The sequence below is a fragment of the Nuphar pumila genome, chromosome 13, assembly GCF_984573655.1.
Source record: "Nuphar pumila chromosome 13, dmNupPumi1.hap1.1, whole genome shotgun sequence".
NCBI lineage: Eukaryota > Viridiplantae > Streptophyta > Magnoliopsida > Nymphaeales > Nymphaeaceae > Nuphar > Nuphar pumila.
This window is the reverse complement of record NC_143261.1, coordinates 82,968,792-83,040,880: the sequence shown is the minus strand read 5'-3', so window position 1 is coordinate 83,040,880 and position 72,089 is coordinate 82,968,792. Positions and strand designations below refer to the sequence as shown.

Below are 72,089 nucleotides of genomic sequence, written 5' to 3'. Positions count from 1 at the left end.
ATGATGGCTTGGTATGGGAGAACCTAGAACATGCCTAGAAACTCATTGTGATTCATATTTTTTAATAAATGGGTATGGCGGAACAGGTGAAATAACATCATAGACACGCTGGACAACCTCACAGAGGTTGTTGGGTAGCAGGTGGTTGCAAACTTATAGTAGGTCGCCCAGGATAGGCATGCCGCATGGAGCGGTATGTCCTACAAAAAGTTCATAGAGATGGTGCCACCGTCCTTCATAGGAAAGGCAGATCTAAATGTCGTAGAAAACTGAGTTTGGAAGATCGAACGCATCTTTCGAGTGTTGGAGGTTCTTGAGGATAGGAAGGTTGATTGCGGGACGTACCGTCTGAAAGATCAGGCAGAGAAGTGGTGAGAGAGACCACCCATGCAATGAGATTTTAGAACGGGCTAGTGATTTTGGTTCAGTTTCTGGAAGTGTTCAATATAGTGTATTTTCTGAAGCACGCTTGTGATAAGACGATGCAGAAATTCTTAAACCTCCAACATAAGGGAACCTTGGCAGAGTACACCACCCGCTATCACAACTTGGAATGGTATTGCCCTAACCTTTACACGACGGACCCAGAATGGGCCATGAAGTTTGCTTGTGGGTTGAAGCTGGCTCTACACACGAAGGTTTACACACATGAACCGAGGACCTTGGATAAAGCCATCGAGGTGGCTACCCGTTTGGAGGATGACTGGTCTAAGAGTCAGAGGACTCCATGAAAGAAGCCAAGACATCAGCAGTATGACAGATAGAAAAATGGTGATAAAAAGAGGTTAAGCATAAAAAGATTCACCCCACCTGCCAAGAGATGCTAGCAGCAGAAGGATACTCGGTGTTCGAAGTGCCACCGAGCTCATGAGGGAAAGCAGTGATTGTGGGATACAGGAGATTGCTTGCAGTGCAGCGAGATGGGTCACTTCATCAGAGAATGCCCTCAAAGGAGGAATAATAAGAAAAAGTGTACCGTTGGAGGCCAGGCTCAACAGCAGTAGTAACGTTAGTCTTAGGGATAGAGGAGGACTACGGGTCGCATCTATGCTACTACTGCAATCGAGCTTGAGCATGATGCAGATGTTATTGAAGGTATTATCTAAGGCTACAGTGGTAGAGTGTAGTTTGATATTGGAGCAACATATTCTTTTATTGCTACTCATGCTAGCATATTGGACTTGCCTTCTATTACATTGGGTTATCTATTAGAAATTATTACACCTTCGAGCGATAGGACCATCACTCGTAGTTATTTGTCGGATGTAGAGGTATTGATATCATGATAGAACCTGCCGGCCAACCCAATTATTGTAGAGATGATCGGGTGTCAACGGGCGAATTTTGGCAAATAGTGGTTTTTTTTAAGAGACGTTATTTTTGTCATGCAATACGATTATTTTTCGTTTTTCTTACTAATGCTAGTTGAGAACGTGACACCAAATCAACATGCAACATGTTGGTGTGTGTTCTTTCTACTTGTGTCCAATTGTGAAATACGTGCAAAGGAACATTAAAAAAAATAAGATTTGATACGTTTGAGAGGACAGGCTTCTCATGAAATGCCATTCTTATAGTGCAGGATTCTTATTGCGCAGGGATGGGGACCATTGCGATATTATTCTTCTTTTACAGGTGAAGGGGGTTAAAACACTTAAACCCATGCTTTTTACACTATTTTGGCATTTTTGTCTACATGTTCAGATACAGTTTGTTCGACAGCAGATAAAGGCTCTCTGTTTCTCATGGTTGGAAGCTACCGATTTGCTGCAAAAGCTAAGAGCAGAACAGTCTAGGTTTAGGATCTATTTGTGGATCCATTTTATTTTTGTTTGGATTCAGTTTTAAATATGGGAAATATCCAAAATCCATCATAAGTTTAGGGTTTTCTTTTTTCATTTTAAAGGTTTTTGTGACCAAAGTTGGAGGATTGAATCACTCTTAATTTTTTGTGGAAGGTTATTCCTATTTTCCAGTAATTTATTAGTTTCTTCCTAATTGTGTAGTATAGGAATAAGCACGTAGTGGCTGCCTCTATTAAAAAAAAAAAGGGCGCCCCCTAATAAAAAAGGGTCCCAAATGTAGTGCACTCTTAAAAGAAAAAGCATCAGGTGCAATGTGATTGCACACTTTTAATATGCAGCTGCTCCTGATCACCCTTCATATTGGAAATGCCGTGTGTCAGTTGTGGGGCCCAAGAAATGATGGAGGGCAATCGGGTGCAGCAGCACAATAAAAGTATGCATTCACATTACACCTGATCCTCTTAAAAGGTAGTGTTCTGCCCCAAACACAGAACCACGCCTCTATATTTGGGGGTGCCTTGTTCGCTAATTCTGTATTCATAAGCACATGCAGGTAGCTGAAAAGGGGTTGGTATAGCTTATTCAATTAATGGCCGTGTAGAAAACTATGTACTTCTAACATATAGGTGGTGTTCCAAGTAGGAAACAAAAAGATCTATTGAAATAAACAAGTTAAAAGAATTAGGAATCAAATTGCGGATAGAGGAATTTAATTGAATCTTGCAGGTCATGTACATGATACTAAGTTTGTTGCATCATATATGTGATGAAGAGAATGTGCAATATTCATAGCAAGTTGCCGTGCCCCAAAAGGGTTTGGAGGGGGGATGGGGCCTAGGCCGCTACGCAGGCAGTCTAGGTTTAAATCAAATGAATGTCATCCCTTGCGTAAGCCGAAGCGTGGCAACTCTCTCGGGGCAAGGGGTAAGCTCACGGAGTTTTATGCTGCCAGGACAGTGATTATAATTTTGGCAGAAAGAGCCCGTGCAGATCCTGGCATGGTTTCCCCGTATAAATATCAAAAAAAAAAAACAGTTGTTATAAGCCTACTAGGGCTCAACACACTTGCCTAGGAGTGTGCATCATTTACTGCAAAGCCAAAGCCAAATAGAAAACTATCTCCGATGGATGGGAAAGTACTCATGGAGTTTTACACTGCAAACACCGACCATATCCATGGTCAACGTGACACATCTCGGGCCATAACAGGATGTCCAGTGGTTTCTCCATGATAAAAAAAAATGTTGTTTCAGGCTTATTAGCAATTGACCAAATATGCATGTGCACTTGTTTGCATTTAATTAATTCATGTAGTTCCTTTTACAAACAATTAAATGAAGAAAAGAGATTGATTTATGAAAGTTTATTAAGTGATGAACTGGACCTATGGATGGTTTGCTCCTCTCTCTCTCTCTCTCTCTCAACAAAGATAAGCAATCAAGAAAACAAGAATAGTCATCATCACACCAATTCAAATAACAGCTGCCTTAAATAGTCAGCTTGGAGATGAGCATCCTGGTGATCCTACCACAACCTTAAAGGGTACGGAAACTTAATTTTTGCTCCCTATTTTCAACTCTTGCCATGTTTGATCTTGTTTACACCATGAATCCGGTCTCTCAGATTATAGTATTGTACAATGAGAGCATCGACCTCCAAGCTATCATGGATCAGTTAACCATTGCTCTATACACTAGCTAGGGGGAGGCGATGATGGAAAATATATATCATGACAAATATAGCTATCCTTTTCAAACAAACATCTAACAGATACAAATCATGTTATAAATCACTGATTAATTGGACATCTTCCAAAAATAATAAGTGAAAAAAGAGAACATCCTACTGAAAAATAACTACATAATTTGGGTCAAAGGGGAATTCATCCCATTCATCCTTTCAAAAGCCTTGGCATACTTCTGATGCACCACTACGTCGAGTCATCTCAATTCTACCATCCATCTTCCACTATAAGACTTCTAATACTAGGAAGTGAACAAGTATAAAAATCTGCATACAGCAAAAGCAGATGATGAAATATTCAAGAATTCATCTGAATGTATGATATGTGATCACTATTCTAGTAACAGATCTACGAAAAGTGCTTGGATTTATGGTAGATAAGCAGACAAAGATATCCATATCCCGTGGGTTTAGCCTAGAATAATGCAGACTTCTGAACGACAGATATGAGAAAAATAGCCTACATTACCATTGGGGTTTTCTAGCCTTTTCATGTGCATGTGCATGCACGTGCGCGCGCACACACACACACACACACACACACAGATTCACCCACTGTGGAGCAAGAGTACAAGATGAAGTAGCTGGCGTAGCACCTGTGCCGGAGATGTCCCAAACACTAACTGCATCTGATGCAAGTGTTGCTTCGCAAAAAAAAAAGTTGCAATGGCTATGAAGAACATATAAATCATTTATGTACGAAGAAATTTATGTTCACAATTATTTTTTTGATAACCCCACAAAAAGCACATAACAGGTTGCGGATTTTCAGTGACACAAATTGCAACAGTATTGACAGAAGAACACATGAACATCTTGCTAGTATCAGTTTCTAACCCCAATACAGCATATTCTGCTCTCTGTGATTGGTACAGCAAAAGAAACATGGTTTCAGTTTAAATATTTGAATGAATCATGAAAAACAATGCCAGCCAGCTAATGGTAAAAGTTATCCATTTCATGACCTTTGAATTTGGTCAGGAAGCATGAAATACAGTTATGTAAGAATACCTATTCCCCAGGAGCTTCCTGAGGTTCATCATTTTTTAATCAAACCATGTGCATGAGAAAATATATGGTACATTCCAGTCTCTTCATCTGTGTGCTAAACGGAAAACTTGCAGGCCCAACAGTATCACGCACTCACAGGCTTCGATGCATGAGTTGTTTCCTCTTCAGCTCCTGCTATGGCATGAAGCAATTCCAGTGGAGTGGCTGCAGTGTCTAGATCACGACAACCATTTGACAAGTTTTTATCTTCTGCAGTGAGGTTCCAAGATGGAACCTGGTGTGAAAACTGAAACATCTCATTCCTTGGTATCCATCGAACAGCCATTGGATCCATATTTCTTTTATACACAGTTCTGAAACCAACAACTTTAGCGAGAGGAACCACACAAGCTCCTTCCTTCTCTGTGTAATCTTCAAGAACCTCTACCATCTCATATTTGTGTCGTACCTCAACAGGTGTAGAGGAGCTCCAATCGGGGGACCAGTTTTTGTAAATAGCCCAAGTATCACCCTTCTTGGGAAATATTCGAACTGGTTTTGTTTTGTTGATTTCTCCACGAACAATATGAGAGAATACATTTACTTTGTTGATCATCTCTGATTTACGTACTACCCTAAAATTACCACATGCTTTAGCAAATCCATGATCCATCCACATAACTGGGGCAATCTCATCATTGTTTTTGGCATTCAAATAACCAATTTCTACTTTGAATGGGCTCACAGAAATGACCTTATGAATCATGACATAAATACGTGGCATCCCATCATCACTATCATACAAAGCCCATATCTGATTTGGTTGAAAGCAATTCTCTGACCGATCCTTATCAAAATCGTGAAAATCTGGATCAGGAACCTTCAACAAATCTGCCTCATGGCTGGTAGCTACCACTGAATCATCAGTTTTTGGCAGTTTATCTTTCTGAAAACCTGTGAATTCAACAACTTTGAATTGCAGGCAATCTGTTGGCTTTGCCTTTACTTCAGCTGAAATTGCTGCTGCTGCAAATTTCATCTCTTCTAATTTCTTTTGGATCTCCATCCTTGCCTTATCAATTAACAACTTGCGAGCATCAAAAGCAGGTGCAGTGCCACATCTTTTGATCAGACATCTCACAGCCACATTTGGGTTTGAATGTTTTCCATTGGACAGACTATTTTTATGCAGTGTACCTGATCCATGGTTCTCATAGCAGGGGTTTGCAGACACAATTTGAGCTGAGTTGACAGCCTTACTTGTGTTCTGTCCTGTTACTTTCCCTGTTTGTATCAAACCATTTCCAACAGCAGAGGACATAGCTTCTTCATAAGCATACAAACCTTTCTCAGTTCTCCTTCTCTTTACTGACCTTTCAGTGTTTTGGATCACTTTGCCCGGAGTACTCTTGCTAAGGCCTGAAAATGTATTAAGCTCAACCGCAGTGCAATTCTTGCCAGTATTTCTCTTAAGAGAATTGCTTACATCTTTTTTATCCTTGGCAGTTGAGTTCAACTTCTCAAGATGTTTATGATTACCTTGACTACTCTTACATGGAAATGACCAATTAACAGATGAGTCGGATCCATTTAGAGGAATTGTGGTAATCTCTATAGCCATAAAGGATCTCCTGCAGTTTCGACAAATAAGTCGATAGTTGAGATAGATCCTAAGGTATTCATACTGCATTTTGCAAGAAGTGCACTCTGTCCAAAATGTAAGTGATTTCAGTTGGTGATGAGAAGAAGGCTGAGGCGGGTCCATAGAAGGTACCTGAGAATTCAAAGTGCGAGCTTCAATACTGGCTGATCCCTCTACAAAATCAGTAACAACATTCACAGAAACATGAGGACATGTGCCAAATGGAGCTGATGGATTGCTACTGCGTTTTGTGGCCTTCTTCTGGGACGCTACAGATGGCTGTTGGTTTCTCTTTTGATCATATAGTGATCTCTTTGCTCTATCAGATAGAACACTCCATGCCTCCGACACATACTTAAGCGCCCCATCAGCACCGAAAGATCGATTTTTGTCGGGGTGAAGCACAACAGCCAATCTCCTGTACTGCTTCTTGACAGTTCCTTTATCAGCCCAAGGGTCCAACTGAAGAATTGCATAAAAATCTCTGACCCCATTGATCTCAATTCCAGCAGCAATATGGATATCCAATATTGTCAGCAACTGAGAGATGCCCTCCAACACAGGATTCAATTTGTGGGCCTTGATGGCATACTTTTTAGCACCCACCAAATCATTCTCAGAAAACTTTCTGTCAGCAATTCTCTTGGCCCTAGCAGCCTCATCCCTGTTACACTCCATTTGCATCTTAAATCCCTAAAAATTTACCTCAATTCTTGACTATTCCCTCGAAAAGCTAAAACCATTTGACCAAATTCACAAAAAAAAAGACAAGGCCTTTTTTAAGGAATCAAAGGGACAAAAAAAAATTCAAGATCACAATTTCTGGAAACTTACCAAAGAAAATTCCTCTACGAAATAAAACAGAGAACCTAATGACCAAATCTAGCAAGAATTATGCCAAAAATTAGAGACTTGGAGACAAACCCATGTTGGAGGTTTGCTTTTTTTCGCCACCAAATTTGCAATTTTAGGAAAAACAAACTAAAATTGAAATTTCACAAAATTTCGAAAAAAAAAATCCAGATGGGGTGGACTCAATTTTGAGCAAGAACCAACTTGTGCTGATCTTTTCCACAAAAAAAGACATAAAATCAAAACCATGAAAACCCTAATCCCCAATTCACACCTCAGGAAAGAAAACAAAAAAACTATGAAATTCGAACCTGAAAAAGAAACACACCCCCAAAAAATTCAAATTTTAGTAAGAATTCATCACGAAATCGATATGACAATTTTCCACTACAGAACCAACAAAAAGACAAATCTATAGAAGATCATTTCACTCGATCAAGATGAAGATATCTCCCAATAATCAAACCCCAAGAGTAATGACGCCGAAGAAGAGGCCGATCAGCTTGTTATTCTCAGAGACAGCAGGGGTAAAATGGTAATTAGAGATCAAGGTTTCTGCAGAGACTTACAAGGAAAGCACAAATCCTCCATTGACGAGATGAGAAAATCACGATCTCTGGTGCTCCAATTTCCTTCCCCTCAGCTGCAGCTCTTGCAAGATCGAGATCTTTTTGGTTCCTCTGTGCTTCCTTGTCAAGCTTGGAACAAACAGGTCTCTGACTTTCCGTGTTCCCGTAAATGAAATAGCTGAATTTATATTCTAAGCATCTTTTGTCATTAATTTTCAGAATACTGGTTTCACTTTCTCAAAAATACGAAAAAAAGACTAATACCTGTCCTCTTTTGCAATTAAAATGTCTGTGGACCACGGGGAAACGGGTTCCGCCAAGGGGATGAACTTACTTTGGCCTAGACCCGCCTCGCTCAACACCATTCCGTCCCTCATCTTCGTTAAAAAATTATTAGTATATTTTTATATATTATAAAATCTTTTATATATATATATATATATTCTTAACTGTAGCATACAATTCTTTCTTGAATTACTCCTCTAACAAGCCACCTTGTGGTGGGACGTTGCAGGTTCAAAACCCAGTGGTACTGTTGCATATCTGGAGGAGGACTGCCTAACCCCAGCGAAGCAAATGGAAGGCCTAGCTAGAATTCTCAATCGAAAAAATTCTTTCACCATATCCAAAAGTATTTGCACTCATTTGAGTGGGTGTATATGTTCACGCATAATCAGAAGCATATCTTACTTGATTTAGAGTGGGAGAATATTGGCTACCCTCGAGTTCACCATACCCCTTAGCAAAAACCACCCATTCCTTCGCATTTTCTTGGTTTCTTTCATGAATCAAGCCCTATGGATATGATTTATGTGGTTTGCTTTGTTAAAAACATGTTTTACATTATCTGGTCATATTGTAAAAGCAGATTGTTTAAGGGCTACAAAATTCAACGATGTATAATGCCTCAAAATTTCAATATTAAGAAAATCATATATTTATATGTTGAAACCATCCAAACCAAATCCAAAGTGCATTTCCTAGTAAATGGGCCATGTTGAACACATTGGCCAAATAGCTCCCTATGAAATTCAGCTAGAGGGTACCGTACTATAGATTGTAGCCAATATTTTGCCCTTTAAGATACTAAAACCTTTCAAATCCCGTTTCATCATTAATCATATACAACTTTGTTTACTCAATCTATTTAAATGGATTTGAATTCAAATAGAAACGGATCTATTGATGACCTTACTAATAGTGATGGTATGGATGGTAGCAGCAGAGTGGCAAACATTTAAAACAAGAAAAACAATGGCAGCGTTAAGAAATTGTTTTTTTTTTTATTTCTGGTGTTTTTATCAACAAAATCTTGAAACATAATAAAAAAATGTAACAAAAAATAAGCAATATATAAATAACATGTTTTCTTTTTAAATGACAATATCATAACAATAACAGTACAGTGATATTTTAGCCGTTTAAAAAATGATGGTCAAAATATCGCATTTTCATTGCAATATTGCAAGATATCGCCGATATTTATCACAATCGGTGACAGACACAATTAGCAGACAAGCGAAGAATAACGAACAAACGGAGGGTTTTAAGTTTTAAAAAGGACAGGTTTAGGGTTTCATGCGGAAGGATAATTCAGTAAATTGGCTATTATCATGGATAAGCTGAGTTAAACGGATAATGGAAAAGTGGGCCTGTCTTCAATAGATCCGTTTATTGCAAAAGATGTGTCGTTTTTTGACTTATTAAAAGAATATCTCCCTATTCGAAATTTAAGTAAAAATATGGATCCTGTTTGAAAGTTTTCTAATATTAAAGTAAAAAAAAATGTTGCCAGACATGGTCAAAAAATTACATGGTTCTCCATGAGTTGGTTGGCCGACCTCCAAGTTGTTTCAGGGTCTACTCCAGCAGCCTCTATTAAGGGTTGACCAGGTCCAATATCTGATCGAATTGGATCCCACATGGTTGAACCTGGTTCAAGGTCCAATTACCGACCCTTCAAGGCTGGTTTTGACTTTTGAGGTTTCATTTGTGGAAGAATGATGGATCTGGATTGCATATGATGGATAGAGTCCATGCTATTTGCTACAATTCGTTTGTACCCTTAGTGTAAGGAGTTGCGATTTTGCCAGACCCATGCATCGATATCGATATGGTCTTAGTGTGACTGGATACAGATATATGAATTTTTATTTTATTTTCATGTCTTACTACGCCAAGTTGAACCTCTTTTATAAGTGCATAATTATAGAAATTAAAGTAAATTAACCCACTACTTTAAGCACTAAATAAAATCACTAATGAAACCCACTAATTCTAAAAGACTTTTTGGGCTCTAAAACCTTTGAGGCCTCTTGAGTGGTGCCATTTGGGTGGGGCCCACTAGCCAAGAGTGACTTCTAGAAGGGACGCCCTCATGTGGATCCACTTGGATGATGAGATGGTTGCATTATTCGAAGCTCAAACTCAAGTCTGATATGGATTGGGGCACGGCTCACATCAATTGAATTAATCTTCGCTATTTGAAAGAGGACCCGTTGACCTTAACGGGCCACAAAAACTCATAATTAAGTTTCAAACTTGTATAGTTGGAGCTGGATCCAGATAGATGTCACAAGACATTATAATGACCATGGTGATAGGTATAGGGGGTCCGAACTGATCAGATTCGGGCTGGATCTTGTTAGATTTGAATCTAAATCCAAAATGTAAACAGTATATTCAAATCTGGATCGGGATCAGATCCAAGGAGGTAAGATTGAATCCAAATCCGAAATACATATGGTACTATGAAACTGGCAAAAAATATAATAAAAACAAACTATTTATATGTAAAAAATGCAATTAGGTGGATTTTTATTTGAATCAACTCCTGATCAGACTTAAAATGCTGCCCTGAAACCCAAAGTAATCTGATTGAGCATATCCAGATCTAGTCCGAACCCACATTCAGATTTTACTTAAAGAATCCATAACTGAAAATAACATGTCGGACTTGGATCAGATATCCACCATATGCAATCCGTTTGCAGCCCTAGTGATATGATCTGAATCCGTCTCCTTTAATGAACTTCAACTTAGGCCTATGTTTGGGCCAAGCCAACCATGTTCTTGATTCCCCTTCATTGCAGATAATTAAAAGCAAGGAGTGACCAATCTCTTGTGACCTTCATGAAGGTTAGGCAGACCCCTACCAGTTATACAAGCATATACCACTGGGATTCGAACTTGCAACGTCCCAATAATTTTCATTTTTGATATGAACCATAATATAATATTTCCTAATTATCCCATTATCTCCAGGATTGCTGCATGTGTGTGGTGTTACAAACTCATTGGATCGGATTCAGATGTAGGCATTACCGAGTCTTTGCAGTCGGATATGTTACGACAATGAAGCCATACATGATACTTCAAGTACAAGGTTTTGATGATGAGCAAGTGAAATCAACTGCATTTCAGCTAAGGCTATGAAGAAATTGAAGAATTCGGTGAAGAATCCTTGAAGACTAGTGTGCAAATGTTTAATTCATTAAAAGTCTTAGATTCTTGTAAGAGCCTTACTTAGAGTGCATATTTAGGTTGCATTTCGCCTTAAAAGTCTTTAGAAAAACTTTTCTAAAAGAAACTCTTTTGAAAATCTTTTTAGAAAACTCTTTTCTTAAATTTTCATGTTTATTAGTCGACCAATAGACTTATCAGTCGACTAATCCTTTCGCGCCATATTTTCTAAAAAGTCATTTTTGTCAAATTAGTCGACCGAAGGTTTTATCAGTCGACTGGACAGAATGTCTGTTTTCTGCAAAATTAGCAGCAGTCGACTAATGGTTTTTCAGTCGACTGAACAGAACATGTGTTTTCTGAAAAAAATTTAGCAGCAGTCGACTAATGCTTTTTATCAGTCGACCGAACAGAATGTTTGTTTTTCAGAAGTTTTTAGCAGCAGTCGACTAAAAGGTTTTTCAGTCTACTGATGATATTATCAGTCGACTAACTTTTCTCAAGTCGACTAAGTTTCAAAAGTTCAGATTTTCAAACGGCTCGATTAACAGATCAGTCGACCGACGATAACTGTCAGTCTACTAATAACTAACTATTAGTCGAGTAACTGATGTTTCAGTCGACTAATTTTGCCGTTTTCCTGAAACTTCAAAAAGGTGTGTCTTTTCATTTTTTAAACATTTTGATCGTTTAAAATGGACAGTTTTGACACCCTTTCATACTCTCAACGTATGAAATCTTTGAACTATAAATATGAGTGCATTTTACAGTCAAAAACATAGAGAGAAACAACAAGAATTCAATCGATTTGAATCATTTACTTCTTGCTTTTCACTCCTATCCTTTCAAGTATTTGTTTTCTCACTCACGTGATATTTTCACTTCAGTTTTTCACTCAAATCACTTTGAGAGATAGTGAATTCGTGAGTAGAGTGTTTCAACAACCTCAAAAGCCAATTGCATCTCATTTGCATTCAAAAGGAAGACTCATAGGTTGTATTGTAAGTTGTTATTTCTTTTGTGTAAAAAGAAGGACTCCTTGGTGTAAAGGAGTTGTTTGCTTTTAGTAGGATTGTTACTGAAAGTGGGACCGGTTATGGTCTGTGTGATCTTGTAGTTTACAAGGTTGATAGTGGAAAATCTCAAGCGAGTTTTGCTTGGGGACTGGATGTAGGTCGGGTTTGACCGAACCAGGATAAAATCTTGTGTTTTTTGTGTGTTTGCTTTGAGATTTGCAAAATCATTCAATATTCCGCAGAAAGTTTTAAAAGCACTATTCACCCCCCTCTAGTGTTCGTTGCCTCGATCCTTGTGCACTTTCATTTGGTATCAGAGCAAGGTTTGCTATTACTTTGATTTGACCATCATCTAGCATGACAACTACAACATCTCAGCACAAAGAAGGTAGTTCCTCTGTTCGTCCTCCTCTCTTCGACGGAACAAACTATGGATACTGGAAAGTAAGAATGACAATATTCCTGCAATTCATGGATCTCGATATCTGGAGAGTTGTTTCAGAAAAGTACCAAACTCCATCAACTGATTTCAGCCGATGGACCGATGATGAAAAGAAGACTGCTTCACTGAATGCCAAAGCCATGAATGCCTTATATTGTGGCGTTGACAAGGTAGAGTTCAATCGCATCTCTCAATGCTCTACAGCTAATGAAATCTGGCATACTCTTCTCGTAACACACGAAGGTACGTCAAAGGTAAAAGAATCTAAAATTGCTTCTTTAGTTCATAAATTTGAATTGTTCAAAATGAAGCAAAATGAATCTATATCGGACATGGTAACTAGAATGACCGATATAACTAACACTTTGAAATCCCTTGGAAAAGAATATTCACAAGTGGATTTAGTCAGAAAGATTCTAAGGTGTTTAACTCCTGAATGGGAGAGAAAAACCACTGCTATTGAAGAAACAAATGATCTCAATACTCTCACTCTTGAAGACTTAGTTGGTAACCTAATGGCATATGAGGTCCAACTTCAAGACAGATATGAAGAAGAGCCTAAGAAGAAATCTCTTGCTTTTAAGGCTACTTCTGACTCAGAAAATTCTGAAGAAGATGAAGATATTGCCCTCATCACAAGGCAATTCAGAAGATTCATTAAAAATGGAAGATTTCAAAGAAAGGCAAAGAAAGCAGATTCTTCCATTCCCAATGAAGTAAAGTGCTTTAACTGCAAAAAGGCAGGACATATCAAGAAAGATTGTCCTCTTCTCAAATTCAAGCCCAAAGACCAATTCAAGAAGAAAAAGGCATTTCAAGCATGTTGGGATGATAGTGACTCCTCTTCCGATAAAGAATCAAATGAAGAAGTCGCCAACATGTGTTTTGTAGCACAAGAAGATTCGGTAAGTCAATTTGACTATGATGAGTTATTTGAAGCATTTAATGATTTATATGCTAAATTTAAGAGTCTTATTTCTAAAAATAAAGAGTTAAAAACTGAAAATTTAACTCTTGACTCTCAAAATAAAGTGTTACTTCAAGAAATAGAAGATCTCAAGAAGGAAAATTCTTGCCAAGCACTTGAGATAAAAGAAATTGGAGTTAGAACCAATCTCTTACAAAATGAAATATTTAGTCTTAAAGAAAAGTCAAATGATCTTCTTTCTATAGTGACCAAATTCACAAATGGTCAAGAGAATCTAGAAAAACTTCTTGGTTCTCAAAGATGCTCGGTTAATAAAACCGGATTGGGATATAGCTTCTTTGATACTCAAAATAGACCAAACTATGTGGTGAAAAATCAAAGACATTATTCTCAACCTTTTGTTCATAAAACTAAACTTTCTAGTTCTAATAGAAATGCATCTAGAAATGTTTATTCTAAATCTTTTTATAGAAAGAATATCTATTATCAAAGGAAACCAAAATCCAAATGGATATGGGTTCCTAAGACTAACTCTCATGGACCCAAAAATAGAAAGGGGTCAAATGCTCTGTTTTCTGATTTTGTTGTAGGTACACAACATAAGGAGCAAATGGATATTAGACAGCGGCTGTTCCAAACATATGACTGGAAGGCCGGAGTTATTTTCCACCCTTCAAAATAGGGATGGAGGAACCGTCACCTTTGGTGACAATAACAAGGGAAAAGTGATAGGTATTGGTAATATTGGTAATCCAAAATTTCCCTTGATAGAAAATGTTCTTTTAGTAGATGGTTTAATGCATAATTTAATATCTATTAGTCAATTATGTGATAAAGGTTTTCATGTTTCTTTTGAAAATGATTTATGCTTAATTTCTGATTTTCAATCTAAAAAGATCATTTTTAAAGGTAAAAGAAGAAACAATGTGTATGAACTATATCTAGATGAATTACCCTCTTTTAATGAAAAATGTCTTATTGTTTCAAATGAAATTCAATGGTTATGGCACAAGAGACTTGGACATGTTAACTTTAAAATTATTTCAAAATTATCCAAGAATGATCTTGTAAGAGGCCTACCTAGAATACCATATAAAAAGGATCACTTATGTGATGCTTGTCAAAGGGGTAAACAAATCAAGAGTTCTTTTAAAGCTAAAGATATAGTTTCAACAAAACGTCCTCTTGAACTTTTACATTTAGATCTATTTGGACCATCTAGAATTCAAAGTTTGAATGGTAGCAAGTATGCTTTTGTTATAGTAGATGATTATTCTAGGTTTACATGGGTGATTTTTCTAAAAAGCAAAAATGATGCTTTTTCAGAATTTTCTAAACTTTGTAGAAGAATTACAAATGAAAAATCTACGTCTATTATTAAAATTCGTAGTGATCATGGTGGTGAATTTGAAAATGAATCTTTTCTAAAGTTTTGTGATTTACATGGTATATCTCACAACTTTGTTTTTCCTAGAGCGGCTCCACAAAATGAAGTTGTTGAAAGAAATAATAGAACTTTGCAATAATGTGCTAGAACCATGCTTCAAGATAAAAATTTACCAAAATATTTTTGGGTTGAAGCAATTAATACAGCATGTTATGTCTTAAATCGTGTTCTTATTCGACCAATTTTACATAAAACATGTTTTGAATTGTATTATGATCGTATACCAAAGATCTCATATTTCAAAATTTTTGGTAGTAAATGTTTCTTGTTAAATACCAAAGATAATCTTGATAAGTTTGATTCAAAATCAGATGAATCAATATTTCTTGGATATTCTTCTAGAAGTAAAGCATATCGTATTTTCAATAAAAGAACATCTTGTATTGAAGAATCTCTACATGTTGCATTTGATGAGAATTGTGAGCAGGTTATTCCTCTAAGCGAAGAAGAAGAAACAATACTTCAAAAAGAACCCTTGATAGAGAGTACTTCTCAAGAAAATATTCCTCTTCAACCGGTTTGGAAAGAAGTTCCTAATCATCCACATGAACAAGTTATTGGTGAAATAAAGAGTGGTGTCCAAACTAGAAGGCAGTTAGAAAAATATATTGCAAATGTTGCTTTCATATCTAAATTAAAACCAAAGAATATCAATGAGGCATGTGATGATGAATTTTGGCTTTTAGCCATGTCTGAAGAACTTAACCAATTTACTAGGAATGATGTTTGGGATCTAGTTGTTAGACCAAAGGATCATCCAGTAATTGGAACAAGATGGGTCTTCCGAAATAAGCTGGATGAAAATGGTGAAGTCATTCGTAACAAAGCAAGGCTAGTGGCACAAGGCTATAATCAAGAAGAAGGCATAGGTTTTGATGAAACCTATGCACCAGTGGCTCGATTAGAGTCAATTCGTATGATGCTTGCTTTTGCTAGTTACATGAACTACAAGTTATATCAAATTGATGTTAAGAGTGCATTTTTAAATGGACATATCAATGAAGAAGTTTATGTAGAGCAACCTCCAGGCTTTGAAAATGAGAAATATCCAGAAAAGGTCTACAAATTGAAAAGAGCTTTGTATGGACTCAAACAAGCACCAAGAGCGTGGTATGAAAGACTATGAAATTTTCTAGAACAATATGGTTTTTCCATTGGTCGGGTAGACTCCACTTTATTTATTAAACATTTTAATTCAGATATTCTTATTGTGCAAATTTATGTTGATGACATAATATTTGGTTCTACTAATGATTCTCTTTGTAAAGAATTTGCTAAGGCTATGCAGGAAGAGTTTGAAATGAGCTTGATGGGTGAATTAAACTACTTCCTTGGACTTCAAATAAAGCAAACTGAAGAAGGAATCTTCATCAATCAGGATAAGTATACAAAAGAACTTCTCAAGAGATTTGGGATGGACTCATCGAAATCAAGAAGGAATCCTATGAGTACAACTACTTCTCTTGATAAAGATGAAAATGGTAAAAGTGTAGATATTAAGCTCTACAGAGGTATAATCGGATCTCTATTATACTTAACTGCTAGTCGACCTGATATTATCTTTAGTGTTTGTATGTGTGCAAGATTTTAAGCTTATCCAAAGAAATCTCATTTAACTGCAGTAAAACAAATTCTTCGTTATTTGAAAGATACTTCAGATTTCGGTTTGTTTTACCCAAAATCATCTTCCTTTGATTTAGTTTCATATAGTGATGCAGATTTTGCAGGAAGTAAATCTGATCGCAAGAGTACTAGTGGAACTTGTCATTTCTTGGGAAATTCCTTAGTCTCTTGGTTTAGTAAAAAGCAAAATTCAGTATCACTCTCAACAACTGAAGCTGAATATATAGCGGCTAGTTTAGCATGTTCACAAGTACTTTGGATGAAACAGACCTTAAAAGATTTTGGTTTGAATTACTCCACAACAACTATTTATTGTGATAACACTAGTGCTATAAATCTTTCAAAAAATCCTATTCAACACTCAAGAACTAAGCATATTGAAGTTAAACATCATTTTTTAAAAGATCATGTGTTAAAAGGAGATATTTCGTTAAATTTTATTTCCACTAAAGAACAACATGCTGATATCTCCACTAAACCTCTTAAAAATAAAGATTTTATGAGAATTAGGAGAGAACTAGGTATTTGCTCATTTTTGGATTTATAAAAATGTTGATTTTTGAACAAAATCTCAAAATCGCACTATATTAGTCGACCGATAAAGTTTTAGTCGACTAAATTTTTTTTTAAGTGAAGGGACCCGACACCCCTTGGATTTGTTTTAAAACCCATTTTTTTTTAAAGAGGCATCGTTTCACTTCGTACCTTTTCGTTTTTCTTAAAAACGAAACCCTTAAACGAAAACCCCTCTTTCTCTCTTGCATCTCTCTCTTTCGAAAAACCCTCGGAGTGCCGTTCGACTCCATCATCGCCGGGATTTTCTTACCGTAACAAGGAGACACCAAAATCTTGTGGCCGTGATCTTGAAACGCCGGAACTCTCTTGCCGTGACAGTGCATTGCCGAAATCCCCTTTTGGCCGACTTCTCCTCACCGTTAGCCACCACATTGTCCTTCATTTTTTATCGCCGAAAAGCTTTTTCCCCTTGCCGGACGTCATTTGGAAGCCGACAATTTGGTAACCGTCGCCGGAAAGCTTTTTCCCCTTGCCGAACGTCATTTGAAAGCCGACATTTTAGTAACCATGCCTCGTATGAAGTCTGCATCTGCAAAAGGTTTAGGTTCTCCTCCTCCTACACCTACTTCAAGACATGTTTTTTCACTAAGATTACTTCGCAATCCTCTTCTCTATGACACTTTTGGATCAATTTCTGCACTACCTATTTTACCAGGCCGAAATGTTCTATTTCACTTGTTTTCTCGTTACAAAATAAGAGAATTATTTCCTGGTATTTCACATCTTTTTGATGCTTGTGCAGATACCCTTCACTATCCTTTTCTTATTCACTTGTTTTACACAAATTTACAAATGAATCATGAAACTGGAGTTTTGTCTTCTCTTGTTCGTGATGTTGAAATCGAGTTTGATTCGAAATTACTTGGAGAAATTCTTGAAATTCCACCTTCAGACACTCTTTTCAACACTATTGAATTGAATGATGAAAGAGTTTTTGAACAAATTCTTCTTCCAGAAGCACCTCACTGCCCTCCTTTCAAAAATACTAATCTTCAAACTCGTGCACGCATTGCTGGACGAATCCTTGCCCACAATGTTCTACCCAAAACTGGTTCTTTTGATTATTATTCCACATATCTTTCTACGACTCTTTATGTTTTATTTGGAAATATTTCTGTCAACTGGGCCAATGTGTATTTTACAAACTTGTGGAAACAAAAACCATTTCTTCCTTATGGTTGTCTTTTAACCCATATTTTTAGACATTTCAAAGTTCCTTTAACAAATGAAAAGTACATTGAGCAAAAAGAGTTCTTTGATCAAACAATTTTTAAAAGAATGAAAATTAAATATCTGCCTCCCTTAAATGTTGATCAAACTGAACCATCTGATCCTAATGAACCATCTATTTCTGAACCTTCACCTTCTGCGACACCTTCATCTCATGCAAAAAGAAAGAAATTTTCGACAAATCAAGACCATGATGAAGTTATGCAAAGACTGGAAGCTTTGGAGCTGCATCAACACACCTTTCGTGAAGATGTGACTCAACAACTTGCTTCAATTCAGAAGGATGTAACTGCCATTAAGGATTTGCTAAACTCTCTTTTCTGATCTTTGATCTTTGAAAAACATACTTTATGGGTTGTAATATTTTTAAACTTGTATCTCTATTTCTGCTTATGCTATTTTTGCCCTTACTCTTTTTGATTCTGACAAAGGGGGAGAAAAAGATAAAGATAGCATTACATTGAAATTAATTGCAGGAGATCTTGAGAAAAAGATGATAGTTGCATGAGAAATGCAAAATTAAGAGAAAAAGAAAACTTTGAATGAATGTATTTCTAAATGCATGAAGAAATGATGAATGGAAATGCAAACCAATCAATATGTGATATATGTGCTTTAAATGTGCTAACTTTTAATGTTTTGCAGCATATTGATAGGGGGAGTAAAATCTCCATCTATGCATCTAAATGCTTCATCTTTGATTAAGTTTGTCATCATCAAAAAGGGGGAGATTGTTACGACAATGAAGCCATACATGATACTTCAAGTACAAGGTTTTGATGATGAGCAAGTGGAATCAACTGCATTTCAGATAAGGCTATGAAGAAATTGAAGAATTCGGTGAAGAATCCTTGAAGACAAGTGTGCAAATGTTTAATTCATTAAAAGTCTTAGATTCTTGTAAGAGCCTTACTTAGAGTGCATATTTAGGTTGCATTTCGCCTTAGAAGTCTTTAGAAAAACTTTTCTAAAAGAAACTCTTTTGAAAATCTTTTTAGAAAACTCTTTTCTTAAATTTTCATGTTTATTAGTCGACCAATAGACTTATCAGTCGACTAATCCTTTCGCGCCATATTTTCTAAAAAGTCATTTTTGTCAAATTAGTCGACCGAAGGTTTTATCAGTCGACTGGACAGAATGTCTGTTTTCTGGAAAATTAGCAGTAGTCGACTAATGGTTTTTCAGTCGACTGAACAGAACATGTGTTTTCTGAAAAAAAATTAGCAGCAGTCGACTAATGTTTTTTATCAGTCGACCGAACATAATGTTTGTTTTTCAGAAGTTTTTAGCAGCAGTCGACTAAAAGGTTTTTCAGTCTACTGATGATATTATCAGTCGACTAACTTTTCTCAAGTCGACTAAGTTTCAAAAGTTCAGATTTTCAAACGGCTCGATTAACAGATCAGTCGACCGACGATAACTGTCAGTCTACTAATAACTAACTATTAGTCGAGTAACTGATGTTTCAGTCGACTAATTTTGCCGTTTTCCTGAAACTTCAAAAAGGTGTGTCTTTTCATTTTTTAAACGTTTTGATCGTTCAAAATGGACAGTTTTGACACCCTTTTATACTCTCAACGTATGAAATCTTTGAACTATAAATATGAGTGCATTTTACAGTAAAAAACATAGAGAGAAACAACAAGAATTCAATCGATTTGAATCATTTACTTCTTGCTTTTCACTCCTATCCATTCAAGTATTTGTTTTCTCACTCACGTGATATTTTCACTTCAGTTTTTCACTCAAATCACTTTGAGAGATAGTGAATTCGTGAGTAGAGTGTTTCAACAACCTCAAAAGCCAATTGCATCTCATTTGCATTCAAAAGGAAGACTCATAGGTTGTATTGTAAGTTGTTATTTCTTTTGTGTAAAAAGAAGGACTCCTTGGTGTAAAGGAGTTGTTTGCTTTCAGTAGGATTGTTACTGAAAGTGGGACCGGTTATGGTCTGTGTGATCTTGTAGTTTACAAGGTTGATAGTGGAAAATCTCAAGCGAGTTTTGCTTGGGGACTGGATGTAGGTCGGGTTTGACCGAACCAGGATAAAATCTTGTGTTCTTTGTGTGTTTGCGTTGAGATTTGCAAAATCATTCAATATTCCGCAGAAAGTTTTAAAAGCACTATTCCGCCCCTCTAGTGTTCGTTGCCTCGATCCTTGTGCACTTTCAGGATATGGCGCACACCAATTTGCAGTCGGATTCATATTCAGGTGAAAAAAGCTCTTTTCGAATATGAGTAAGATTTAACTATTTAATCCACACAAGTATGTTATTTACCTGCACCAGGATTCAGATGTAAAACTTTAAAACCGAATCCAATCCATTTGGTTGATTGGATATAGAATGCAGTACTAGATCCAACTAAAAATTAATCAGTCAGTTGGACACTCGGAAATCCAAAGCCAAACCCCATCGATTGACATCCCTATATCTTTCTGTGATACATCTTTCTTCCCTCTTCTTCTTACAAGATATTAGAGCAGGAGTGTTCTTAGTAATTGAATCATTAAAATGTACTTAGGCTATGCCGCCTGGTGTGATTTTGAGTTTGATTTAGGGATGTAAACGGTTCGGATTATGGTCGGATTTAGTCAACACCAAACCTGACTAATTGGATATTAGGAAAATGGATTCGAATTCGATATCAGATTCAGATGGTGAAAATCTAAAGCAAAAATCCCCTTTTTTTAAGTGTAATTGAATTCGGATATCCATCAGATTTGAAAGGCCAAAAATTCAAAACCATATCTACATCAGATTCGTATATAGTTCTGGCTTACCAAATCCAACTACACAGAGTCGGATAAAATCTGATCCATTGACATCTGTAATGAGATTCAAGGATTTCATATTTTTGGGATCTCTGGTCAGATTCGATGTGAGCCCCATTATGGATCGGCCTGGATTCAAACACCCTCTTGGGGTACAAACCAGCAAGCCTACAAAATTTGCAAGCCCTTATCAAGTCAATGTAGATAGGGATGCAAATGGGTAGATTCAGGGCGGAGGTTTTACAAATTTTGCTTGTTTCAGATCCGACTCCTCTATGTATTTAGCTGTTTCGGACCCGAACCGTTTGCATCCTTAGATGTACACACACTATTTGGGAGCCAACCAGGAAATGTCCAGGACCATTCTCAGGAATCAACATCTTTTACGTTTCAAAATTTTAGTTCTGACCTTGACCAACGCCATCCACGAGTAAATCATGGTGCTCTTCCATCTCTGAGAGCGGCCCCGGCTTTTACATCTGAAACCAACATGACCTTAGTCCAACCGAGATAGGCGTATTCGAAATTTTGCACCGATAATTTCAAGTCAGAACCCGTGTCATTAAGACTGAGACACGGATAGGGACACGATTTTATTAACAACTAGGGAGAGTCAGATAATTTTTTATTATTTAACTGATGGAAACTGTTTTTTTCATATAAAAATGCACTTACTATTGAGAATGTTAATAAGGCTAATAAAATAATGTTTGTATGCCTCACAACTTCTCATGTCCATGTGTCGTGTCTATCTCCCGTAGATACGGGATCCTAAATGGCTACACTCACATATATCATAACCCATATCCATTTTGAAACATTTAACTGGGGATTGTATTTTTATGTGTATGTGAGAGGAAATGATGCAATTAGGAGGGGCCGACTCATCCATATTTCCCAAATTCGGGATCTAGGATAATTTGATCAACAAGATTTTTATCCCTAGTAAGATTCTTAATAACCATAGGGGCTCCACTTGTCTGGTAGGAGCAGCTAGTGCACGCAGGTTCAAAACTCAATGGTATAGTTGTATGACTGCTTAACCCTAACTTGCCTATCCAAAAAAGATTCTTAATAAAAAGAGAGTCGAGCAGGGGATGATGAAGTTCCCCTTATCACTAGGGAGGACACCCAACTTCGACAAGGGACGACACCCACATGGGTTTCAAACTTGTGAAACCTGATTTTTTATTTTTATTTATAGAAAAATTGCATGATTTACTTATTTTATTATAAAATTTACTGAAATTATTTTTGAGAAAATAAGGCTTATGAGAGACGGGTATGTTTTCTGATTAAATGACTGCAAGAATAAGATTTTTCCATTTTAGATTATCTTGGTTTAGTGTAGTTTAAATCTTATAATTTTTTCAGTTTAATTTATGAAAAAAAAAATGAAAATATGAATTTGGGTGACTCATTTTGGCCCCACCTGAATGTATATACCCAGTATTACATGTTTCTGGCCTGACATTCAATCGATAAATCCTTCGTATCTCTCTCATTCAGAGGAATTTTGATGAATGATTTATTATGTTGAAAAGTTAACAAAATTTTACATCTATTATTAAATTGAGCACTATCCATAGACTGAGCACTATTCAGTGACAGTCCGAAAAGAAAAGTACAAGCTTGCACAAAAAATGTTTGTAAGTCTCTCATACGGATGAATTTTTACGAACAGTTCGTGGCATTTCAAAACTGACAAAATTTCTTATAAACTGTAAAAAATTCTGCTCTGACCATCAAATGAAAAAAAAAATTGTAACCTCTGTAATAGTGGGACAGAATTAGACTTTTTGCAAGTTTGGAACTGGTTTAAGAACTGACCTTTGAATACTTGCATAAATTGCCCATTGATATACGTGCTATTACGAATAGTTTTTAGACTATATATCTATTGCAAAAGTCTAATTTTCTGCAGAGAATGATATGCTCAATATTGAGGCATGATTGAATGCTTAATTAATAAATGTGTTCGCCTATATGGCTACCCGCTAAGGGACCAAAAGGTCCGACTTGCGAACTTATTGACAAATATTTTAATGATATCCCTACTGCATGTTTATGCTTATTGCTATGATGATGATGATATGAATGTATGGATGCATGCAAGTTATGAAAGTTTATCGCATTGCTTATGTATATGCACACGTATTTGTAAAGTATGAAATATGAACATGATATCGAATGCAATGCTCTAATATATGCATCCATAGCACTACAAGAAAAATGCCAAGTAGCGACAGACGCTATCCGTTGCTAATCTATCACCAATTCCGTCGCTAACGTGTTTAGCGACATATTAGCGACAGATAGTGTCCGTCACATAATTCTAGTCGCTAAATTCTGATGGAATTTATATGTCGCCAGTTCGTCGCTAATTAGCGACGGATTTGCGATGACTTATTTTTGTCGCAAATCCGTCGCTAATTAGCGACGAATTTGCGATGAAGTATATCCGAACAAATTCCGCCGCTATCTTTTGGTCGCCAAGTTAACGACGGATTTGCGATGGAATACAATCCATCGCAAAATATATCATCGCTAAATATTAGCGATGGATAATAGTCATCGCTAATCCGTCGCAAAATTTAAAAAAATAAAATAAAAAAAGAGCCCCGAGGCCTGCGCCTCATATGCCTTGCATTTCCCAGGGGCAGTGAAATTTCTCTTCATTATTGGTCTTGAGGAAACAAATCTCAACCACTTTCCCAGGGGCAGAGTTCTACTTTTCCACTTGCAAATGTGCCTGATAAATTAGCATTGGAAAGATGATACCATCTGTTAGCATTACATGTGGGCTTCCATTCCTTTACAACAACTGCTAAAAGAGGAAAATTTCTTTTTTTAATTCCATTTCAATATTGTGCACTGCAAATGTGATTGCACAGAGTTTTTTTAAAGACAACCTGAGCAACCATGACTCGTAAGCTCGTAATTAATGAGAACATAAAACAATACATAATGAGTATAAATTACAATATAATCCACTTCTTCTTAATTCAAATGCAATTGCACAAAGTATTTCTAACTACAACCTGAGCAACCATGACTCATAAGCTCATAATTAATGAGAACATAAACAACGATACACAATGAGTATAAATTACAATTTAATAAAGAGAAAGGATTCTAAAATTATCAGCATGAACTAATAATACTCATATGGTTGTGAATTGCCAAACTCCTACACTCACTGTCAAGAGTTTCCATGAATGTCAATTGTTTCCAGTTTATTCCACGAGCTACAATCCCCAAAGCAGCATTGCAGACCTGCCAACACAGTATATTGTTTAACAAGCAGGCAGTTTAGAGACTTTCTTAAGCATAATACCATAGTGTAATATTGTTCTTACCTCATCAAATACTATATTGATGAACCTCAAAGAAAGTAGCAGAGTTAGTATTATTTCATATACAAGGACACCGATAGGTTCTAAAGGGAGCATAAACCAACGCAAAGCAGATGTGAGTTGTTCAGGCATTGTCGTTGCTAAGCAGAGGCATGCACTTTGGAAGACCTTTAAAGGAACAAGCTTCAATGAATAATCATACAAAAGAAAAAATTAACTGCATGGACCCTAAATAAATTTCACAACAATCTCACTGTAGGTATATCATCAAACTTATTTCTATTAGGCATCAACTTCAATTCTGGCTTAGATGCTATCCCTGCTTGATGTTGACAGACACGGAGAAATTGACTGATGTGCAACACAATAGAAACCTGTGAAGTATATGACAAACTGAAACTTTTTTTATATATAAAGGAGTGGGAATGTGAGATGTTGGAATTATTGAAATGCTCTAACAATTTTTTATAAGGTTCATCAATATCACAAAAGCAAGCAGAGCTTAACTAAAGACCCTATCAACTGCATAAGCTGACAAACGAAATCCTCATTGACGCTATTTTACAAAGCTTGAGGCTTTCCATAGTTGACACACTACTATGTCAAAATGTTCACACATGATTTTCCATGAACTGAATTGGACTAATGTTATTACAATTGAAACTTAAACCGCTGGAAAATGAGAGTTTATATACATGCAACAGACCAATAAATGCACTTCAATCAAAGGGTAAAGGTAAGAAGCACCACTTAATTTTCTTAGGTGCTTCTCTATGAGCATAGGGTCTAATATACTAAGTTTAGTGTTTTATTTCTCACTATTTTTTTCGCCTGCAGATGTTCAATGGAAAATTCTATACACAGGATGAGGAATGAAAGAACAAGGTGGAACTGACTTTGACATACCAATTTTTCAAGTCAAACAAACACATGTATTAATAGTTAAAATTGTTTCCACTAGACAAACTTAGTAAATTGTCTTGCAGGCTTTAAAATATTGAAAGCCAGGGCGCCTAAGTAACCAATGCTTCTATACTTGGAAAAGGAAGCACCCTGGTTTACCTTGTCCATCAAAAAATAAACAAACTTCATGTACTAGTCATGCTTGGATCTTCAAATGATTATGTCAGTAAACAATTTATGGATAAGATTCAACCACTTGAATAATGTCATCCAGGAAAATCAATCTCACAGGAAGATCATTCTGACTAATTAATTAAAAAGCACTACTCAAAGGGAAACTTCAAACATTGAAAGGATCTCATATATTTGTCAAGATTGAGTCTTGAAATGATTATGTTAGCTTCTGAGCAAGATTCAACTGATTCAGTAAGACCAACAATATAAAAACAATCTCACACCACCAAATCATGAAGAAAAAAGAAAAAGAGAACGCAAGTTATTAGAGCAAGAGAAAAGTGGAAATAATCAAATGCTTCAGACCTAGTCCAAGGTGCGGGTTCAAAGTACATAGATGAGAAATTTAAAATCTCTTCCAAGGTGTACGCTTCACAAATAGAGCCCTCTACTCTTGCTTTATTCTGAACCTCTTTTTTGAGATCAAACATGCATCTGTCAACAATATACATCTCGGATTACAATAAATTTCTCAATAGTATTGAAAAGAAAAATTTAAATAAACATATACCTTTCAAATGGGTACATCCATCGATATTACACAGGCTCACCAACCCTAAGTTCATATGACAAATGTATGACCACATGTTCCATAACATCAAAAAATGTTGGTGGAAATATCTTCTCCAGCTAACAAATAGTAGTTACAACAAATTCCTCTAGATTCTTTACCTCAGATACTACAACTTTAGTTGCGCATAATGTTCTAAAAAATCTACTCAACTCGGACAGTACCCCCCATATAGGTTTGTCTAACATATCATGGAATGCTAGGGGTATCAACCGTTGCATAATGACATGACAATCATGGCTCTTCAACCCATATAACTGTCCATCGTCTATCTTCACAGCCCGAGCAATGTTAGAAACATAGCCATTTAAAAATCTCAATTGTCTCAACCATTGACATACCAACTTTACTTGATCTGTACAAAGCACATACCTTGCCTTTGGTTTCAGTACTTTGCCATTGTACTCTTTGAGTTCAAATTATGATCTTTTACATACACTTTTAAATCCATATGTACCTTCGGATTATCCTTTGTTTTCTCTTTCACGTTCATTACTGTATTGAATATATTACTGAACACATTTTTCTCCACATGCATGACATCTAAATTATGTCGTATCAATAAGGTTGGCCAATATGGTAGTTCCCATAATATAGATTTTTTTGTTTAGCTGTTCTCGAAGACATATAAAGACATTGCAATCTAGGGGTGAGAGGGATGCAACAGAGTGACTTATACGACACTTTTTTGACCTTGTGCTACCATTTCCCTTTGTCTTTGACTTGAACCGAGGATGTCCACATGATGAACATGATCTGCTTTTTTCTTGATTTTTAAAATATAACATGCAGTGATTGGGACAATCATCTATCTTTTGATACCCCATACCTAGAGCATTGACCATAACCTTCGCACGATAGAGATTTTGTGGTAATTTTTCATCTTTGGGTAACATACTCTTTATAATAGAGCACAAACGGTCAAAACATTATTGACTTAAATTAAACTCGCACTTCAAATTCAGTAGTTGAAGAACTGCAGACATGATAGTGTGACTCTTGCAACCATTCCACAGTGGTTCATCAGCATCTCTAAGTAAGTCATAGAATGTACTAGCTGCATCGTTTGTTCCTTCTTCCTCTACCTCAGTTGGTGCATCACTATGTCCCAAAACAGAACCCATTTCCATTCTTGAGGCATCAAATATCAGGTCCACATATGAATTATTGTGCACCATATCCACCCTTGCGTCATAATTATTTTAAAATTCTTCACCATGAAGCCTCCAATTTTGATAACCACTAACAAAACTCTTCCTGTATAGGTGATGTCTAACGCCATGAGGTTTTACAAATCGATTGTTCTTACACATCGTGCAGGGGCATCTAATCCGACCGGTAGGATCCACTGTACTGACACTTGCCGTTGCGAATTCAATAAAATTGTCAACACCATCCATATATTCATACGACACCTCATTATCAACTATCCTACGATACATCCATTCACAGTTTACAACCATTTTGTCCTAAAATATTACAGATATTTTCATCACTAGTTAAAAGAAAATCTTAATAATGCTATAATGACACAAATATATTCATTTGAATAAAAAATTCATGATACAATTTCACATAGAAGGCATAATAAAATAGAAAGTAACTTCATGCAAGCATGGATGCAGAAACATCAAATATTGCAATATATTCAAATCATTCATATCAAAACAACATCAAACATGTACCTGCAACAAACACACTCCAATATCCCGCTAACTACTACCATGCCTAGCATGAAATCCGTACTCTAAAAATAAGAACACTTCTATTCTCATATATTAAAGTCATGCTCAGCATGATCTCCAAACTCCATCAAAGCAGTCCTAGATATCCACAACTAAGTGAGTGTGTGAACAAAAAAGTGTTGCATCTAATAAATTAAATAACATATGATGCACTTGCATCACTTACTCATCTCGGGTATTTACCAGATTTGAATTGCTTTTCACCAGAAATCCTTTACAAGCATAGTGCTCAAAGCTCCTTATATTTACTGAAAAACAGTAAAACCTGCGGAAAATCACACCAGAAACTTAGTTGAATGCTAAAACTAAATAAAACAAAACAAAAATTGAGGCACCCCCTACCTGTCAGAAAATCACAAAGGCACCCCCTTGCCTGTCAGAAAATCACAAAGGCACCCTCCTTCCTGTCAAAAACACACAAAGACAAGGGGGCTTTGCCCCTTTCCTGTCAAAAAACCCGAGCAACAGGGGTTGAGGCCCCTGCCAGACTATAGAAGGCAGGGCCTCACCCTCTCTGCCGGAAATCCCGAATGGTAGGGCCGAAGCTCCCGTCAGACGGGAAGAGTCAAGGACTCGCCCTGCCTGCTAGAAAGACCTAAGAGGCAGGGGGTGCCTCTGTGATTATGCTTGCTTTAATATAATAAGAGGCTCTAGGTTCCAACACTCAGTTGAGATTTTCAAAAAAATCAACAAAAAATTCATGGAGGTGGAATATATAAAAGCAAGATTGATCGAGTGAAGCAAACAAATCTACAAAAAAATTTAAAGCCACAAGATTTGCTAAGGGTGACGTTCGGCAGACAGACCGAGCCTAACCTTGGCTCAAGCTGCCAAGGCCAAAGGGTGGGCTTGTAGTTAAGCCGAGCCCGGCCTAGCAAGGGAGCGAGGAGGCAAGGCCCCTACCTCACGAAGGAGAGGGTGGCAGAGGCAAGGGGCGAACCCCTGCCTGCCGAAAAACGAGGCGGCAGAGGCAAAGCCCCTGCCTGACCAAGCGGAAAGAGGCAGGGGGCTGCCAAAAATCTAAAGGCGGCAAGGGGCCTCACATCTGCATGCCTAAGGAAAACAGAGGCAGGGGCGAGGCCCCTACTAGAAAAATCCAAAGGTGGCAATGAGGATTGCCCCTGCCAAATGCGGAAAAACATGGGTAGGGGCAGGGCCCCTGCCAGACATCCCAAGGTGGTAGGAGGCCTCACCCCTGCTTGTTTGGTAAATAAGGAAGGCAGGGGATTCGCCCCTGCCGAAAACTGCAAAGATGCCAGGGGCATTGCCCTTGTCTGCCCCTCTCATTTTTATGGTAGGCAGAAGGGCTCAACCCCTGCTGAAAAATAAGGCAGTAGGGGCGAAGCCCTTGCTTGATAGAGAGAAAAGAGGCAGAAAGGCTCGGCCCTACTTGACCAAGGAGAAAGGCGGCAGAGGCATCGCCCCTTCCGGTCTGCTGAAAAATAACAGGCGGTAGGGGCTACGCCTATGCCGAAACAAGATGAAGTAGAGGAAGGGCGAGAAGGAGATGAAGAAGAAGAAGAAGACTGGGTGAGGGAGTTACCTGAGAGACTGGGGGGCGATCGTCGGTAGCCAGAGAGAGGGACGGGGAGGTAGCCGAAGGGCGTGAGGGGGACGATCGCCGGTAGTCGGAGAGAGGACGGAAAGCAGAGCGGGTGAGAGAAAGAGAGAGCGGCGCGAGTAAAAAAAAATCGATTTCATGCCCTAGGGGGATTTACATCGACAATTAGCAATGGACTAGCGACAGAATATTTCAGTTGCTAGTTCATCGCTAATCAGCGATCATTTTATATCGGGATTTAGAGATGAAATATTTCCATCCCAAACTCCGTCGCTATATCCACCACTAAGTGTGATGGGTTTTGCGACATAAAATTTTAGTCGATAATCCTTCGCTACTTAGCGACAGAGTTGACAATATATATTTTTTCGTCGCTAATTTCATAAATATTTACGAACTTAGCGACAAATGTTTTTCTCTCGCTAATCCATCGCAACTTTGCGTCAGAAAAATTTTGTCGCTATTTGGCAATTTTCCTGTAGTGTAACCGAAGTGGATGAATCCTCTTTGAGGGATTCAATCATAGTGTTGCATATAAGACATTTAATTTAAATAAGTGAAACATGCGACAGTAAAGCAAAGGGCTTACAAAGAGAGGATAAGCGATACATCTAGCTTTGTGAAAATATGTTTTGAGCACTAAAGGTTCTCCTCCTCAGTCACGAGGGAAAACCCTCTGCAATAGACTGCAGCGTAAAGGGAAGAAACTCATGAGTGAAAGTCTGATTCATCGGGTTGATGGTGTTGGGAGTCTCTCTCGCTTTTGTCGTCCCTCGCTCGAACTGGTGAAAGGTGTTTGGTTAGGCCAACACCACACTTGTATGAAAATAATGTCTGCACCATGACTCTGATTCAAGTATCTACCTCCATTTGTACCCACAGGGCTAAAAAGTGAAGTCTTATTGTATGTGCATTAGATAGGCATGACACATATAAGAAAGAAAAAATAATTAAAGATAAGAATCGATTCATATATAAAAAGGGATTTTGCATTATTAAGTACATGCATTTATAACTATTCATGCATTTTACTTGTTTAAGTTTGAATGAATGATAAATATTTATTATTTTTCCAATAACATGCTTAGTTGAGAGGTTTGAAATGCATGTTAAATTTGTTAGTATTTAATTTGATTAATGGTATAAAAAGTTTGATGAAGTTATTGCTTATTTATTCTGCTTTGTTTGTTTAGTATAATTTCACTTTATTGAGTCATTGTATGTCTGACCTTTTGATTTTAATGTTTTTCAAGAAGTGATTAGGATCACATGCGATGGAGGGAGGTTGCGACGATGACTGAATCATACATTTTCCAAACCTTCGATGTTTTGGATTGAGAGCAATTCTAATTATTATAGACTCTGATATTCTTAATTCATTTATTAATTGAACTTTTGTATTTAATTTTGAACAATTATGAACTTTTAAATTTAATTTATGAATATTTTATTTTCAATTCAAAAATTGTGTGGTTATAAATGTATACGAGAAGTAGCATACCAAGTTTTGGTCTTGATAGATTTTTTCATTGTTATTTTGCTAAAATGATTAAAAGTATTTATTTATTTATTTTACTATTTTTAGAATTTTAAAATTAAGATGTTACCGGGCACGTGTCCAACCTGAACCCAAAACTCCCTACCACCCTGACACGATGAAAGAAGGATATAATGGCAGTGCTCATCCTTATCTTTTATACGTCTTTTTTCCTTCTACCCGATGACTCTCTCTATCTCTCTCTCTCTCTCAACCCAACAATCCCTCAAATAGATAGATGTGCTAGGGCTGGTAAACAAACCTAGCTTGGACTGTTCCAGCTTAGCTCGTTAAAGCTATACTCCTCTTTGTCAGCCAATCATAAGTTGGCTCACCTTTTAAAAAATGTTTTTAAATCTTAATAATATATAAAATATATAAATATATGTTTAATTCATGTATAAAATATATATAATATATATTCTATGTATATATGTATGTATAAATATATAATATAAAAGTATATATAAATATATAATATAAAAGTATATATAAATATATAATATAAAAGTATATATAAATATATAATATAAAAGTATATATAAATACAAGTCAAGCCAATCGAGCTTGCTATGTTCAGATCATTTACCTAAATCAGCTAGATGATAGCTTGGGTCACTGAACTCAATTTCTGAGTCAAGCCTAGCCAAATGATAAGCCGTTCATCTCGTTTCCCAGCGCCAACCCTAGAGTTTGTGCCCAGCCTAGTTCAAATTCCTGGCACCGCCACTGACATGAGCCCTGTGTGTTTTCACGGAAAGCCCCGACTTTGACATGCAAACGTGCCCTGATAATCGCAACTCTCTAGCTGAAGACGATTCTTCGATCAAGTGAATTCCATGATTTTGATTACCAAACATGAAAATTGGACAAGGGGGAAGTCCGGGCTACCGGCATTCTTCATCCCTCTCAAAAAAAATTAAGGGGGTGTTTTAGTAATTTCGAAGATGGCCCAACTCAAAGTCAAAATGTCAAACCTCAAAATCGTCTTCCCAGCATATTTAGTTAATTGCGTAGGTAACCCAAAATTTGACCACTATATAAGACGGAACCCTCCTAGTCTTTCACTCTCTCTCTCTCTCTCTGATTTTTCTGAAATTCGACTTGTACCAACGTCTCTTCCACGAAACAAAGCAAGAAAAAATGGTAAATTTCTCATTTCTTACGATTTCTCAGTTTTTCCCTCGAATTCTGTGTGGGGTTGATACCCTAAATATCAAATTGCTATAGGTTTTAATTTTCGATCTTCTCCGAAGAGGAAGTTCGTGTTTTCTTCCCCTTCTTCAGTTCTATCCTTTTCCTTGTTTTTGTTTTCTCTTCGTTGAAGAACTTTTGGGTTGTTCTTGCCTTTTCTGTTCCGCTGATCTTGTAGGTTTTGCCATGGGATTTTGATTCAAAGTAGTCTGGTTCTATCGAATTTGTTCGTTTTTGTTGGGTAGTTTAGGGTTTGGTTGTTGGAGATTTTCTTGCTTTGCTTTAATTTTTGGTGGAAATTTGCTAATGATGGATTGGGTTGTTGTTGGATTTTTCCACAATAGAGAAGAAGAGGCTTCTTTTGATATTTGTGATTCTCGCCCTAACTTCGTCTATAATTAGATAAAAAAAGAAGGGATTTTGGGTGTGTCTGGATATACCCCCTTATCCGGAAATGTTACAATCCAATTTCCCAACTTACCCTGCTTTTCTGGATAAGTGGGTGCACCCAAAGTCCATAGTCCCTCCCTTTGGGTTATATTTGATGTTTGGGGAAACGATGACTTGGTTGGGCCTGATGTCCCTCATGAATTGAGGAAACCCCTCTAACAGTTGGGCCCTGCCAATATATGCACTGTCCAGTACTTGATTCAAAGTTAGACATCATGTCCCTGGGAGGTTTTATGATGCATATTTGTAGCAAACATCACTTGCCCATTTGGTAGTTAAAACGAGTTTGTGTTAATTGTGTACATGGTCTGTTGTCATTGGTGGTTAGAATCATAGTTTGAAACAATGTCACTAATCTCGTTCATGGAAAATCGCGGCAAAAAAAAATCTCACCATAATGCTTCTTATTTTATGCAGTATTCTTGTGGTATTAATCTGTGATCAAACAGTGAAGGATATTTTTTTTCTTTTTCTTTTTTTTGACTTTTTTTTTCTGTGGTCTTAACTCCACTTCAGGCCAGGATTGTGCTGCTTTCTTTGTAATAATTAAAATGGTAAAATGCTTGGCTTTCTTAATCAATCTCTATTCACTTAAATCTTCCTCTTTTATGTGGTTTGAATCTTATGAAAATTTTGGTTTTTGTCAGAAGAATATCAGCATATACAAAATATGCAAATACTGATAAAAGTATAAATAAAAATATAAACAATATAAGAGTATGACAAAGAACTTTTTATCATGTTAACATCATGATAAAAGTGCAATATTTTCAAAGTAGGTGATATTTTGAAAACATCACATTTTTTTATCGGTCTTATAACGGCCTATGAAGATAACATGGTATAGTCGTGACATTTTCAAAATATCAACTTGGTTGGGCTAATTCATAGATCTTTCTAGTAAACTAGTGCAACTTGGTTTGAGCTCTCAAAGGACACGCTGAATTGCACTTTTTATTTGGTCTCTGGGCATAGAAAGAGGTTTGGTGTGAACTGGGAGGCTTATCGTGAACTTTGGAAGACATAAGCGATGGTGGACAAACTTAGAAGATTGCGTGGACGCATGCATGTCTATGGACTTGGCTGAATCACTCAAAATAATAGTTGACTCGCTAGTAATAAGGTGAAAATAATCAGAATAGACAGATGCAACTTTTTTGCAAACTTGAACAATCCAAAAATAATCAATGCTTGATATGGACTCCAAAGTTTTGATCTAATCTCTTGAGCCTTGAGCATGTGATGAATTGCAGTACTGTTATGCAGATTGTTTAGGATCTGAGCCACCTAACCCGATTCCAAGCAAGGCTTGGTTAAGTGCAGATGCCTCATTTTTGAGGTGTTGAATTTCTCAAAATGTATTCTAATTTCTATATTGTTAGGGCCCTGTTTTGATATGTTTTTGTTTATTGCTTAGGTTTGAGACGTTGGGGAAGGTGCAGGTCGGTTTTGGAAGTTAGAACTGTCCCAGTACGCAGACAACACTCACTCGGTAGGTGTGATTTTGAACGTTCGGGTAGATTCGGGTTGTTGGACTGTTCAATGAGGTTCCAAAGGTTCTGTCAAGTTAGGTATACATCTGATATACCACTGGGAATACCAACAAGGGGCTGAACCAGCATATCCATATTTGGGGAGCAACACCACATCGGAATTTCGAGTTAGTCATCACCTCAGGTTAGCACCTAGGGGCTAGAAGGCCTTGGGCCCTTGCAACGATTCAACACGCCTTCTCGAGAGAGCTTGGGCTCATGTGTATCACGGAGAGAAGAGAGAGAAACGTAACCTGAGAGGGAGAAGAGAGAGAAGAGAGAAAAAAAGAAAGACATTTATAGAGAGACACTTTGAAATGCAAGATTTAATTCATTTAATCATTCAATTCCTTAATCATAAGGAGATTCTCAAGCCTCTATTTATAGATTTGAGGCCCGGGGTAGAATCTATTTTTAATTCATAAAATTAAGCTTACCCATAAAATCAAAACACCTTCTAGTTGCCAAAAAAGGAGTCTTAAGTGGCATCAAGAATTAAACTAGAAAGAGGAGTCTAGAGTCCTATCTTGACAGGACTCTTTTTTAAACTTAGTTTTCTAAAATCATAAAATAATAAAATATGCAAAATTGGACTCTAAGTAAGAGACATTTTGGAGAGGGGCTAGACGCCCTCCCTTGTGGGCCCTATTGGCTTGCTCTCCTTCGTTTTGGTGTTGACACATATCACGTGCTGGAGATGCCATCTCAATTCCGAAAACTCTGTAGGAAGCTGCCACTTGTCTTGAGCAGGGACCACTCCTGATCTGCCACCTAAGCTGCCATATCAGCATGTGTGGCTTCCATGCTGATTGGACTATCCACCTCAGCACTGGATTTGGGGCACCATCTGGATCTGAATCGTTGGCTGAATCTAGATCTCTTCTTGAGTCTAGAGCTCTAGTTGGATTTGGGTTAGGAACTACTGCTGGACCTTGATCCTTATAGACCCGACCTACTTATTTAAAATTAAATGAATCAAATACTAACATCCAAACCCAAAGACTCGTTATACCTGCTCCATTGGAGCAAAAATTCAAAACATTAAATCTTACTAAAAAAAACACAAGTAAATTTGGGTCAATTTTGAACCGTAACAGATCACTACGCTCTACACTACTTTGCCTCCAAAATGGGAGAAGCCACAACCCAATTGATTGGCTGCTCCACCCGGATCAAATATGTAAACTTGGTCCTTGCCAAACACCTTAGCTACATAGTTCATCATTACCATCGAGAAGTCCCACTTGATAGACTTCAAAGATGGGAAGCTGGTATAGATCAACCACAAGAGTCACTACTTGTAGATTCATGATCACATCCAGGCATACCTCAATACCTTTGTGTCTTGTTCGGCATGATGGCAAACTTCACCACTCTGATTTCCAACGTGAAGGTCTGTGGAGCCTCCATAAACTCATCTAACATTGTATCCATGAGGTTTAGGTGGGGTTAGGTAGTTTTCCATTGGAAACAAGACCATATAGGTTTAGTTGGCCACACTCACGAGCAATCAGGTTGTGGTGGAAAATTCGCATCTTCGGATATGGGCCACTAACATTTCTAAAAATTGGTTAGTATTTGGTTAACACCTATACATGCTCATGGACCAAATTTCAGACTGGAATTCAAAGGATATTGGGAGATATGAATTTATGAATGGGGACCAATATGTATTCCACAAACTAGAACTTAAGGTGAGGATCCAACACCACAAGTGCCAAAAATTCATTTATTTTATTCCAATACTTATCAATTTTTTTCTTCATTGTACAAGCTACAACCTCAAAAATGTCATTATCTGAAATACTAGAACATTCACGTTCCAAATGGGTGTGCAACTTTCATATTTCATGAAGAAAAAAATGAGTTGTGTCTAATGCTTGATTTCCGAAACAAGTGTAATATGCTAAAATATTTTTAAAAAATTGCAAAGCTTTTCAACCACATCCCATGCATAAAAAGATGAAAAATCCTTAAATTCAGAAGAATCTTTATACTTCAACTACATGAATACTTCTTTATATTGCATAACACGTTCTAACATAAAAAGAAATGGAATTCCATCTAGTCTCAACATCATAACCTAATTTCCTTGTTATGGGATTCTTTGCCTTCTCTGCAACTTCTTTAAATGAAATCCATCATTTTTCTTACCCCTTATAATGCTTAACAATAGTACAAAACTCTTCAACTATGTGCTTTACTTCTTTCAAACTATCTTTGACAATGAGATTAATAATCTGAGCAGTTAAGCGAATATGAAATCATTTTTCCTTCAAACAAATCAAACCTTTACCTCCTATTGTCTCTTTCATATTTCATGAAAAAAAATGAGTTGTCTAATGCTTGATTCCCGAAACAAGTGTAATATGATAAAATATTTCTAAAAAATTGCAAAGCTTTTCAACCACATCCCATGCATAAAAAGATGAAAAATCCTTAAATTCAGAAGAATCTTTATACTTCAACCACATGAATACTTCTTTATATTGTATAACACGTTCTAACATATAAAGATATGGAATTCCATCTAGTCTCAACATGATAACCTAATTTCCTTGTTATGGACTTTGCCTTCTCTGCAACTTCTTTAAATGAAATTCATCATTTTTCTTACCCCTTATAATGCTTAACAATAGTACAAAACTTTTCAACTATGTGCTTTACTTCTTTCAAACTATCTTTGACAATGAGATTAATAATATGAGCAGTTAAACGAATATGAAATCATTTTTCCTTCAAACAAATCAAACCTTTACCTCCTATTGTCTCTTTCAAATCCACTGCAATACAATCATTCACACTTGCATTGTCTACAATTAAACTCATTAACTTTGATTCAATGCTCCAATCTATGAAAGATTCTTTCAAAGATAGTGTCATGTTAACTGCAGTGTAGTGGTGGAATTTGAGGAAAACTTAAAATCATATTTTGCAACATCCAATTATCAATAAAATGTTTAGTCAAGCATAAATAATTCATAGTCTGACCAAATCTCCAAGTGTTATGAGTGACTCTTTAAGCATTTGCTTGGATGAATCCCTTCAACTTCTCCTTTTCAAAGTCATATATTTTCAATATTTCTCTTGTAATGGTTCTTCAAAAAATAAAAACATAACACTTAAAGAAAGTTCATTTATAATAATAACAGTAGCATATAATTTTCTATTACGCTCCATGCTAAATTTAAAAGTTATCGACAATGCTCTGGAGAGTTAAAGTTTTTGTTGGCTTGCTTCTTGTTATTTAGCCAATTTATTCTCGCAAGACTCTAAATGCCTTCTTATATGACTGGTATCGTTTACACTAACAACACTAAGATTTTTGTTACAAATAGGGTCCTTAGCTATTACATTTCCCTTTTCATCAAAGTCCTCTACACAAATTTTCCATGCTTTTGAAGTTCTGCTTTTTGATGCATTTGGTTTGCTAGAGCTGCCAACAACTACACTAACAACTTAATCGATTTCTCTACGTCAAAATAAACAATCAAAGTATATTAACTAAGTTAACATACATTTACACCACCACAGGGCTCATGGAGACAATGCACGAGAAGCATTAAATACCGTAGTGAAGCCCTCTTGGCTCCTCCACCCCCAAACACATGCTCACAAAAAGATGCATGAAGATAAATGTCTCAAACATGCATACAGTGTTGTTAAAAACGCCCCTCAAGGCACAAAAAGTGTGCCTCGCCTCGAGGCGAGGGCCTTTTCGCCTTGAGGCGCACTTAAAAATCGCAAAATCGCAAAAGCGTACGCCTCATGCGCCTTGAGGCGTACGCCTTGAGGCGAGGCGCGCCTCAAAGTGAGGCGCACATTAAGAAATCGGATGGCCCGAACCCGAGTTCGACCCGGATCCGGGCCCGTATTCTCAAAAGATCGAGAACCTGTGTCTTTAAAAAAGACACAGGCGCTTCGGGGCGAGGGAAAGCCCTCGCCCCTTCTCTCTCCACTCCGTCCCCTCTCGTCCCCCGCCACTGCTGTCGCCGTCGGCCACCACTTGCCGCCGACCACCCGCTGACTAAGGCGAAGAGTTGTTACCTTGATTTCCAGGATGGTATAAGCCTGGTAACAGAGAGAAGCCAGCTGAGCCAAAGTCTTTGTTTCCTCCAACGTGGCTCGAACGAGGAACATCGAGAACGACTCCGCGTCGTGCTCGTCATCGGCTGGTCCGCCCTCCAACTCCGCATCCGAACCCACGCAACAACATCCATCATGACAGGAATCTCCTCCATTGTGCGCCTCCGCATTTTCTTCAACAACAGACCACCCCTTCCTTCTATCCTTAGTCTCTCCCTCCATCACCTCCTCCTCAGCTCCAGCAACCTCTCAATCCAATTCACCCTCTCCGGCCTCTTCCTCGCCTCCGGCACCTCCTCCGCATCTGCGATCCCTTCCTCAGGCTTCTCTACGAATAACCGAACCGTGTTGGTGAGAACCGAACCGACAATATGGAGCGGGAGGAACCCTAGCGATCTCAGCGAGGTGGACGAGCTTTTCAAGTGGGTCTTGCTCGGCGAAGGCGATGATGCCCAGTTGTTGGTAGCCGGCGAGGAGTGTATCTGGGGATCGGAGATGGATCTTCGCATCTTGCAATGGTCTGTCATGCCTTTGCCCAAAATGACGGGGTTAGGGATGGTGACCGCCATTGCTGGGGTATGAGGGGAGGGCAATCGGAGATCCCCAAGAAGACACCACAAGGATCAATGGTCGATATGGCCTCCCCTCCTTTATCGTTCACTTTAATTTGTTTTTCCACTTCATCCTGCAGAGGAAAGAAAAGGAAGGGAGCGGAGGACCAAGTTTGGTTAAACAATAAACACAATGAGAGCTACCGTTTTTTCTTTTAATGTGTGTGTGTATAGTGGATCCGATTATAGTTTGACCAATGGGCCTGGCTTTGCTGGAAACTACTGAGGTCGTTCGGGGTATAAGAGACAAAATCCAGAGAGGTTCGCTCGGACTTCGCCTCTTTGAAGAACAACGTTTTTTTAGCTGGATTGGTTGGGAAGGTTGTTGCAGGAAATGTGGTTTATGAAAAACAAAACAGCTTTGAAAATAACGCACGTCTGTTGCATGGGTATATGAAGTAAGGAGCGCTTTTAGGTGAGGCTAATTTCGTCATATTGGTCAGAGTTTCTGGATCCTGGAAAAATAAACAGCTTTTATAGTTTTTTTTTAAGTTAAATTTTTTTTTGAGGCTTACGCTTTGCGCCTCGAGGCTTACGCCTCACCTCAGATTTTGGTGGAGCGCCTCGCTACACCTCAACGCTTTTAACAACACTGCATGCATATCAAGGAAGTGATAAACCTAAAAACAGCATACCCGCTACCACTAGACCCATGTAGACTTGGATCAAGTAGTTGAAACTTGAAAAATAATGCACCACAACATCATATGCATAAAAAAACCTAAAAACAGCATACTCACTATACTCGTGCAGATCGTGGTTGCAGGAGAGACCACAACAACCGCAGCCTGTGGGTGGGAGGGGAAGGGGCAAAGGGCGCTGTAAAAGTGAAACCCTATGTGAAAACTGAAAACAAAAACATAAAACCAAATAAGTAAATAATGGGCTGGACCGGGCCATCCTGCTTTGGGCTGAACTAGGGCCAAATTTACTAGCCCAGGCCCGACCCAGCGCCCACCTCTAAGTGGTGGTAATGGTGGCAATGACTGATAAATAGAGTGATGGTGGCAGTGGATTGGTGGTGGTGATGGTTGTGGTGGATTGGTGGTGGTGGCAATGGTGGATGGTAATGGTGGTGATGACATAGTGATGGTGGCAGTGGTGGTGGTGGTGGTGATAGTAATGGTGATGGTGGTGGTGGTGGTGATGGTGGTAGTAATGGTGATGGGGGTGGAATGGAAGAAAGTAAGCACTTACGAAAGAAATAAGTAGGTCTCCCCCTACTTCTGAAAAAAGGGTGAAGTTTATAAACTGTCGTTAAAAAATAGAAGTGAATGATCCACACACCAAAAAATACTACTTAAAATGAGCATAAATGGCAAGGAACAGTTTATAAAGTGATCCAAACAGGGGGTAGGTGTTAGTATTGCATTTGCTCCATTCAGTGGAATGCGTAAAGGTGTTATGAGTCCTGGAGACATTATTGAATATTTATAAATCATGATGATTTGTATTTGGCATCTTCAACTTTTTGTTTGCATCCAGCTACTTCCATGTTCCAAAGGCTAATACATAAGCATCTATGTCACATGGGTGCGGGTGCGGGGATGCGACACTTCCAAAAAACCCGGGTGTGGGGGTGCGGCAAAATAAATAAATAAATAAATAAATAAATATATATATATATATATATATAAAGTCCAAAAGTTGGACATAAATGACCCTGGGTGCGTTGACTACACCTAGGGTCAGGTTGACTGCATTGGGTGCGGGTGCGGCACCTAGTTGGCGAATCCCTGTGACATATATTAAAAAAAAATTCTTGGCAAAACATTTTTTTTAAGTCCAAAAAATTGGACCAAAATGACCCTGGGTGCGTTGACCGCACCCAGGGTCGGGTTGACTGCACCTGGTGCCGCACCCGTGTCGCGTCGATGCGGGTGCGGCACCCTGCTAGTTGAATCCCTGTGACATAGATAAGTATTTATGATATATTGCCTGAATCATACTGTCTTATGTTCGCAGACAACCTCAAAGCGTCTTGCTGACAGGAAGGTAGCAAAGTTTCAGAAGAACATCACTAAAAGAGGTTCAGTTCCTGAATCAGTTACGAAGAAAGGATATGACTACCCTGTGGGCCCAATTGTGCTCGGTTTCTTTGTGTTTGTTGTTATTGGATCATGTATGCTATCTCTTCCTTTAGACATTTGCTAATTATTGCTAGGAACTTCTATTATTTTTCCTCAGAAGCTTCATTAGTTAGCTGTTGAGACAATATAGCAAACAAAAATTAGAATAATAATGAAGAGAAGATATGAAAGGCAAGTACAGAATATACATAAAGATTACAAGGCAGAAATTTATAGGTTACCTGTTTGAGAAATATCTTATGAGCCAATGGTCACGTTAATTCTGCCTACAAGGGAATATTTGGTTCAGATATTGAAATTAGTGCATTTTATCACCACATTTCAACAAAAAGTGGCTCTGTGAAACATAGGTTGGTCCATCATGTACCTCGGTTGTGGTTTAAAAGCTTGTGGCTAGCATATATTTCATTTGTCATTTTGCTTGTTCGAATTTAAAACTTCAAGTTCATTTCAATATCACAAATCTTGTTCTCAAGAAAGTCCCCACAAGGAAAATCTCACAATAAATTAAATATTTTTGTTTTGGGGGAATTCTTCAGAAATTATTAGTATATTAAAATATAATATATAAAATTGTGAGGAAAATATAAACATATAAAAACATAATAAAAGTGTTTTTATTGCAGTAATAGCAGGATAAAATGTGATATTTCCACAATAGGTGATATTTTCCAAATGGGCATTAAAAGTCACAAATTATCATGGTCTTTTCCGGGAATGTGCCAGCCTTCAAAATTATCACGATAAAATCAATTGCAGTATTTTCAAAATGTGACCAATATATGTGACAGTTTTCGTTTCTTTCCATTTTGACATTTATTAAGGTTATAAAAACAAAATAAGAAAATTAAAATTGACACCAATAATAACCTGGAGGAAATTCATTTATGCTCGATCATAGCTTGCTCCTGTTACCATGTTTCACTGATTTCAACTTGAGACCCCTTAATGGTTTTGTTTCTTCATTATTTTTTATATATAACTTGAATGCCAACTTCTTAATTGCAGTTCTATCTAAAAGGGAATAAAAAGAAAAAGAAAAATAATAATTTAACATGTATCATAAGCAGATTTATTAACAAAGTCCTCTAAAAATTTCCGCATCTCTATTTATTTCAAACATAATCCAAAACCTGTCCCTTTATTGAAATTTTATTTGTTCTAAATAACTGCAAATAGAAAAAAGAAGAAGAATTTGATTAACACCACTTCTGTTCCTTTTTCATTATCTGATAGAGAGAGGATTGAAAAGTTAGATCTTCAAAAATGGATGTGAGCGATGCTATATTTTCTTTTAGAAAGGGAAACAAACTCACCATGTTTCAGGTGTGGGTAAGGGTATTTGGACGAGATTCATGTGTGGAACATGTTGGCTTCATGTGAGAGGTACTCATGATATGGAATATGTTGGATTCATGTGTTATAGATTGTGTCACGAAATATGTAAAAAAACAAAAGCAAGAATCACGAAGGGCTTATGATAACACAACCACAATGTGCAGATGCACAAGTTCACCATGGGATAATACAAGGTGTCAACATAGGTAATACAAACAATCACTAAGGGAAATACCATTAAAGCACAAAAGCAAGAATAAAATAAATAACATTATATTCATGATATACTCACAAAGTGAGTTAGAATGCTTTAGAAGAGCATTGGAGAACAAGAGGGGGTTCACCCCTATTTATACACAAGTGGTAATCTCAAATAGAGCTGTTGGACTGTTCGAACATCTCTATTGACTAGTGAACTCTATATTGACTAGTCCAAAAAAACCCAACAACTCTATTTGGTCTTTCACTAAATAATCCATATAAAAATAGAAAAGGACAAAAAGAAAAAAATAAAGTAAAAGAACTAAAGTACCCCTAATGGGCACAACCTATTACAATGTTGTGAAATAACAAAAATACCCTTAGAGGTATTACCTATTACATCATTATAAATAAAATATATATGTATATATATGTACAATATGAAAAAATATATATATATATATATATATATATATATATATATATATATATATATATATATATATATATATATATATATATATATATATATACAACTTAACACTCCCCCTTAAACTTACTGTGTGATATATCAAAAGTTTGGAAATACAAAAAAGAATCAATGGGGAGAATCCAAGTCTTTAAGTGTCTTCATTGAGAGTCTCTATCTTTATGATGCATTAGAGAATTTTGCCAATATAAGTCTTTGAATGTCTTCATTGGTGATCATCCCCAAATGCCTTCATCGGTTATCTCCGTCTTCATGATATGATGTATCAAAGATATTCCTTTCTCAATCCATCGCATCTTTAAGAACTTTCAGAGATAACAAAACACATTCCAACTACACATAAAGAAGATAGTTTAACCAAATAGTTATATAGTTTAAAAAAAAACTAGTATGTATATTTTGAATAAGAATAACACTCGAGTAGAACAAAGTAATAATTTTAAGATTTTTAGAAACATTAGTAACAATTCAAGCAAGATAAGAGCATACCTTAGATATAAAATTTATAAAAACAATTTTAGACAAGCATAAGCACATAATCAACATATTTTTCAAGAAAACATAAATATTGATTACAAGAGAATTTAATCACACCCACAAATCCATTGATGAAACAACCTTCTGTTAGATCCAAACTATAAGCCGACAATCTAAACTGACAAAAAATTGAGGTGCACACAACTCACCCCAACAAACAACTTTGGTTTAACAAGGCCAAAAATAAACGTGGCATCATATAAAAATCGGTGATGGACAAAACAAATGCTATAAGGAGGCAATACATACTCACGAAAATCAATTTTCAAATAAGTGAGTTCATATATAAGAACCAATTTGAAGAAAACAAAGTTTCAAATCAAATCCAATAAAGGTAGATGAAAACTTTAGAATGAGTATAGTGTAATCATATGCACAACAAGATATCAAATGATGCAATCATATGCATGGTCAATATAAGCAAGTCTACTATGAGACGACAATGACATACAACATTAAAGATGACCAAAAACATATATAGAGATTTTTAATGAACCATTTGGAAAACCAAGAGTATACATAAGTATAACTAATCATGGATACTCACAAAGAGATCAAAATTCATGTATATGCAATAATCTAATAACTTTAAAGCCACAAAAAATTATGAAGAAACACATAAGATATGCATATGAACACCATGATTTCACATAAGATACTAATATACCCAAAATATATTTTGACTTATTATGCTTATGCAAGAGCCAATAAAACAATAGCTTAAAAAAAAGATTTTAAAGATAAAACTCTAGTTTCAATTTAATTTGAGACCATAAAATAATATCCAAAATGTCTATTTTTTCAACCCAAAATACCAAAAACAATTTTGAAATGACACATAAAACATGCATAGACATATGTCCACAACACATAAATATGAAGATGATATGCCGATAGAGCAATCTCATGAGAGCATACAAAACATCCATGGCATGACTAATGAACTTAAAATCCTGGTGGCTTAAGATATAAAACGTACATGAATTTAAAAATTCTTAATGAGCACATCTCAATGAAAGCACCAAATAGAATTCAAAGAACATGCTTTGACACTTGCATAAAGTCACCAATAATCATAATGGTGTCTAAGAAACCCAAAATAAATAATATATATATATACATACACGAGATCATAAAATTATAGATTTTTTGTATTAAAAATAATAATAACATGGAGAACTTACTATAAGGAGCTCAAGAGTAAACTACTTATGGGTTAATGTAGAAAAAAAAACAAACACAACAGTCATTAAAATAATATTTCATTAAAGGACATTTCACAAAACTCTAATTCCAATTGATTCAAAAAACATATTTTATACACCCAAGAAATAACCATAATATTTTAAACAATTTTTGAAAAAGAAAAAAAGAAAATATATATTATAAATACTTTTTTTTTAATTAAACAAGAGATACATACCAAAATACGACAAGCCATATATATCAATATAAAATTTTCTTTCGAAGCACGAACTCGAACAAGATACCAAGATCAAGAATCCCTCTGATACCATGTCACGAAATATGCGAAAAAACAAAAGTAAGAACCACAAAGGGCTTACGATAACACAAACACAACGTTCACATGCACAAGTCTACCATGGGATAATACAAGGTGCCAACATAGGCAATACGAACCAGAGTTACCGGAAGCGCAAAACATTGCACTTTCGAAACATGTTGGAAAGCGCACCAAAAAAAAATGAGAAGCACACTTCTCAATTTAGGGGAAGCGGTCGCTTCTCCCTTTTTTTCATCTTTTTGTATTTTTATTTGTTTAGTTATCTCTTTTTTCGCTTCCCCCTCGCTTCCTAGTTCACTTCCGGTTCACTTCCTAGGTCGGTTCCAAGATGATTCCTGGTTCGCTTCTAAGTCGTCCCACGCTTTCCGCTTCCTAAAATTTTCAAAGTGCCTTGCTTCCCGCTTCCGATTTATGTATTGCTTTCTTTTCCTACTTCCTCGACCGACAACTCTGATACGAACAACCACTAAGGGCAATGCCATGCATTAAAGCACAAAAACAAAAATAAAATAGATAACATTATATTCATAACATACTCATGGATCATGCATATAGTGTATCACCTAGTTCACAATATACGAGATATCTGGATGGGTAAAGGTTAAATACTGAAGGGCTTCCACTATGCTTCTATATAATTGGGATCTTTGAATGCCTTTCCTTCATTCGCTTTTAGCCTTTGATTTATAGGAATAAGAGTAGAGACAGGTCTACAATCTTTCATTCCACTTTTCTTAAGTCCAAAGTATATTTCTGTTGTGAAATAAACATCCTTTTACTATTCCGATAAACTTGTATTCCCAGAAAATATTTCAAATCTTGAAAATCCTTCATCTTAATTTTTTTCTGTATATAGCTGTTCAAATCATTTATATGGTTCAAACATGTCTCGGTTATCACAATATCGACCACATATATCAATACTATGGTAATGCCATGATTCTCGACACTAATGAAGAAGGAATGGCCAATCTGACTTTGAAAACGATAGGCCCAAACTTCATTAGATAACCTTTTGAAACCAAGCCCTTGAAGCCTGTTTTAGTCCATATAAGAGATGCTTTAATCTACACACTTTCTGAACAGGTTCTCCTTATGCATATCTTGGTGTATAGACTTCTTCTTTGAGGTCTTCACGTAGGAAAGCATTTTTGACATCCATTTGAAACAATCGTAGCCAAAGACAATACAAGTTGAATAGGTCCCATTTTGATCATAGGACTATAAGTCTTTCATATGAAGACCATACTCTTGAGTATATCCTTTTGATACTAGACACACTTATCTTTTAATGCTCCTGTAAGCCTTATGCTTAATTTTATAAACCCACTTACATCTTATTACATTTTTGTCAAAGGGCTTGTATACTATGTTCCACATGTTGCAGATGTGCAAGGCACTCATTTCTTCATTCATTGCCTCTATCTACCTGTAATATGTACCTGATTCTATAAAGCTGACAGGATCTTGCACTAGCTGGACTGCGTTAAAATATGTTTGGAATTCTACACTAAAGGTATCATATGACACCTATCTATCAACGGGATGTCTCTCTTTGTTGGATTTACATAGTACTGGTCCTGATGATTGAATAACCTCATGTGATTTTGATGTTTGAACAATATCATGGGAACCATAGTTGGAGCATATTGTGGAGCGTTCAGAGGTTCAATATTTCCTTTAGGCTTGTCTTGTTCAGGAACCACATTCCTAAATCCTTTTCTCTAATAAACCTCACCATCTTATCTTGCCTTTTGCTTCCCTTCATTTCTTGTTGTTGAGCTATTATTTTGGCCCTTGGCATACTTCTCTATGTATCATCCTTTCTGACTTCTTCACGGCATATTTGTCCTGATTGCTCATCATGCATATTACATGGGCCATGAAGACATTGCAATAGAGATGGACACATCCACAAGTCCATATCGTCCGTAGATACTGTTATCTTGATATTTTCGAAATTCTTCCTGTTTCTGATTTTCAGTAATGTTGAAATTATTTTTTTAAAAAACATGTGATATGGTGATACACCTCTTTTGTAGGATTCCAACATCTATATCCTTTGTATCCATCAACATAACCCACAAATCTAAATAGTTGAGCCTTGGGAGCAAATTTGTTTCTTTGAGAATCATCAATGTGCAATAGCACACAACCCCACACCTTTAACTCTTCAATTTGTGGGTGTTTGCCATATAAAGTATAATAAGGGGAATTATTCTGAAGAATTTTCATGGATAGACGGTTAATGATGTAAACTGCAGAATGCTTCTATCCATAGCCCAAACAGTGTTCCACTCATATGCTTCATACTATAAGCACTCACAATAATGTTCATGTATTTTGGCTCTGCGACTCCGTTTTGTTGAGGAGTATGCGGTTAGGATTTTCTATGATAAATCCCGTGGCTCAATAGATATTCTCTAAATTTATGTGAGCAAAATTCTCCTCCCCCATCACTTTAGAGATTGATAATAGGAAAGCCCAAATTGACTCTTAACGTACATGTGGAAATTATGAAATAGATTAAAGACTTCTAATTGTTGCCTCGTGAAAAAGATCCAAGTAAAACCTACTATAATCATCACAAAATGAAACATAGTATTTATTGGCTGAAAATGAATTAACAGGTACAGATCCCTAGACATCTAGATGAACAGTTTCAAAATAAAAGGAAGCTCTTTTACTGGCAGGATTAAAGGGCAATTTATGACTTTTACATATTTGACAACTCTTGACATAAGATTCAGTCATCAACTCTTTATTGTATGACATTTTGGACAAAAGACCTTTATTAAACAAAGACTGAAATATGGGAGAACGATAATGATCCAATCGATGATTATACATATCAACTAATATTCGACTTGACCTTGGGGACCACTAATTCTGATTTTGAAGATCGTCTAGAAATAGTCTGTGACAGGTAATTACTACAAGCTTCCTTGATGACGTAGAAACTACCATGTCTCATCCCTTTGGTGTATGTTTTGTTCGTATGAAGGCCCTTTACAACTACATAACAATTAATTTGATGACATAACTAAGAGATAGATCAAATTTCTTTTTATACTGGGGACAATAAAGGTACTAGATAAGGACAAATAACCTACACTAGAACAAATTTGGGCATTTCCTACATGCGTGATAGAATGAGATGTCCCATCTCTAGTAACTATTCTACCATGACTTTCATACACCTTAAGTTTAGAAACCTTACCCACATTTCTTGTGACATGTTTGCCTGCTCTTCCCTCATTAGATGACTGTTGATCTATCTTTAAATTTTGAAAAGTTGCAGCAAGGATCTCATTACTTGCCTGCTGCTGTCCATTGTTATCCTGGGTCAGTGTATAATTGACATTATGTTGCGCATTCTTTTTGGCACTTGCAGTAGCTCCATAGGATGGCAAATCCCAACAGTCTGAAGCACTGTGGCCCCTCTTTTTGCATAGCTGTCCGAAAAATCTGGATTGCAATAATGCTCATGATGACAAATTCTGTGCTCTTACTAAACCTACTGAAGATCCTCCTGATTCATAGACTCATGAATCAGCAAGCAACGATACTCAAGTCTTAAACCTGACTCTTTTTTATTGCTGTGTGAACTTGTAAGACTTTTAATACCATCACATTTTTCTGTTGCCTGTTACTGCATAACTTGATCTCCAGCCGTCATCTTTACACTCTCGTCCTTTGCCACCATGGACATCTGGTATACCTTCCAGTGCCTCGAAATCAATTGCATGTAAAGAGTTGTTCAGTTGATGTGACATTGTATAAAAATAAATGACAAACTCTCCTGTTAATGCTAACTCGTATGCTTCGCAGTTTAGAATTAATTAGTTCTTTGGTACATAAACATCTTTATATCTACATGCTTGTTAATATTCGTTTGACTGAAAATAACGTGGTATGTCTGTCATCTAGCTCATCCAAGTCCATTTTTTGTGGTTGCAACATGATCTCTCTCTCTCTCTCTCAAAATTATGGGTTTTAGTTGTTGATCTCCATCGTGATTTACTGCCACTGCACATACAATTAGATTATGAGGTGGGAAAGTATCTAGCTTGAAACAGTAATGGTAAATTGGCATGTTTGGTTGGTATATGTAAATTAATTACGGTGGAAGTTCCTTTCTGATGGTTCTGTTTTTTTTTTTACTATTTATTGGCAGCATTGTTTCAGATTATCAGGACAGCAACAAGTGGAGCTGTGGCTTGAATTGTAGCTTTTGATAGAAATGGGTGAACTTGAAGATAATTCCAAAGGTCCTATTTTCTTAGGCATACAGGACAAGAAACATGATCATGTTATTTTAATTATGCTTGTGCCTTACAATATAAAATCTACCCTTTCTTTTACTTGTTAGTTTCGATCCTTTAATCTTCTCCTGTTGTGAAGTTTTTAACTACTGTTTCTTGGTAAATTCTGAAGTTACATTTGTCCTTGAATATACCATAGCTTGTTGAAACGTCCAACTACTAGAAATACCAAAGGAAAGAAATATTAACATAGCTACTAAAGCATTCAAAGCTGGACACAGATTATGATTAGGACTCATAAAATTAGCTGGCTTAGTGATGTTTGATATCAATTGATTGATTCTGTGGATCAGCTTTTATGCAAATCTAGGATTTATTTGGGCTTCCAGTTCATTGTATCAACTTGATGTGCTTCAAAACCCAAAGCAACAAAATTTTCACAAAGTCCCCATTGCAGAGAAGGTTAACCAATCTTCAACCATGAAATTGACTAGTATTGAATATGTTAGAAAAAGAATTGCATTTCCATATAGTCAGTCTGCAGTTCATGAAAAAATCTTGCTACTGATTATGTAAGTGTTGTTTTTTTTTTTCGAATTTATAACCCGAAGAAACCACATCCGTCACGAAGACCTGGTCGTGCTGGCTCAACCTGCCATACCTACGGTCATCGTGCCGGCATTGGCTTGCGCAGAGGGGCGACACCCATGAGAATCGAACCTTGACTGCCCGCCTAAGCAGCCAAGGCCCCACCCCTCTATGCCAACCCCCCTTGGGGCTATGAAGTGTTGGTTGGTATGCTCTTTTTGTAATTACATCATCATCCAAGTCTTGCATTTGCCCGTGCAATATCATTTGATCCTGAGGTGGTATTCACATGCACACCCTTTCCGGAAAAGTGGGATAAGTTGGTCTGTTGCTGGAAAGCGGAAGAAGTTGAAGAATATGTATCGCCCCTTCACACAATAATATACCGACGCAATCTTTGAGGTTCACTGGCTAATTGGATATGTCAAAATCGGCTCTTGAAAGAAGCAGTATGCTGAATTTCATGTTAGCAGCTTTATCTTTTAAATCTTTCCTATCATGTCGGCCTATTAATGTGACGTGAGGTCATAAACGGACTATGATTCCATATAACAGCCAGGATATGTCATCTGTTTCAAAGTGATAACAGATGTGCTGCATGCCATGAAATAACTGGTACTGTATTATATGTTCTGTTCGTATCACTGTGCTCTTCGTTCTATCATCAGCATCTCCTGTTCATGCTTGTCCCGGTTTACTTACTAGTTCTGGTATATATGGGTGGGATGTATCATTTTACATTTGCACTTCTTTTTATATAAAAAAAAGGGTTACATCGCGATCCAACGTTCATATTCCTTTATCAGATTTGGGTAGGATGTTAACATCCTATTCACCTGGACCAGATCTTCGTTCAAACCTAGCTACAAATCTTTTCCCGGTAAAGAAGCTGAATGAACTGGGGCATTCAAGCTCAGCCCGTTCTTGTGGGAAGCTAGCCGAAGCTTTGAGCTCATGGTGTGCCCCAGTTAAAGGAGCTGAGCTCGAGCTAGCTCGTTTATATATATATATATATATATATATATATATATATATATATATATATATATATATATATATATATATATATATATATATATATATAGGGGTGGCAATCGTGTCGGGTTGGCGGGTCGACCCGATGGGTTGGCGGGTCAGCATACCTCAACCCGAACCCGACCCGTTTATTAAACGGGTTGGCTGTGGCAAACACGAACCCAACCCGTTTAATAAACGGGTAACTCAACACGACCCGCCAACCCATTTATAAATGGTTGGGGTCGGGTAAACGGGTTCTCAGGTTGGCGGGTCGGGTTGTCGGGTTGACGGGTCGGGTTGGCAGGTTGACCCACCCGCCTAACCCGTTTATTAAACGGGTCAGCCGGGTTGGCGGGTCGTGTCAAGTTTTGCCACCCCTATATATATATATATTTTCAAATTTCAAATAATAGAATTTGGAATTTAAACCTATTAACACAAACTTGAACTGGCTCATTTACAAAAGGGATACATTGTTTCAAAGCTTAAGCAATGGGATTTGAAGTTTATACTTGTTGTGTGCAAGACAAATTCTCCAGCCATCAGGTTTACATATAAAATATATGTAAAATATATTTATTACTAGTTCAACTTGTTTACCAGGATGAGCAGTCCTTGTTCATATTCAGCTTATTGAGCCAGAAGCTATGGTCTGAGGTGATGGTCCCAAGAAGCAGCGAGAAAGGGAGGGAGAACGAGAAGAGATGGGAAGCGAGTTAGGTTACTCGATTGGGTGGTTATAGCAAGAATGAGAGGGAGAGAGAGAAGGGGGATGAGAGAGAGAAAGGAGTGGCGGAAATGGGGAAAAGCCTTTTAAGTAGGGTTATTGATAGTCGTTGGATCTTATTAAGATCCAATCGACCGTAACTTAACCAAGGTTTTTTATTCAAGATGTTGAAAAATGTTTTTGTTGACAAAAAAAAAATTATTCAAATTTTTGGGTTAAAAATCTTAGGGTGTTAAATTAGTCGTCTGTTGATAGCGATGTCCAATAACATTTGGCCATTTAGAGACCCTTGTGTCTGCATATTTGCCATCTGGCAATGTCTACCGAAAAGATTTGCAAGACAACATCGTCCATTGACAGTGCCATTCGGTAATGTTTGGTCGTCCACTATACAACAATGCCGTCTATAGACCCTCGTGTCTACATGTTTGGCCGTCTGCCGTCAGACAGAGTTGTCTGCGGATCTTCACATTTGCAGATCCTCACATCGGTAGGTTCTGTTGTTGCTGACAGACAATGTCATTTGCAGATCCTCACACTTGCAAATTTTGCCGTCTGCTGACTGACAATGCCATCCACAGACCCTCGCATCTATGCCTTCTTTGGCTTCTTTTTGGTAGATTTTCTGTTTAAATTGTTTTATCTTATGTATAGGTTACTTTTGCATTAGTTTCATGCATCAATATTAGGCCTAGGATTTCTCACAATTCTAGAAACACTTGCTGAAGACTTACATGCTCACTTAGAAAATAAAAAAGATACAACCTCCAACAAGTTAGGTCTTGTTTTGAAACATTGTTTGATTTCATTTTGTGCTTTTTACTTTTTTCCCTCTCTTAGAAAAAGAACTCTTTTATTTGAAAATTTTCAAATTCTTCTATCCTATCATTTAGATCTTTAGATCTCTCCACCAATATTCTTAAGTTGTTAGCTTAGGTATATCAGTGGTGGTACCATTGGAGCTACATTATCTGTACTAGTACCCTTAAGTTGTTAGCTTGAGTATATCACTATGGACACGGAAGAGAACCCTGAACCTTCGAACCTGAAGAGACCTTGCGGATAAGTGAATGCAACTTTTTAGGGTACCCATCAATTTTCAAAATCTCTCGATTACTTGTTTGGGCCTATGTAAATCAATTGTTTAGGGTATGATGAATACTCGATCTAAAGCCCAAAAATCCAAAATCCAATCCATTCCAGAGGAACCACCTCTAGAAAATTTCACGTACATGATGCCACTCCATATTATACAAAACATCATATTCGATGAGGATCCTGAAGAAAGGACCCACACAGACATTCATGATGAGTTTATGGATGACCAAAAAAAAGAAAAGGCCCCGATGTTCCCTCAGTCCAGCTCATGTCAGTACTTTTATCGGTCTCGTAAAGTCCCTCACATGGGTTACGAGATACATAATTCTGGTACAGATGAATCTATCAAAAGACAAGTTCCCAAGACCTCTTATTTCAAAGCTTGGTCTGAATAATGATACCCTCATCAGTCTCGTAAAGTCTCTCATATGATTTACGAGATAGATACTTCTAGCACAAGTGAGTCAACCAGGAGACGAACCCCTAGGACCTCATATTTCATAGCCTGGTCTAAGGAAGAGGATGTGCTAGCACATGCAAGATGGAATATGAAAAGAATGAAAAAAATATAAAAGAGACCCAAGAGCAATTGGAATAAGAACATGCATGAGCTGAAAGAAGATCCAGAAGAGCCCAAGAACCAGAATATGAAAAGGCATGGGCTGACGTAGAGATTAGAAGAAGAACCAGACATACTTCAAACCCTCAAGAAGACAAGGAGTACAATCAGTGGGAAGAGTCCCATGTATCTGATCAGGAAAGGAGAGTCCACAAATCCAGGTTGACTCTTCCAGTCCAAACCATGTCACCAGAAGCAAACAAAAAGATTAAATCATTGGATGACATGGTTGAGAGCCTAACCTTAAGGATAAAATACATGAATATAGATTGATGAGAATATTTTATGGATGACTTCTTGCCTGAGGGATGTAATAATGATGACTATACACCCCTCAAATTTTTGGAATTCAGTGAAAAAGGGGACCCAATGACTCACTTATCTCTATTCGTGGGAAGTATGGCCAAATATCAAAATGCTGATAGGAGGCTAATTAATTGGTTCTCCAGAAGCCTAAAGGAATAGGCATTAGAATGATTTGCCACACTGAACCTCTAGAACATAAGAGAATTCAAGTAGATCATAAATTTGTTTATGGAACGATTCATATTTAATGTTGAGGCCCTTGCCACCATTAGCCAATTGTATGATCTAAAGCAAAAGAAAGAGGAAGGTGCTCACAAGTTCATCAACTAGTGGCGATCCATGGTCAGTAGGATAAAGGAGATGATCTCAAATTTTCATGTACTGGTTATCCTAATGGACAACTTCTTTTAACTTCTATGGAGCCTCATCAGCATGGCTCATGTTGAAACCTATGCCAAACTCATCTAGAACGCTACAACCTTTAAGGTAATCATTAAGAGAGGAGTATATGATGACTTCTTGAAGAGCAACAAAGACAACAACAACATATACAAAAAGACAGACTCATCCAAAGGCCATGTCAATACAGTGCAGGCCACGAGGCAAAAGGCCAAGAAAAATAGTAGCCAAGAGTACACTACAAGTAGCTAGAAGAGCTCTCCGAAGAAGCAGAACAAGAACGGATATGGGGGCAATCATAAGTGGACCAGAGATTGAACATTCACCAAGTTTGAACAACCTCAGTCACAGGTCCTAGATCTAGTATTACAGGATGGCCTAGTCAAGCTGACCGAGGTGTCTAACCCACCATAAATAAAAGGAAACCAACCAACCAAATACTACATGTATCATAGAGTTGTGGGTCATGACCCCGAAGACTGCTTTATCCTTAGACACATCATCTAAGATCATATAGACAGTGGGGAGCTGTTGGTGAATGAAGAACAATTAGAGGAAAGTAACAATGACTGTATCATAGAAAAAACGGTTCAGGCTTGTGAAGCAAGAGAGAACTAGTTCCTGAGAAAAGCTATAGAGAAAGGACAATCTGACAATATAATAGTTTATGCTCCTCGAGCTCTCATCTGTAGTAACTGTTCATACTCGATGCCTCTAATACCTAGATCTGTTATCAAGGAGAGCGAAGGGTCTAAGAAAGAGGAATCTCATGGGAGAACCAGGAAACCAGTCAAATAAATGTTACTAATCTGGGTCCTGCAAACAACAATCACACCAATGTTTTTCTCCTAACGTCCATCATAGAAATGACAACTTTCCTATACAACTCATATTGTCCAAACCTGAGAGGCAAACAAACATGGCAACTGTTTGGTCGAAAGAAGAAATGACCCATCGTCTAACCCAGTCGTGAATGTAGTGTCATCCAGTTCGGACCAAATGTCAGTCAAAAACCTTTTCAAAAGGCCCAAGGTCATAAGAGAGCCTCTTCCAGCCGCATAAAAAATGAGAACCTATGGTTTATACCACAACAGATCCAAACAAAAAAAGAACAAAAATAAATAACTCTCTTGGGTCATGAGGGACCATTTCTAGAAAAAGACCACCAATATAAGTTTAGTGAAAGGAGTAGATAGCATGGGACCAATTCTCTCCCTACAAGGACTCAGCCTAGGACAGGAAAAGCTACAAGGTAGCTTAGACTCTTCCATCTCTCCTTCAACAAAAAGAAGACACTATGCTCAAAACAAGGCAACAACAGGTCATGGTAGAATCACAATGGTATGGAAGAGGAAAGACCTGCATTAGTTATCATCCCATGACCTCAAGTAAGCATTCAAAACCTAGATTCTATAAAACAGTCTTTTAAAAAATAAAAAAATAAAATAAAAACCAAAAATTCCAAAAAAATAAAAAAAGTTTTGAAAAAGAAATTAAAATATTTCAAAAAATAAAAAAATGAGAAAAGCCAAGAAATTTTAAAAATATATTTCGTTCTAGGGTCCAAGCTATCATCTTAATTGCAGGGGCATGCTATTCATGTTGACGAGACTAAAAAAGCCTTTGTCAAACCCCTTTTTTTGTTTTTTCTAATCATTATCAATGATGCTTTTATGTCAAAACCATATGGGGGCATATCAAAGGAGTCTGAACCTATGCAAAACCCAAGAATAGGGCATTGTAAAGTCATTTCAAAGTCTAAATTTCTTAGGCAAGAAGGAACCTCTAACAACCAAGCATACAAATTGCAAACTGGCTCAACCTCGTTCGATGAGACCCAAGTGGTCTTGAAAGCCTAGTTAGTTCTGGTTATTGGCCCAACCTCGTTCAGCGAGTCCACATAGTGGTCTTTACATCCCAGTTGTTCAGAACACTGGTTAGACCTCATTCGGTGAGACCATAAAATGGTCTTCATACCCTAATCATCCTTGAACTGGTTTGACCTCGTTCGACAAAACCTATAACGGTCTTGACAATCCAGTTCACCTTGACTCCAACAGTCATAGGAGGAGGATAGAGCTCTATCATGATGACATTAAAAGATTATTAAAGGTCAGAGATCTCCTCCCAAAATGGATCTAACTCTCTTTAAAACAATTCTCCCCCCAAGTATATTCCTACACCTGAGAGTCTACCACATAAAACATTCAATTCTTAGGTTAAAATAATGCAACGATACAATGAGACTAATATATTTTAATCAAATAATTTTGGCCCATGATTATATAAGGATGAATTATAGGGATATGAGATCATTATCAATGCATGAGTGTCAAGCCTATAGAACCCACCCAGGTAACCAACTCTCTAGGAAAAGATTCGGATGTTGAATACCTTCAATGCTAATAAGCTTCATAGGTTGGTCTTTTGAGGAGCTTTTTCTTTTATCTCAAGGGAAAAGAGAAAAAAAAAACAATACCCACCTCTGAATCTATGACGTGGTGGCAGGCTCTTGTCATACAATTGCCTCAGGGGTAGAGGTTGGAATAGAAAAATGTGTGCTAGAAGAAAGCCAATACTTACCTCTAGACCTATGGCAAGATGGCACTCCTGTCATATGGTCTTTGGAGGTAGAGGCTGGATAGCTAGGGGCATCCCTCTTAGATCGGAAAGCCATGAGAACTATGGTTGCCGGACCTCAAGTCAAAGGGTGGAAAAAGTAAGAAATAAAATGAGCTAATGACAAAGACTTTAGAGAATTCTCCTAGGGGCAAGAGGTGCACTTGAATGCATTCTCACCAAGCTCTAATCCTTTAGAGTTCAAGCTTTAGTGGGGACCATCAAACCTAACAGGAATGCCTTGAGACATAATCTCATATCCCTATAACTAGTCACTTAAAAACCAAGGCATAATTATAGAAGAAAATTTTCAGTGAAGCTGAGTGTTGCTATCTTAGACCAACCTGAGAGGAAAGTCTAAAGTATAGGAATCCCAAGTACAGGAATAAACTTGTTAGGAAGGTTCAAATTTTTAAAGAAAGAACAAAAATCTCTGAGCTTCAGGTTCAACATTCTTTTGCTCATATTTACAGAATCTGACCCAAGTTCACCTAAACATTTCTCCCAAACTTGACCTAGTCTAAGCCTCAAAATTTAACCATAGTCTAACCTACTTGTCCTTAGTCTACCCACAAAAAATAGGATCAATCCTCATTTCTAGTAAGGAGAAATAAATCTAAAACTGTAACTTATTTTTTACCAAATCTCAATCTAGAACCAGTCCAGACTCAAACCTGTTTTCTATGTTCCCTTAATTTTATCTCCCTGACCTTAAGGACCCCAAACCCAAAATTTTAACATAACCTCCCTAGCCTATCCCAAACCTATTCTAAAATTTTCATAATTTTTTTATTGGTACTCTAAGAAGAATAAATTAATCTCTCAAGGTATGTCCGAATTCAAATAGAACCTTGTCCCTAGAAAATTCCAAAATTTTCAAGAATTTCACCTCCTAAATGACAAGCCTTAAAATCCTAATGTTTTTACTGAAGCTAGCCTAACCTGTCTAGAAGTCCCTTCTAAATTTTTAGTAATTTATTTGTTGTAATTTGGGATAAATGATTTTTTTATTAAACCCTACTAAATTGAAACAAAACCTATTTTAGCCTATCCAACCTAACCTAGACCTAGGTTCAAACCCAGACCTACCTATGGGCCTAAGAATGTAACAAATCTAGTATCAAGGTGAACTGTCATGGGCTAAACTTCAAATGCTCATGCAGTGTTGGGCGAACCTTGACCCAACAAGCCTTTAGCGAGTTCAAAAAGCGAACACAATAGATCTTTCGAAAGCAACAAGTGTGTAGGCAGTATTGCATGCAAACACACAATTACAAGGAGGCAACAATCACATAGAGCAGAGCGAGTAGAGAAAGAATAGAGGGGGAGAGAGAAACTTTCAAACAACAATCAATTTTTTGAACATGAAAAATATACAATAGTGCCAAGCATGCCATTCTCATTAAGGAAAATGCAAAAGTACATGTATTTAAATATATGCAAAGGGTTATAAGGCTGATCGGTCATTGTAAGCCACACAAGGCTTTCAGTAGGTTATTACAAGGAAAAACTTTGCGTAAAAAGTTTTGGGCCTAATATTCTCCCCCACCTAAGTTGTCGAAGTCCTTGGTGATAGGGCCCATACTTTATACTCGTCTACTACTGAGGGAAATTAGTGGACGTTCTTCACTTTCTCCCAACTGATTTTTTTTCGCACTCCTTTCCACTTGACTAAATACTCTTTGATATGTCCTTAATGATTGCACAGATGATCCATGATATATTCTACTTCTTTGGCATCAGTTGTGCAAAGAGATGCTGGTGCACGCTTCGGCTACTTATGGTTGCTGACTTCTTCATCGACGTGAAACGACTTAAGGTTGCTGACGTGAAAGATTGGATGTGCTTGAAAGTGTAGAGAAACTTTGAGCTTATAGGCAAGGTTGTCTACTCGGTTGATGATATGAAAGGGGCCTTCATATTTGTGGATGAGGCTCTGATGGAGACCCTGAAAGATCTTGGTTCTCTAGGGGTATAACTTGACCAATACTTGGTCTCTGACTTTAAACTCCGCAGGGTGGCGCTTCTGATCCGCCTTCTTCATCCTCTTGGCAACTTTGTGCAGGAACACCTTGACTAACTCTATTTGATCCTGCCAGTCTTGAGCAAAACAGTGGACAAGTGGTGCCTTGCCTTTATAGTTTGCTGCAATGGTGTGTGACGTCTAGGGTTGTCTCCCCGTTGTCAATTCAAAGGGACTATGACCAGTTGATTTACACTTCTGTAGGTTATGGGAGAACCGAGCAATGTTTAGAAGGTCTACCCAGTCTTTCTGAGTTGAGCCTATAAAGTGATACAAATATTATTTGAGGAGAGAGTTGGTTCTCTCAGTCTGGCCATCCGTTTGGGGATGAAAGCACATTGAAAAGTGCACTTCTGTCTCTAACAATCAAAACACTTTTTGCCATAACTTTCCTATAAAGCATGAGTCATGGTCGCTAATGATATTTTTTGAAATCCTCAAGCTGGTCACGATGTGCTTCATGAACAATCCTGTGACTCACTCAGCTGTACCTGTGGGCAACATCAACATGAAGATGGCATACTTTGAAAACCAATCAACCACCACAAATATCAAACTATAGTTGTTCACCTTCGATAGTCCCAGAATAAAGTCCATGAAAATGCTTTCTCATGGATGGCTTAGAATAGGAAGAGGTTTGAGTAATCCTGCGGACTTCTGATTACTCGACTTATCCTGTTGGCAGGTCAGGCAGGTGCAAACATAACCTTTTATATCTTCCCATATAAAAGGCTAGTAGTAGGTTTGCTCTACTAAGGCGAGCGTCCGATATTGCCCCGGGTGATCTGAGTATCGGGTATCATGACAATTCTTGATCACCAATCTTTATAATGATTCCCATCACAGTACAAAAATGTGACCACCCTTAGTCACCAGGAGGTCGTCTTGTATCCAGAATCTCCTGGTTTTCCCTTGCTGAACTAGGGCCAGCAAGTGTTGAGCTGATGGATAAAACTGGATGCCTTCCTGAATGCAATCGAGGATGTCGCTTTGAGGCTGAAAAGATGAGGCATCCTCCTCTTGTAAGGCTGCCAACTTGACCTTTCTGCTTAATGTGTCGGCTACGACATTGGTCTTTTTAGGTTTATAATCTAAGACCATGTCAAACTCTGCTAGAAACTGTTATCATTTAGCATGCTTAGGGCTAAGTTTTTTTTTTTAGTTTAGAAGTAGCTAGTGGCAACGTTGTTCGTCTTAACAACGAACTGAGATCCCAGGAGGTAGTGATGCCAAACCCTCAAGCAATACACAATTGAAGTCATTTCTTTCTCGTGCACACAATATTGTCCCTTAACGTCCTTTAGTTTGTAGCTTTCAAAAGCAATGGGGTGCCCTTCTTGCATGAGCACTCCACCGGTTACAAAATCCGAAGCATTTGTATGGACTTCAAATGTCTTCATGTGGTTAGGCAGCTTCAATAATGGATCACTGGTAACAACCCTCTTCATCTCTTTGAAGGTTGCCTAGCATGCATCCGGTCAAGCCCAACTTTGATCCTTCCAAAGTAGATATATGAGAGGGGCACAAGCTAGAGAATAGTTCTTGATAAACCGACGATAATAATTCACGAGTCTAAAAAATGACCACAACTTTGACACTAAGGAGGGAAACTTCCACTTAACAATGGCTTGGACCTTCTGGTGGTCCATTTGCAACATGCCATGTCCAATAACATGGCCCAAGAACTCGACTTACACTTTCCCGAATAGACACTTCTCCTATTTTACATATAAGTCATTATCCTTCCACAATTGAAACACAATGCGCAAGTGACGCGCGTGATCTTCTAGATTCTTGTTGTAGACAACGATGTCATCTAAGTAGATGACTACAAACTAGTCCAAATACGGGTAGAAGATTTTGTTCATGATGGTCGAGAAGATTGCAGGGGTGTTCGGCAGACTAAACGACATAACCAAGAACTCATATGCTTCATATCTTATCACACACATAGTCTTGGGTTTATCTCCTTTTACAATTCTAACCTGCCAATACCCTAATCACAAGTCTAACTTTGAAAACACTTGGGCATTTGTCAACTGATTGAACATGTCAACTTCAATGACAAAGGATACTTGTTTTTTATTGTCACCTTGTTTAGCACCCAGTAGTTCACACACAATCGTTGAGACCCATCAAGTTTCTTCTGAAAAAGCATGGGTGCGCCAAATGGTGCCTTTGAGGGATGAATGATGTCAGAGGCCAACATGTCATCTAACTGTCTTCGTAGCTCTTTCAACTCTGGCAGAGCTATGCGGTATGGGGCCATAGCAAGGGGCTTCACCCCCGGCAGTAGTTCAATCTCATGATCTACCTCGATAATCTTTTTGAGAGCTTAGGAGGCATTACCTCCTTAAACTCATCCAACTTGGGGACAAGTCCAGACGGGGTATATGTTTTCTTCACAGGTTCTGCTTCACGGAGGGCCGCCAGGAAGGTCTTATCACCCTGCTTGATGCCCTTCTTCAACTGAATCGTGGAGATCATCCACATTTGCGAAGTGCCAACAGGACAAGTAGGGATCATACAAGGGCATCACTCATCCATTATAAACACGATGTTCAAATGGGGCATGATATAGGATTTGTTTGCGTGCAAGAACTCCATATCGAGGATTACCTTAAAATCATCAAGTGGGGCTACCAAAAAACTGGTCATGCCCAACCAATCTCCCATCTTGAGAGTCACATTCTTTGCATCACTGAGGATTGACTTCACTTCAGAGTTTACCGCTTTCATGTGGCTCACCTTCTTTATGGACTTTAATCCCAACCACTTTGCTTCTTCTTAGGACATAAAGTTATGAGTGATATCTAAATCAACCATGACCTGAGTGACCACTCCATTCATGATGACATCCACATATGTGAGTGCCTTGTTAGACAAAGACACACCAACACTCGATTCCTTGAGCGTCGATACTCTTTGTAGGGGGCCCATCCTTGGTTGATACTTTGGTAGATCTTCTGTCTAAGATGCATTCACAACCCTATCATTATTCCTCTAATTTTTACAATAGTTCTTGTTTCTGTTATACCATCCCTGATAATTATTCTAATTTTGGTTTCGGTTGTCTTGGTGATTTTGCCCTTGAGCATTCTATCTGTCATCCTGATTATCATTCTATTTTTTGTCCCAAAAAGTTATCTTCTTCAGTTGTCTCTCCTTGAACTCAAGTTTTTTGCTAAAATTCTGAAAATGCTTCTGTTGCTGCTAAGGCGCTACCAAGATCCTGAGGTTTTTGCTTCTATGGCTCTTGCTTTGACGAAGGTCTGAGAACACCTTGCTCCTCATTTTTCAAGTCGATATGACATGTCGTTTTAAAAATCTACATGCGACAATTGTCACTCGAGGTTATACCATCCACCCTCTCTTAGGTGAACCAATTTGTGAATGGGTGACATGGGCGACTCTATGTTCATTATGGGTATGTTAGTAGTCATGTTCTCGTATCAGACGAGGTGTTAAGGCTCAATAGCCCCATACTCCTCGCAAGGCAGTATATCATGACAAGGTCTATGCCCAGCCCAAATCACGTGCCTCTTTGAAAAGTACCTTGTGAATGATGGCATAAATACAAGATTAAATATATGGGTGTTAGTATAAGTGGTAAGACTTTTTCTCATGGGGTGTGGCCACCCAGTTCTCAATAGAGCACTTAATGCCTTTTTGCAGTTAGTTCATTCTACACATATGAGATGTTCATCATGTCTCAATGCATCAATTAATATCATAATAAGTTGGATGCAGCAATATTGCTGAAGGCATCATTATAAAATCATGAACATTAATATCACTAGCTTATATGCAGCATATACCACTTATGCATATATTTGTCATATCACTTTCTTTGCCTAACCTTTCATTTTATAGGCAATATATCACACTATCACACAAGTGTTGTATACATTTATATGGCATTCGGCCTATGCATATACATGTATGAATCACAATCAAGCATAAGTTTGTTAGTCTAAGTCAATGCACATTTGTCACCTTCATGAGCACATCTATACGATTCTTGTGAGTGTTTGGCACATCTCATACATAATTTTGTTGCATTGTCACCTAGCTTTTGCCATGAGCTTCGTACAGCTTTGGTCGTGCCTCTTGCACACGCATAGACTTGTGAAGTCTCTCAAGTTGAGTTGGCAAGAGTCTAAGTATAGACATATCTAGCCCCTCTTAACATTGTGAATCACATAATGGTTTGATTTTTAAACAATGCTTTATTGATTTATGTCAAATCATGTATTGGATATGAACCTTTTGCCATACCATCCTTTAAACACCTTATTCTTAAAGTGCATGAGTTTTGTATTGATACTATTTCTAAAAATCGTATAAGACTCAAACTTTTGAAAAGAAATCCCTTGGTAGACTATATTCGATGTTTTCTCAAGGACTGATTCTTAGTTTTCTTTCATTGCGGGAATTTGGAATTTGAGTAATAATTTTCCAAGAAATCACTTTGCTATATTTATCAAATTTTCAAGTTTTATTCTTTCTTAAGAGAAGCATAATTCATTCCAATTTTTCAAATCTACTATCATTGAGTGAATACAAATTTCAAGAAATCCATTTTTATTGAATGTTCACAATTATTCGAATTTCTTCAAATCTAATTTCATTGAGTGAATCCGAATTTCAAAAATTTACTTTTATTAAATGAATCACAATTATCCAAGTTTCCTCAAATCTAATTTCATTGAGTGAATCCGAATTTCAAAAAAATCTATTTTTTTATTTGAATGAATCACAATTGTCCGAATTTCTTCAAATCTAATTTCATTGAGTGAATCCAAATTTCAAAAATCTATTTTTATTGAATGAATCACAATTGTGTGGATTTCTTCAAATCTAATTTCATTGAGTAAATCCGAATTTCAAAAATCTATTTTTATTGAATGAATCACAATTATCCAAATTTCTTTAAATCTAATTTCATTGAGTGAATTCAAATTTCAAAAATCTATTTTTATTGAATAAATCATGATTATCCAAATTTCTTCAAATCTATTTTTATTGAGTGAATTCGAATTTCAAAAATCTATTTTTATTGAATAAATAATGATTATCCAAATTTCTTCAAATCTATCTTTATTGAATGAATCACAATCAATCAAATGTCTTCAATTTTTTTTTCAAAGCTATATTTTCCAAAATTAAATTTCAAGGTTGTATTTTCTAAAATTAAAAAATGACCAATCAAATTTAATCAATCCTATCAACTTAGCATTCTATACTCTATATATATAAGCAATAGGTAAAATCAATGTTTTTATATTAAGAATCGTATTAAAATACCTAAAAATTTGTGGGTCTTACAAAGAAACAACCAGTTATGTGGGGGCCCACTAGGGAGGTCGACCTCCCCTCTTGGGGTGCCTAGTTGAATGTGCAAAGGTGATTTAAGAAGGTCCTAGGTATTATCCTAACCTTAAGAAGGTTTTACCTATTTTAGAGTTGAGACTCCAAGGAGCCTCTTAGGATTTCTCATTTTGCATTTACATTTTTTGTATTTGATGAAACTTTTATGTATCTCCTTTGAGCCTATATGTAGAGGCTCTCTTATAGTTCAAAAAAAGATATGAAGTTAGTTTAACAAAAGTGAAAGTTCCTCACTCTCTATTTCTCCAACTTGTATCCCCCAAGGATGTTCCCCTCTCTCTCTCACTCTCTCAAGTGACATATCTCCCTTCTCTATTTCACTCTCTTTGATGCCGTGGCCCCTAGGCCCTAGTATATTCTCAAGTAGGCTCCTTCCTTTGAGCTTGGACCTCTTGTAGGTCAACCTCAACAAGACTTGGTGTGAACTTAAGTCCGAACCGCGCAACAACATCAAAGAAATATATGGAACCAGCCTGCATCAGCCAAGTCAACTTCGCTGGACCATCTCCTACACTTGGACCCTTAGAAGACCATCTAGCTAACCCCTCAAAACCCTAGTAAGTTAGGTAAGCCCAATCCTTAACCCTGAACCAAGTAGTAGACTCCCTAAACACATTAAACCTAGCCTCAGGTTTAACATTTTGTTGCTCATATTTTCATAATCTGACTCGACTTCACCTGAACGTTTCTCCCAAACCTAATATAGTTCAAGCCTCAAAATTTAACTATAGTCTAACCTAATTGTCCTTGGTCCAAAAATTAGTTTAATTATCTTTCTCAGTGAGGAGAAATAAATCTGAAATTGTAACCTATTTTTACCAAATCTTAGTCCAGACCCAAACCCATTTTTTGTGTTTCCTTATTTTTATCTATGTAACCTTAAGGACTCTGAACCCAAAATTTTAACGGCACCTTTCCTAGCTTATCCCAAACCTACCTTAAAATTTTCATAATTTCTTGATTGTTACTCTAAGAGGAATAATTAATCTCTCAAGGTCGGTTAGAATCCAAATAGAACCCTATCCCAAAAAAATCTTAAAAAATTCAGGAATTTTACCTCCCAAATGACAAACCCTAAAATCCTAATATTTTTACACGTTATCTTAACATGTCTAGAAGCCCCTCCTAAATTTTCAATATTTTTTCTACTTAAATTTGGGAGAACCAATTTTTTTACCAAACCCTATTAAAACCCAAACTGAACCTAAACCTATTTTAGACTGCCTAATCTAACCTAGACCTAGGTTCAAATCCAGACCTACCTGTGGGACCAGGAACATAAAGATATCTTCAATGGTCGATATTACGCCCAAATGCATTTTCAAAAGATTGCTTAGTCTAAAAATGACATGTTTTTACAGAACTTTAACATAATATAATACATGAAAAACAAATTTTGGACAATGTTTTGTGCGTGTATATATATATATATATATATTGGAGAACGATGTTCCCCATTATACTTTTGACAGAGGACAGCTCTTTGCAGAGCTCAAGTTATGTGCGACTGTTACGATTGAACCTGGATCTATGCCTAAATTCATATCCAAAAATGTTGAAGTCATGCCGACCAAACTGTGCTTCAAAAAGTCCAATAATGAAGTGTTTCCCATCCGAGGGTGGGTGGATCCTTTCAAACGCCGAGCGTTTACAACCACAAAATCCACCCCTCTGTGGGTCCTACTCAGAGGGGTGGGTTTTGTGGTTGCAATCTCACCCTGCGTTTGATAGGATTGCTTTTGCCAGTGTAGGTCCCTTTGTACTTTTGAAAGCCAGATAATACCGAGCCCACTTAGATGTGCCTCACTCGAACTTGTGGTTCAGATTAGTACTCAGACGACTTGGGCCCACCTATTCAGAGATCACACGTATCTAAATACATGGTCCAAGATCAGTACACGTGGATCAATCTAGACCATTCGATGTATTACCTGGCTTAGTTCCTGCGTTAAAATTTGTTTTCTCCGTTGAAATTAGATATAAAAAAATAAAATAAAATAAAATAACATTTGGACCAGATCCTACCTGACTTTGCCTCGCAACATAAATCTCACCTTCAACCTAGGGAAGAAAGTCACTGCCTTTACTACATGTTCAAGTTTGACCATCTTTCATGTGGGCTCGGTATTATTTGAAAATGATCTACACCAGTTACGTGCCCAGGATGGGCTGGGCTTTGCGGTTGGCCTAAAATTATTGACCAAGCCTGGTCAACCGAAGTCTTTTTCCAATCTAAATGTAATTGGTTTGGTCCGGGCCAGATCATTCCCAGCCCAATTGCATTTGGAGTGCAAGAATGGGCTAGGTTCAGTATTTTTACCAGAGGCTTACTGAGCTGAGCCCTTTATCAGTCGGTTGCAGGAGCCATCTGCGGCTGAATCTCCCCGACTATTTATAACTAGGCCACCAAGATCGACTAATTTTTTACCAAGACCTTGATTCGTTTGACCAAGGGTCCTATAGGGTCTGGTTCTTAAACCAAGTGGTTGGGATGTCCCTATCTACGATAGCGACTTGTCAAGTGGCTCCTATAGGGTCCGCTCCACAAGCATTTTTAACGTCCTGGCAGTAATTAATAAAATAATCAAGTGTGTTACAATATTACTGTACACCCTAAGAGGCAAAATAGGTAGGACCATAGTGTCCATGCCAATTAGGTACAAGGGAAAAAGGACAATTCGTTGAATGTATCTGGCGAAGTCGTCACACCTCACGTCACCCCAAACCTAATATTTTGGATGCACTCAATTACTTGTGCAACCATGATATTTGGTTATATTGCACGCGAACAAAATCATGAACTTTGAAAATGAGGTTCATGATCTTGGTTAAGTTCCATGTGATTCCCACATGAATGAAAGATGTTGGTCCAGGTTGAAACCCTTGGACATTGAACACTTTATTTTTTAGGGGAGACATTGAAGACTCTTATTGGTTTGCAAACATCAAAGCGAAAATGTTGACAAGTTAATAAGGTTCGTATTCATCTAGATGGAACACAATGGAGGGTCCCTTTTGCAAAGCGTTGCCAAACACGGAACGTTTACGACTTTCGAGGACACCTTTGCCACTACTTTTGAAAAAACAGAGACATACTCTCTCTCTCTCTCTCTCTCACACACACACACACACACATATGGGATGATTGCCACCCTGGTGGATAAGGAACCTCTTAGTGTACCATTAAGTTATTATTATTATTATTGCTAACCCCTGATGTGATCTATAAACTTGGTCCAGTACAAACCAGGCCTTGGACTATATTTTTCCGATGTGTGTGTCAGGTTTTTTGAGGGATGAAAAATCATTGGCCTACAATATATCGATTTTTCAACCCTTAAAAACTCACAGTTTGCCTTAAAAAAATTCAATTCAAACGTCAATTCTTATTATTTCTTTAATGCTAACCAAATGCATTGGGTTAGATTAGTTAAAACAACTTCTCTCCCACCTCCTTACCCACAAGTAGCAACATTTTCCCATATAGGACAATGTTTGCTACCCTCGTGAGTAAGGAACCCTTGGATAAAAACTGTAATTTTTTTTGGCACATCTGTGATCTGACCCTCCAGTAGCTGAAAATGTCCAAATAACCAGCAATGTGTTAAAAACATTAAACAAATAAAAAAACAAAATTTCAGCCACTTCTAGCAGAAAAATGGCTAGCATGGTACTACCAGGCAAGGGAGGGTGTTGTGTGTTCTCCCCCGAAGATGCACGTGCGTGTTCGGGAGTCCGAATGAGCACCACAAATATAAGCATGTGGGGCTCGTATCCCCGTGTGTGTCGGCATCACTTAGCATCGGAGTCTGGTATGGTTGCAAAGACTTAACTACCCTTTCCCGCCATTCTTGCCATGAAACGACGGTTCGAGAAAAAAAATAAAAATGCCCTCCATCCAAAAAAGGGAAACAATAGTTCGAGAAAAAGGACAAAAATATCCTTCATCCAGAAAGTCGAGGATGATGTTAACTCTTCAAAGTCCAAACGTTCCGTTTGCACCATCTGCTGTAACAGGAGCTTCCTTTGACGACACACTCTTTACCATCGTTTGCTATCGTCAGAGCACCTTTTGTCGTCGTCTCGAGTCCAGGTTCTCGCCTTGGTTTTCAACTTGTGTTACAACACATTGTCGTTTTCTCGTTCCTGCCTTGTGTTACAAAACATTCTCGAGTTTGTTCCTACCTCGTGGAGATAACTATAAATCAATCGACTGGTTCGATCATTGATGGGCATCATAAGGGCATTTGCCAGCCATCTCTTTTTACAATCTTCTTTTTTTCTTTATTTTCATTAGACAGTATGAAAAAAAACAATGACGCACAAACACTCCAACAAGTGCCATTAAGGCATCGTGAGTACCTTTCCATGTCATCATGCTATTGTTGAAGAACGTATGTCATTGTGGGTGCCATTAAGGCATTGTTTTGTTATTGCAGGTGGATCTTGTCTTTTCGATGATTTGAAAATTAAAGATATTTGTAAGACTTTGGGACCTGTTGACAAGAATGCTTGTTTACAGATGTGAGAAAGGGCCTCTAACCCATCCGGTATCGTCCATTTACCCAGTATATGCAATGTATCACAAATCGCCGTTGTAGTAACATAATACCGATTTGTGAGATATTATTTTGTTTGTTAATATCGATTTGTAAGCTATTAAGCTAAATTTTTGTATCGATTTGTAATATATTTTGCCATATGTATATCGATTTGTAAGACATTATGTGTTTTGTAGTGTCGATTTGTAAGCTATTATGTTGAATTGTCGTATCGATTTGTAATATATTATGCGATATGTATATCAATTTGTAAGATATTATGTATTTTCTAGTATCGATTTGTAAGATATTTGTAGAAAGAGTTTTAAAACGTGTGTGCGGAAATACATTGTTGCACGCTTAAGGTGACAATTTATGTTTTCAAATCGTTGCTCATTTACATAATTCTATTAAAATCGCTTCATAACGTCGTAGATATAATTAAATCGTTGTCACGTGAATCACTATCATCAACACATATATACAACAAATCATTTTTTATTGGCATGATAAATAACAACTCAATGCATAGTATAAGAAAATAAAAAATCGATGTTGCTTTTATATTGTGATTCATTCAATCATTTCTTTGACTTGCTTAACCTTATCGGTATCCATTGTTATATGTATCTTGATTAAATCATAGTAAACGTATGCACTAGTTAATACAAATTGATATCTTGCTTATGACAGTGATGAGCTTATCATCTGGTTGCAGTGAAGATGATCTATCTCAATCATTAGAAAGTTATGGAGAAGTGAACACCTGTACTAATGACACACCTAAAGAAGTGAACACATGCACTAATGATGCACATTATAAGAATGGTGCAAGCATTGGATTCACTCTTGACTTGAATGTTCCAGCAGAAGAAATGCAATTCGATAATGAGGTAAACGATCATGACAATACACTTGATAAAGGTACAGACACTAAGAATGTACATGATAGTACACTTGACTCTGTTTCCGTAGAAAGAATGTAGTTTAATGAGGAAGTTGCATATAAATTTTACAATGATTATACCTTAAAACTTGGCTTCAGTGTTAGAAGTTATTCTTGGTCAAAAAATGCACAGGGTGTCGTGGTGAGAAAGACATATGTTTGTTCTAAGGAAGGTTGGAAGAAGTCAAGTGGAAATCCAATAAGGAGCAAGCCAGATTCAAAATGTGGATGTTCAACGAGAATGGTGTTACGAAGACTTCCAAATGGAAAATATGTACTTCATACTTTAATCAGTGATCATAACCATGATTTAGCAACTTCATTTATGACTCTTATATTAAGGCCACATCATAAAGTAACTAAAGCGCATGCTGCAATTGTTGAAATAGCTGATAGCGTCGACATTGCACCAAAAAAGATATACAATTTATGTGCGCATATAGATGGTGGTCGCAATAATGTGTCATTCACACCTATGGATCTAAGAAACCACTTGAGAAGGAAGAGGACAAATAACATGAAGAATGGATAAATTTGTTCTTTGATTGATTACTTACAGAAGAAATCAAGCATTGACCCTAGTTTCTTTAGTGCAATGCAACTGAATGAAGATGGATATATTGTGAATATGTTTTGGGCAGATTTAAAGTCAAGAATTGATTATGATTGCTTTAATGATGTGCTTGTTTTTTATACGACAAGAAAGATTAATATTGATAGTAGTCATTTACGCAGTTTGTCAGAGTGAACCATCACTCACAAAGTTGTATATTAGGCGACACTTTTTGTATGACCAGACCAAGGAAAGCTTTGAGTGGTTGTTCAGAGTATTTACACAGGCAATGAATGAGAAGCAACATGAAGTTGTACTTACAGATGGTGATCGCGCAATTGCGGCTGCAGTGTCTCATGTATGGCCAGATGCACATCATTGCCTATATTTATGGCCTATCTTTCAAAATGCAGCAAAGAACATAGGACACATATTTAATCAGAAGACAGGGTTTGACAAAAAGTTTAAAAGTTGTGTACTTGAGAGCGTAGACGAGGTTACCGTTATGTCTGATTAGGAGGAAATGATTCAGATGTACGACCTTGAAGACTGTATGTGGTTACAAAATTTATATGCAGAAAAAGAGAAGTGAGCATTGGCATATGGAAGACAATACTTTTGTGCAGGTATGATAAGCACACAAAGAGCTAAATCTATGCATGTCACACTGAATCTATACACACCCTGTAACTTTGGGCATGAAAATATTGATGCAGCCTGCAGATCTGTATACACTAACTGTATTTGAATGGATTAAGAAGGAGGTTATACAGGTCATGAATTGCAACATAGAAGGACGCGTGTAAACCGAGAATATACACAAATACCATATTGTATAGGAGGGAAAAGAGCATCCGAAAAGGAAAGAAGCACATGTTACATACAATGTTGACAACATAACAGTTGAATGTATGTGCAAAATATATGAATTCAAAGGTATTTTATGTCGTCATGCATTAAAAGCACTTAATCAAGAGAAGATACAAGAAATACCTGAGTCATATTTAATGCGATGATGAATGAGATAAGCAAATATTGAACTATTGGATACAAATAATGTCAATCAATCTGGTATTGATGAGAAGTGTCATATAGCCTCCCGTTACCAACAACTATGTAGGTCACTTATGCATATTGCAAATTTGGCATTAAAAAGTAAAGAAATCTATGTATGCATGAGAAAAGTGTCAAGGGAGTTACTTGAAAATATGCAACTAATTCACCATCAGTCTATTGCAGCTTATGAAGACCAGTCCAAGAAAATAGGAGCGAACAACGGAGGTGAAAATCATGCTTCCCTTGATACTCATGAGAAGTTACGTCAAAGCATAAACATCATCTTCAACAAGTCACGAGTCAATGTTGTAGATTATGATGGAAAAATTCACCTAGAGAAGGGTATCAAAAGAAAACCTGTCTCTGATCGCAGTCGTCGAAGGACAAAAGGTGCACTAGAATTGGTTGACAAGAAAAGGTCTAAGAAACAACCAACCTCTAAGCAAAAGCAACCAAACCCTTCGCATGAATAAGTATGTAATATATTATATTACTTCTCATGTAAATTGCATTATGTGCAGCTTATCAATATCTAATTTGTGTAATTTCTAACATGCAGCAATACCCTACAGACATACACTACAACATTGTAGCCTTCAATCCTCCCGACCAATTTTTCTGAAATGATAGCTTCTGTTTTACAAGTCTTTTGGTATGTAATCAATGTTGGGAGGATGTTGTGATCATCGCAAAATTTTTCTTCTCGTAATGTTCTCTCTCTTCCTTCTCTTTTCCTTTCTAACCTCTATTTTCCTCCTTTTTGAAGGGAGAAAAATAAAAGAGAGAAAAGAAGAGAGAAGAGAAAAAGAAAGAAGTGAAGAGAAGAATTCTTTTGCGGGTCTCACTTGACCTTAATTTTGAAAATATTTGAAATAACTCGCC

General features: G+C 37.2%; 2 protein-coding genes across 2 annotated transcripts; one reads left to right on the top strand and one right to left on the bottom strand.

The window, feature by feature from the left end:
• Positions 1-4,239: 4,239 nt before the first annotated feature.
• LOC149818904 (uncharacterized) lies at positions 4,240-7,754 on the bottom strand. The gene is made up of 2 exons (XM_089985294.1): positions 7,602-7,754; positions 4,240-6,913 (listed from the first exon to the last, which is right to left on the bottom strand). The coding sequence occupies exon 2, from the start codon at positions 6,862-6,864 to the stop codon at positions 4,684-4,686; it is 2,181 nt and encodes a 726-aa protein (XP_089841420.1). The 5' UTR covers positions 6,865-6,913; positions 7,602-7,754; the 3' UTR covers positions 4,240-4,683.
• A 24,331-nt stretch (positions 7,755-32,085) lies between these two features.
• Positions 32,086-49,513, top strand: LOC149818903 (uncharacterized). The gene is made up of 3 exons (XM_089985471.1): positions 32,086-32,151; positions 40,844-41,000; positions 49,237-49,513. Exons 1-3 carry the CDS (start codon positions 32,149-32,151, stop codon positions 49,281-49,283), a joined length of 207 nt encoding a protein of 68 aa, XP_089841597.1. The 5' UTR covers positions 32,086-32,148; the 3' UTR covers positions 49,284-49,513.
• The last annotated feature ends 22,576 nt before the right edge of the window (positions 49,514-72,089 follow it).

Coding starts and splice junctions, on each gene's coding strand:
- LOC149818904 (XM_089985294.1), bottom strand. CDS start 6,864: ATGCAAATGGAGTGTAACAGGGATGAGGCTGCTAGGGCCAAGAGAATT.
- LOC149818903 (XM_089985471.1), top strand. Junction 41,001..49,236: donor GTTTGTTGTTATTGGATCAT/GTATGCTATCTC, acceptor ATTTATTGGCAG/CATTGTTTCAGATTATCAGG.